This window comes from Canis lupus, chromosome 12, assembly GCF_003254725.2.
Source record: "Canis lupus dingo isolate Sandy chromosome 12, ASM325472v2, whole genome shotgun sequence".
Lineage (NCBI taxonomy): Eukaryota > Metazoa > Chordata > Mammalia > Carnivora > Canidae > Canis > Canis lupus.
The window spans coordinates 2144180-2200676 of NC_064254.1; the positions used below are offsets into that span (position 1 = coordinate 2144180).

Consider the following 56497-nt stretch of genomic DNA (forward strand, 5'->3'; position numbering starts at 1 on the left):
TTTTCATTAATGTTTGTATAATATGTCTTTTTCCATCCTTTTAATTTTAACCTATTTGTATTTTTGCATTTAAAGTATTTTTCTTGTGGGCAGCATATATTTGGCTATTTATTTTCTTAACCAATCCAACAATCTGCCTTTGCATTTAATGTCATTATTGATATAGTTCAAGTCTATCATCTGTTTATTTTCTGTTTGTTCTATCTATACTATCTTAACTTTTTCCTCTTTTTCTGTTTTAATTTATTGATTATTTTTGATGATCCATTTTCTTGCCTTTTCTGGCCTATTAGCTGTAATTTTATTGTTATTTTAGTGGTTGTTCACAGTTTATGGCATTCACATTTAACTTAAAACATTTTAAGCGTGACTGCTGTTACATTATTTCATGTCTAGTAGGAGACTCACAGCAGTATATTTTCATGTTTTCTTCCTGGACTTTGTGCTATTGTTGTCATACATTACATTTTTTTCTTCTGTTATAAATTCCATTCTTCATTGTTACTATTTTTGTTTAAAAAGTCTCTTATCTTTTAAATTTTTGAAACAATAAAAAGATATCCTTCTATAATTACCCATACAGATATCTGTTCCCAGTGCTCTTCACTCCTTTGTATAGATACAAATTTCCATTAGTTACCATTTTCTTTCTGCCTAAAGGGACTGTCTTAAACAGTTTCATTCATTTCATTCATTCATTTCATTTCATTTCATTTCATTTCATTTCATTTCATTTCATTTCTTGTAGTGTAGGTCTACTGGTGATGACAAGGTTTTTTTTCTGCTTGTCTATAAATAAAAACATTTTTTAAAAGATTTTATTTATTTATTCATGAAAGACACAAAAGAGAGGCAGAGACAGAGGGAATAGCAGGTTCCCAGCAGGGAGCCTGATGCAGGACTTGATCCCAGGACTCCAGCATCATGCCCTGGGTTGAAGCAGGTGCTCAACCGCTGAGCCACCCAGGTGTCCCAAATGAAAGCATCTTTATTTCACCTTTGCTTATGAAAAATGTTCACTATGTATTAAATTCTATTCTGATGATATATGTTTATTCCAGTACTTTATGATATTCCTCCACAGTTTTCTCAGTTTCACTGCTTACAATGAAAAATATTCTGTCATCTTTACTTTTGTTCTTCTATACATAATTTAATTTTTTTTACTCTGGTTTCTTTAAATCTCTGGGCTATTATTTTAAAAATTTACTTATTTATTCATGAAAGACACACAGAGAGAGAGGCAGAGACACAGGCAGAGGGAGAAGCAGGCTCCTCGCAGGGAGCCCGATGCAGCACTCGATCCTGGATCCTGGGATCATGCCCTTAGCCACCCAGGTGTCCCTAAATCTCTGGTTTTAAGTAATTTGATTTTCATGTGCTATGTGTTTTCTTTACTATTGTGCTTTGAGTTCATTGAATTTTGCTACAGAGTGAATGTTTGTGTGTTCCCAAAATGCATATGTTGAAGCCTAATCCCCAAAGTGATGGTATTTGGTATGTCCCACATTTGGGAAGTAATTAAGAGATAACAATGGAGCCCTTAGAAATGGAACTAGTGTCCTTGTAAAGGAGACCCCACAGAACTCCATCAACCCTTCAGCCATGTGAAGACACAGTGAAAAGACAGCCATCTACAAACCAGGAAACTGAGCTCTCACTGGACACCAAATCTGAAGACAACTTCTCAGCCTCCAGAATCATGAGAAATAAATTTCTGTAGTTTATATACCACTGAGTATATGGTATTTTTGTTAGAGGAGCCCAAACAGTCTAAGACAGTTTTTTGGGTCTGGAGTTTATAATGATCAAATTTAGAATATATTTTTGGTTCTTATTTTCTCAAATCTTTTTTCTGTCCACTCTCTTCTTCTTTTCAAGGACTTCGGCTGCCTTTGTATTGGGCCCTTTGAAGTTTTCCCATGACTATTGATAGGCTTTGTTTTTTTCAATTCTTTTTTTTTGCGTGTGTGTTTTATAGTTTTGATAGTTATGTTTTTGTTTCTATGTCTTCCAAATTCACTGATCACTTATTTCTGCAATGGTTAATCTACTGCTAGCCATATTCAATATAATTTTCATCTCACACATTGTCATTTCCATCTAAAGAAGTTAAATTTGTTTTTTTTAATGGATATCTCTAGTGAATTTTTTGAGTATCTGAAATATAGTTATAACTTTTATTTTCATGTCATTGTTTCTTAAATCTAACACCTGTATCAGTTCTGTGTCAATTTCAATTTATTGATTTTTCTGTTCAATTTGAGTTGGGTTTTCCTGCTTCTTTTCAAATCTGTTAATTTTTTATTGGATGTCAGACACTGTGAATTTTATCATGTTGAGCTCTGCTCTGGAATGAAGTTAGATACTTGTAAATAAATTGATCCTTTTGAGTCTTGCTTTTAAGATTTGTTCATCTGTATTGGATATTGGATCAGTTTTTAGTGTAGTGCTAATTATTCTCTGCTACTAGGGCAAGATTTTTCTGGGTATTCTACCCTATATCCACAAATTTACCAGGTTTTTCAGTCTAGCTCATGAAAGTACATTCTCTTCTTACCCCTGTTTAAACCTTAAGTACTATTTCCTCTAATCATCTTATTAGAGGGGGAAAAAGAGCCTTTCCTTACTTCTACTGGTGAATATACTTAGAATTCCCCAAAGTAGTCATTTCCCTTATTAATATCTTTGGCAAAGCAATAAAATGTCTTTCTTTAAATACTTCAATATATTCTCTCCTCTTTGGTTTTCCTAGACCTCTACCATGTTGACGTCATCATATTTGTTAGAACTGGTTTGTGCTTAGATATTTGTCTTTTTCTTTCCTCAAATTATCCTTGTATTTAAGATATAGCTTAGCATGTATCAAATTATAACTTTTCTCCAACATTTGAAAATAGCACTATTTTGTCGCTTTTATTTAGCATTGCTATGGAGAAATGGGAGGAGGTTTTTCTAATTTTTACTCCTTTGAATACTGCTTTAACAGTGCTACTCAAAGTGTTGTTCACAGACCAGTGAGCTATATTAACTATTTCTTACCAGTTCTTTATGAGACAAATACAGAAATAGAATATTACAGATGTTTTAGAACAAATCAACAGAGAAATTTTAAATATATTGAATCTAACAATAAACTAATTACAACTTGTAATTGTATGCATGTTTTTTATTAACTTCATATTTCTAGTAATTTATTTTAGAAAATTATCAGTCTTTGGGGATCTCTGGGTGGCTCCGCGGTTTAGCGCCTGCCTTCAGCCCAGGACGTGATCCTGGGGTCACGGGATCAAGTCCCACATTGGGCTCCCTGCGTGGAGCCTGCTTCTCCCTCTGCTTGTGTCTCTGCCCCTCTCTGTGTCTCTCATGAATAAATAAAATCTTAAAAAAAAAAAAAAGAAAATTATCAGTCTGTGATATATTAAATATAAAGCAAGAAAGAGCACTTTATAACAATAGCAACTACAGCATAAAAATTCTTCTCTGCAATTAAGAAATACTGCTTAATATAGTCAGGAACTGTGTTCCTGAGGACTTATGGAGCCTCAACCCGAGAGGCCTCATAATCAGTGAGGCTGAGGTCACGGATTAGAACTGGCATGCTAGGGTTTACAGAGAATGGGCTATTGTCTTCACAGTATAGATTCTTCCTGTAAGTCACTTAATATTGCAGAGATGGGAATGCTCCATGCATTTAAGATTGAAGTAAGGATAGACTGACCCAGAGAAGTTTGTCTGGGTGAAGGAAAAGATGTGGGTGCCCTCAGTCATGTCATAGAAAGAAATGTCATTGTCTTCATAATCCAAAAAAATCACAATCTTTTGTGGACACTTTCCTATCTGGAGACAGTCATCCTGGGAAATGTTTGGGGGGCAACAGGTGAGAGTCCGGTATTCACTTCCTTTCTTCTCTAAGACTCTGAATTTCTTGTTTTGTAGATCTGTGGATAGCTCACTCTTGTCTGTGAGTTTCTCATAAACACCGAGAGTCCACTCATCAATGTCTTTAATATTTACTTCCCAGTAGTGTTTTCCTGAAGTGAAGTCTTCCTGATTAAGTGTGATAAGGTTGCAGTCTCCTTGCTTATCACTAAGAGACAGATCCTGTGTTTCCACTCTAAAGTTCTCATTTCTCTCTGAGTCAGAATTATTCTGATGAAAGATTTCCATGTTCACAGTCACATTGGCTGGGAAGAAAGAAAAGGGAAAGGAAGGGTCAATATTATATATTATATAATATATATGTTATATATATATGTTTCAGAAAGCTGTTGTGCTGGTGAAACCTTAAAGAAATTAATCAAGTAGTGAAAGAACCCCTGTCCTCTGAATGTGTGTGTACTGGGAAAGGTGGAGCTGTGGAGTGCTCTCACCATGGGTTCAATGCTACTTAGCTCATTTTATCTTACCTATGCTATTATCAGTGTCTTGGCAGAGTATCAGAGTGAGCTGGGACTTGCAGTGTTTACTTGAGAATAGTGTTCTTCCCAACTTCTCTACAAATTCCAACTATGTTCTTCAATTAGTAATAGGCTCCATGTCAGCTGGCCTCTTTTAAAAGAGCAGCTGTGTTACTCATCATTTTGAGCACTTTTTACTCAGTTGGAGATCTCCTCAACTGAGGGGCTATAATTTCTGTTCAGAACCAAGTGCCCCGACCACCACAGGTGAAAAAGCATGGCCAATATGTGAAAGTGGAAATATAACCAGAGTAGCTAATCCTAGCAGCAATTTTCAGTTGAGGCCAACAAATAATGATCTTCATGTTCTTTCCTTTCTTTGCCTCTGTCTTTTTAACTAGGAGATAATGTTGAGAGGGAAAAATGGGATAACAGAAGGCAGGTTAGAAAGGGGTCAAAAGGATAAAAAAAAAAAAAAAAAAAAAGAGCTACTCACCACACTGGAAGTGTTTCTTCCTCCAGTCTGAAAAAGAGCAATACAAATTGAACCTGTGATGGAAGCATGCCCACAGAATGAAAAGGAGGGACACACTTCCTTTCCTATCTCTTCTCAGCTCTCTTTTCCGCCTCCTTTGAGCCCTTTGAACTCTGCAGTGTCCAGAAACTACAAGACAAAGGGTGTACTTCCTGCATGTGTCTCAATTAGAAATGATCCCCTCATTGGGCGGATGCTGGAGGAGTAAGTCTGGAGAACATCTAGAACAGGGTCTAGTGTTCTAGGCACCTATGCTTTTAATACTTTTGTGGCACTCCTCATTGAGGATGAAAGCTATACGATGTCCTTTCATTTTATTTTATTATTTTATTTTATTTCAGGGTTTTCCCAGCCAGTGACCACCTCAGAGAGTAGAGTTTAAGCTTATAACCAGAGCTTTTAAATGTTCCTTTTTTATTTTAATGCTTGTAATCACGTTTTTAATATTTTTCTCCAGAAATTTCTTCATGAGGAATAGAACTACATCTGCTTCTGCCTGGACCCACTTCTCTTATGACAGAACTTGTGACTTTATTTAAAGACTGGATATTCTCTTAAGTGTCTTGGGGCAATAGGCAGTAAGAATTTATCCATAGGGATGTCTGGGTGGCTCAGTGGTTGAGTGTCTGCCTTTGGCTCAGGGCGTGATTCTAGAATTCTAGAATGGAGTCCCACATCGGGCTCCCTGTAGGAAGCCTACTTCTCCCTCTGCCTATGTCTCTGCCTCTCTCTGGGTCTCTTATAAATAAATAAATAAATAAATAAATAAACAAACAAATAAATAAATAAAACTTAAAAAAAAGAATTTATCCATAATTTTTGATGGTCTTTCACTGAGATGCTTCTTCAAAGAAGGGTAGCCCTCTATACATAGAATTGATGAATATATAAGGAGGCTGAGATCAGGAAAGCAAAAAATGATTAAATTCTTCAGCTGTGACGGAGCTAAAACTAAAATCTGTATGTCCTCATCCTTACTATACTTTGTTCTCTCCTCTAGAATCATGGGAACATTTTTAAACACCTTCTGAAAGAAAACTATTAGTAGAAATTGCATACTGACTTTAACCCTTGGGAGGGGCACCTTGACCTATTTTATCAAAGTACTTATCACACTGTGAGCAGTTGGCTGGTTCTTACCTTACTTCTTCCAATGGATCTTAATTTCTACACAGTCAGAGATTATGGTTTATGCCATCAACATCTAGAACAATAGTGAGCTTATAAAAATTTCACAACTATATATTTAAGGAAAGACCTAGTATGCTTTTGAGGTCTAACTCTGTATTGCACATGCACACACACTGTCTTAAACACACACAGTACATGGACCAGAGATTAGAATATATAAAATAGCCAATTCCCTCTATCATCAGACAAATATATCTTTACAATGGTAGTAAAATATTTAGAAAGATTGTTTTTCAAACTTTTTCAAATATAAACCTTGTTCCTGTATATTGAACTTTCCTTTCCTTATTTCAAATAGGTAAAATAAATAAAATAATAATTAATATATTTTCCCAAATAGAAAATATAATATATTATCTGCTTTTTAAAACTTTATTGAGAGTATAGCAATGCTGATATAATATAGAGTATTCTTTAGTCTTCTTAAATCTCATCAAAATCACTCTGAGTTCATTCTTCCCTTCTCCATAGTGGATGGGTTAACAATTGATGTTGAGTCATACTCAATAATATAGAATTTATAAGTCAACAGTTATTTCTCCTTTAACCATAGCTGTAAAGGGATCCCTGGGTGGCGCAGCGGTTTGGCGCCTGCCTTTGGCCCAGGGCGTGATCCTGGAGTCCCAGGATCGAATCCCATGTCGGGCTCCCGGTGCATGGGGCCTGCTTCTCCCTCTGCCTGTGTCTCTGCCTCTCTCTCTCTCTGTGACTATCATAAATAAATAAAAAAATTTTAAAAAAAAAGACTAATTAACCATAGCTGTAAAAAACAACTGAATATTTGAGCTTCCAAATACAAAATACTGTAGATTGATACCAAATAAATCTTTACAACTTGCAAGTAGATGTGTGTATGTGTGCTTATATCTCTACTTATTGCACTCAGAATATCAGAGACACATAGCAAGATCTAAGTTACTTACCAGGATACAGCAGGGCCTTCTTCCAATCTAAAACATAACAAATCCAGTTCAGACAAGGCAAGACATCCAGAGCCTCACATTCTCCTCCCTCCCCCTTATTTTTTTTCACTAGTCACTCTTAAATCTTTCAGTCTTTCCCTTTGAGGAGAGGGAGCTAAGAAAGTGTTAGACATCAAAACTTTGAATGGTGAGGAAAACCCAGTCTCTTACCTTTAAGGTATAGTGCCTTTCGCTGTTCTGAAAGAAAGAACATTCAGTGAGTCCTAGAACAGATGTAGAAAGGGGAGAAAATTCTACACAGGGCATGAGAAGAAGTAAGACTCACCAAGCTCTGCCTTGAGTTTCTCTGAAAGAAGAGATATAAAATCCATCAAATTGGGTTTTGGCTTCTCTTGAGTTCATGGAGTAGCTGAATGAATTCAATGTGGCCCTTCCTCAGAGGTCCCATAGTTAAGTAGGTAAGAACAATTAGCAAACACACATTCAGAATCTAAAATGACAAGTGCTAGGAAAAGTTACATGGGAAACGTCATAAGTTCATTGAGGAAGGAGTGCCCATGCTTCAATGGGAATTTAAGATTTCTTAGGTGTTTAAGAAGCTTATTCTTGAAGGAAGAATAGGAGGAGAAGACAGGGGAAGACATTTCTACAAGGAGACATAACAGCTACAGTTTGGGTACAGACGCATGAAGGCCATGGTGTGGTTTGAAGAGCCCCACCTTAGAGGCCTGATAGCCACTGCCCACAACTATCCAAGCTTCTCACATGGTTTCCTCCTTTTCATAGGGCTCCAGCTTTATGGAATTTGAATTTATGAAACAAGGGTACTTCCATGTTTCCCTTAGGGTCCTTTGGCAACCTTTTATTTCCTCGCCTGCCTTATACAACCTGTACCCCCAGCTTTTCCATGAACCCTATTTGCTCTGCTTCCTTGATTTACCTGTGGCCTTCTGTGCCATTTCCTTTTCATTTTTCATCTGATCTCTTTCATTAAGTTCTCTCTTCTTTTTCTTTACTTCCTTTTCTTTGGCTTGATGTTCTCTCCAGCCAGTGTAGCTGATTCCAATGAGGAGGAGCATCAGCACAGGGACTGTCCCAGCCAGAGCTGCTTTCCATGGGTCCATCTTGGGGAAGAAAGGCTCTGACACAGGCATGTGAAGACACAGTGAGGACTAGCCTGGAGACCATCCTGCCCTTTCCCCAAAGCTTCCTGAGCCCTCTTTCCCTCTTCCCTGCCCTCATCACACTCCCAACTCTGCTTTGGGGTTTGTGCCTCATTCACCTGGGAGGAAGATGCATGATACTTTCTCTTGTCCGGAGAGGGGATTCTGGATGGAACAGGTCACATTGCCCAGAGAGCTGTCCATGACCACAAGAGATGCTTCCACATGGAAGAGCCCATCTTCATCTTGGGTCTGAGACTCAGAGAGGGACTGTAGATTCACTCCCAACATGTCATTCCACTGTACCTTGGGTTTTGGAAACCAGCCATCTGAAGAGCATAGCACTCGGATCCCACCATCCTCAGGTCCCATCATGTGAACATGAGGCACAGAGCCCAACCCTGAGGAGATAAGGCATGTGTTTAAGACCTGTGGTCCTTGGGGCTTAGGAGTCCCTGAGGCTGAAGGTTGAAGTGCCCTCACTATACTGATAAGTAAACTGAAGCTCAGAGGTCAATAAACCTCTCACAGTAAATGTTAGGACAACCTGTGATTCAATTTTGAAATCTTGAAAAGTTGATGTCTTTGCACTAAGACTAAGAGAGCTTGGGGTCATTTCAAGGAGAGGAAAAAAACAGGTACAATTAAAGTTAGAAAAAGAAGCTTAATTCTATAAATTGTCTTTCTCTACTGATTGGGTGAAAACTAATGTCTGAGGGTGTCAGTACCTGTCTGAATTAATACTAGTCAATTAATTTTCTGGGGTCTTTTAGGATACCAAAACATATTCAGAAATATTGCCTTATTTGGTGTTTAAAGTGAATAGAATATATAGTCTTATCCTCACTGCACAGCTTAGAAAATTGGTATTCTGCAAGGTAAATTAATGTAAGAATATAAGGATGATCATAAGAAATGCCAAGGTAGGAATCCAGACATCCTCATTTTTCTTTTTGCTTTATACCTTGATATACATATTCTATGCCAAGTTAACATACCTATGACATGCAGCTCCACAATAGCCTCTTGGGAGCTCTGACCATCCTTAAAATGACACTGGTACTGGCCATGATCAGAGGCACGAACATGTTGGATCAGCAGGGCCACACCTCCTCTGTTGATGGAGTCCCTCACCAACTCTGTCCTGCCATGGTACTCCAGCATTTGCTCCCCACCTTGTTCCTGTCCATTCTGGTACACAAACACAGCTGGAGAGAATTGGGTTCGGTACCACCGAATGTGCATGTCAGCTGCACTCTGCTCTGGGGACAGCTGGCAGGGCAGAGTGGCATTTGCCCCTAGCAGAACCATGATGGGCTCAACGGGTCCCTTCACAGAAAACCCAGACACTGCATGAAAATCAAAGACAGATTGGGGAAATGAGTGAGGGGGATAAGACAAAAACACCCATCTTAATTTCTTTCTTATTTGCATTGTTTCCCAAAAAAGTTATATATATATATCCTAACTTTATATATATATATATATATAACCTAACTTCTTTAACTATATTCTCCAGAAGTAACAACTACTGATAGTTTGGCATTTGAAAGGACAATTTTTCCATGCATTTACAGATAGTATTTGTATGTAAATTATGTAAAACCTATATGAAAGAGATTTACTTAGAATTAAATGTGGCAAAGTAGTTCATTAAGCAATTATCCCTTCTTTTGGTAGGAGAGGAGTAGAAGGTACTTCTCTCCACACCCATCTCTTTCTCTCCCAAGAGAAATGCTGCAAGCTGAAAATGAAGACTTTGCTTAATTATGGAATAAGCTCCTTTGTCAAGTCACTTAAGGCATCTGCTTGAAAATTACTTTATTTAAAAAAAAAAAGATTTTTATTTACTTATTTGAGAGAGAGAACACAAGTAGGGTGGAGGGTCAGAGGGAGAGGGAGAAGAAGACTCCCTCTCTGAACAGGGAACCTGATGATGTGGGGCTCCATCCCAGAACCCTGGAATAATGACCTGAGCCAAAGGCAGACACTCAATGGACGGAGACTCCCAGCTGCCCCTGAAAATTACTTTAGTACAGAAATCAATCATAACTAAAAGGTGACTGATGTCCCCTGGGCAAAACTTGTACTGGCAAAGGCCAAAGATGTGGCTTTTTTCTATGGTTAAAGCTTAAAGGCCCACAAATATGGTGACTCTGGAGTGGGAAGAATTCAGAAAGGCATGGCTATGAGGGGACCCAGGAGTGTTGGACCAATGGCAAGGCCACATGAGCTCAAAGGAAAAATCCCATGGCCAATCTGTCTTAGAGAGGGTGGACTAGGCTAGGCAAGGAGTATGACATTGGCCATCAGGCTGGATGAAGGCCATGGTCTCCCTTCTCTCCCATTCCTGTGTAAAACCCAGAGTACTCAACAGATATGTGTTCTTAGTTAACACAGAGCTACTGGCTGTACATGTTGTATGAGTCATTTAATTTAGGGAAAGATATTTGACATTACTCATAGCCACAATGTAGTGTAAAAGTTATTTTATTTCTCTTAAATGGAGTCATTACATACCAGTTTCTGTAATAAGGAACATCTAATCATTTTAGTACAGATAGTTTAGCTCTACCTATTGTTTTTGACACAGCATATAGCATCATGTTTAAGCTTTTCCTGTATCAGTGTAAATATTTATGTTGCTTCCAATTTATTATTACTATAAACAGTCCCACAATAAACATTTAATACATATGTACATATACACATGGGAGAACCTTTTTTTTTTTAAGATTTTATTTATTTATTCATGAGAGACACAGAGAGAGAGAGAGAGAGACAGAGACAGAGACAGAGGTGGAGGGAGAAGCAGGCTCCATGCAGGGAGCCGGACGTGGGACTCAATCCTGAGTCTCCAGGATCACGCCCTGGACTGAAGGCGGCGCTAAACCTCTGAGCCACCTGGGCTGCTCCAAGGAGAACCTTTTATTTAAAAAAAAAATTTTTTTATTATTTATGATAGTCACAGAGAGAGAGAGAGAGAGAGAGAGGCAGAGACACAGGCAGAGGGAGAAGCAGGCTCCATGCACCGGGAGCCCAACGTGGGATTCGATCCCAGGTCAGGGATCCCCAAGGAGAACCTTTTTTATGATAAATTGTTGTAGAATTACTGAGTCAACATGTATGGATATCAAACATTTTGATACTCCCTGCTAACTGACATCAGATTAAAGAGATTTTAATTAAAAAATCTCATTACTGTAATCTCATGGTTGATTTCTCTCCAAACTAAAGTCTGAAAACTTTATCCTGAGGGTCCTTTCTATTTTATGAAAGAAGGACTCAAATCCCAGAGGAAAACAAAAATTATTTTTCAAAGATCATAACCAGATAGAGCCCAGGGTTTCCAAATTCTTTGTTCTCAGACTTGGGTTTTCCTCGCAGTGGGGAATGTTATAAAGTATATTTAACTGATAATATTACATTGAAATTAAGCAGGTTTAAATTACCCGAAATCAATAAATAAAGATTTAAATAAACATTATAGCTATGAGTTTTATAAGATCTACCCAGAGTAATAAGGGGTGTTGATATAAAGACCACTCCCATTCTTACCCAGAACCTTCCAGTCTTCGGTTAGCACTAACACAGTCAGTTTTCTCCAATATAAGTGCCTTGGAGAGGAGGTACATGACAACTGATACATGATCTAAGTTTTGTCATCATCTAAGAAGAACCAGTAAAAACAAGCCAATAAAAAAAGAGGAGAGAGAACACTCACCTGCTGAGTACCATGTTGACACCTCAAGAAGGAGGAGAGGGAGGAGGAAGCCAGCAGGAGAATAACCAGGAGAACCCACCATCTTCTTCAGAGCAGAAAGTGAAAGGACAAAATGTTTACTCTGACAAGGAAGTACTGTGTAAGACAAGGTGGTGAGAAAGCCACAAGAGTGAAAACTTTCAAGAAAAAAAAAAAAATCCCCTGTTCAAAAATTTACTTTTATACACAGTTTTGGCCTGTTCTTCACAGACCACTACCAACTTCAACCTCTCCCAATGCATTTTCCTTTCTTCTTTCTGAAAACCAACTATTTCCCCAAAGATATAGAAAACTATAAACCATTCTCTTGTGACCCACGGGCTCTCTTGAAATTGAAAAGCTCGAGTTCATTTTGAGAAATAAAGGCAGACACAAAATTAATCCACTCCTATTAGCCAATCTAACTTCCTCTTTCTTGCATTCATTCATTGAATCATTCATACATTCACATATTTATTTTGACCACAAACACTCTTGTGGCTTAACTCCAGAAAGAGAAGGGAGTTTTCTTACCATGTGACCAGGATCCCAAGCCTTTTTGTTTTTACGGCCTTCATCTCCCACAGACACATCTCCACATCACCACACATTTCTCTCACCATTCAGATTGAGCCAAGAGACTTCCTGGAAGTTTCTGATCTCCTCAGACTACAAGGTCCAGCTCCAGACACAATTGGTACCTGGTTGCTCTTGTGGTCAGCATCCAAAGATATGGCTGGAAGGGTTGGGAATAGTAGGTTTCTAACCCATTCTTAGACTGGAAAAATATCCTTAGGAAGGGGGTTACAGGCACTGACATGTGAATGCCTCTCCTAGAATGGATCCAGTGAAAAAGTCACAACCTGTCTGCAGTTCTTGCAGCTACTTTGAAAGTGGAGGTAAGAAAGGTCATCCTAGGGGACTTTGGACTGGTGGGGCTATAGAACAATAGTGTGCCTTGGTTAAAAAAAAAAAGCTCAGTGTAGCTTCCTCCTCCTACCTGCAAAGGGCTGAAATCACATTATTCAGGAAGAGAGAATCCTCTTCCTGTGTGATATTCAAGGATGTTGGTCATCCCAATGTTGAACTCACAAAGTTAACCGATTGAGGGAACAAGAGTAAGAGATATAGGCTTCTTCCTACCATACCCTAACTGGCACTGAAAGCTGTGCAGGGAAAAATAAGAGTTGGAAAATAGAGGACTTTGTGCTCTGTAAAGCTTAGGGCTGTATTTCCAAAATCTTTAGGGCTCCCCAAAGTAAAATGGGAATAATAACACGGTTATATGATCTTAGACATAGAATGTGCTCAAAAGGCATTTCTTACTACTACAATTCTTTCCACATCCAAGTCATGTTTTTTCATGTCACACAAGGCTTACAGATAATTAAGGACACAAATAGCTGTTGCATAGATATTAGTATGAAAGCCACTAACAGAAAGATGGATGGATAAAGAAGATGTGGTCTATGTATACAATGGAATATTACTCAGCCATTAGAAACGACAAATACCCACCATTTGCTTCAATGTGGATGGAACTGGAGGGTATTATGCTGAGTGAAATAAGTCAGTCGGAGAAGGACAAACATTATATGGTCTCATTCATTTGGTGAATATAAAAAATAGTGAAAGAGAATAAAGGGGAAAGGAGAAAAAATGAGTGGGAAATATAAGAAAGGGAGACAGAACATGAGAGACTCCTAACTGGGAAACGAACAAGGGGTTGTGGAAAGGGAGGTGGGCAGGGGTGGGGGTGACTGGGTGATGGGCACTGAGGGGGGCACTTGATGGGATGAGCACTGGGTGTTATGCTATATGTTGGCAAATTGAATTCCAATTTAAAAACATATGTAAAAAAAAAAAGGAAAAGAAAAAAATAAAAAGAAAAATTCAAAAAAAAAAAAAAAAAGAAAGAAAGAAAGCCACTAACAATCTGGCCAAAGGAATACCAAGATCCTAAATAAATATTCTCTAGAAACAGTGAGGTACATCTGACCTTTTAGAAATCAAATTTATGGAGATATAATTTGCATACAGTGGAATGCATGGTTTTGAAATGTACATTTCAATGAAGTTTACAAATGTTTACACTCATGTAACTACCACTTCCCTCAAAATATGGAACATGTCCGGGCATCTGGGTGGTTCAGTGGCTGAACGTCTGCTTTTGGCTCAGGTTATGATCCTGAGGTCCTGGGATCCTGTCCCACTTCAGGCTCCCTACAGGGGGCCTGCTTCTCCCTCTGCCTGTGTCTCTGCCTCTCTCTCTGTGTCTCCCATGAATAAATAACTAAAAACTTAAATATATATATATGGAATATGTCTGTCTCTTGCAAATTTCCCTCATCTCCTTTGTCTGTCAATTCATTCCAGGAAAAACAAACAGTACTCTGATATAAATCATGATAGTTTAACCTTGCCTATTCTAAAACTTCAAAAAACAACAACAAAAAAGAAATTATACAGTATGTCTACTTCTATGTTTGGCTTTTTTGGAAAAACAATGTTTTTTGAGATTCAACCATGTTATGTTTATCAATACATGTAAAAGTTTTTTTATTACTGTATAATATGGCATTTTTTGACTATAGAACAATATATTCTTCTGCAGTTGTTTTTACATACTCACGCCCTCCTGGCCCAATCAGCCCTCCCCACTGAGGCCCTCTGTTTCACCTGGCCTCTGACATCCACTTAATAGTTTAGGTCTGAAGTATTTGGGAATGGGAAGAGAACACTGAATGAGAAATGTAAGGATTAAAGTTACTACTTGCTTCTTGTTTACTTTGAAATTTGTGAATATGCATGTGGGTATATTCTATTCCAAAATGTAAATAGTTTAATATGCATTTCCAGTAAAGCTAGAAATATAAATGTGAAAAATTCATATAAAAATCTTAGATAGTTTTCCCAATGATAGAGAATTATTTGAGGAAAGTCTGTTAATTTGTGGAGAATACTTTAATGGAATTACATCATGTCTATAAGAATGCTCACACGTTTAAGGAGGAAGAGGAGAGGAAGGGAAAAAGCACTACAAGATATTATTGATTTCAAAAAGCAGTTTGATTAAAAAAAATTTTTGTTTCAATATTACTCTTTATTGTTTTTTTCCCTCTCTAGATCGCAGCCCAGGATCACATGTTTCATCTAGTCATTATTGTCTCTCTTGATACAGGAACGGATTTCTAAGTTTTAGTTGTCATTAGTGGCATTGACAATTTTGAAGAATAAAGGGCAGCTACTTTTAGAATATTCATCACTTTGGATTTGTCTGATACTGTCAAAAAGCAGTTTTAAAATGGCATGAACAGTATAATCTTATTTGTGTAAGAAATACGAAAGGATAGACATCAAAATCACAAAAAAAATGATATGGTGTGATATGACTTTTTTCTGAGTGATATGATGTTTCTGTTGTTTTTGCTTATGTCAAAAATTTAGATTTTTCTCATGAAAAAGTAAAGACTAATATGTATATGAAGATTTTTTAAAATACAAATGTGAAACACAATAGGAAGGATTCATTTGTAGAAAATGCAGGACTAAAGAAATAATTTGCATTCTTGGGAGTGGATAACTGACTTAAAATAGAAACCAACTAGCACAGTCAGATATTAGAGTAGACACATCTAAAGGTCAAAATATTGGGGTAAGAGCACTGAGTGTTGCATGAAAGTGTTGAATCACTAAATCATACACCTGAAACTCATATTACATTACATGTTAACTAAGTGGGATTTAAATTAAAACCTAAAAAATATATATTTTTGGGGCTAGAAAAATGGAGTTACTGGATTCTTCAAGAATATGATACTTTAAATCAAAAAGATAATATCTAAGAAACATAAGTTCAAATAAGCACATCAGATCCAGAACTTCAACATTCATCTAATAGGTAGGTTTTCTAAACTGGGAAGCATATTAGGAGCAGAATCAGAAGAAAGGGCACTTTATAAAGAGTTCAATTATTGGAAGAAAAAAATGCAATTTATATGTGAATTTTTTTAAAGTTTTAGAACTACAAACAAACAAAAGCCTCAAAGCTTCTACAGTCCGAAATACCTGTTATGTACAAAAGAAAAAAGAATCAGCTTCCGTTGTACATTTGTCACGTTGAATTCTTTGCTAGAAAACAAATGTAGTCTTTACATTTCCTAGTAGAAATTAGAATGATCTAAGCAACAAAATGAACATCTAAATGTAGGGGCATAGGAAAGAAGTTTTTGAACAGGCAAAGAATTAGAAGTTTCTGCCTCAAAACTTTTCGTATCTAAAGAGTAAGTGTTGCAGGCTTTGAATGCAGGGCTTGGAGCAGGGAGAAGGTTTTGGAGCTACATCCCAAATTCCATTTATTCCACTTTGGGTGGCCACTGTTATTTGAGTTGGAGTAAGGTGGAAGGATAGATTTGGTAGATATTGTCTACCAAAATTAGTTACCTAGGAATGGAGAAGGCACATGCTGACTATATCTGTTTTCCTTTTTCTGGTAGCCTTTCTCAATAGAGTAGATCCCTCCAAGGGAGATTATGTGGCTTTTCTTGTGGTAGTGATTTACTTCATGAATTTAAATTCAAGTATCATTCATATGCATGTCAAATCCCTGACTGTTTAGAAAATGTGAATCCAAATCTCTATTGAGATTAAATACTTAAGCAAGTTGCAAAAAGAATCCTCAAAATAAGAAGATAATTTTGGTATTTATTTATAAAAGAACACCTGGGAAAGATCTGGCACTCCCAACACAGTGTAGGAAGGGGTTAGGTAAGTGTCACACTGGGTCATTTCTACTAATCCATCTTAATTGCCTGCAGTGGATGTATATTAATAAAAAATTAAGAGAAATTATTGGATCTCATAAAGTCATAAAGATTTGGCATAGCATAGTTTATATAATTTAAAACTTCTATAACTTCATTTATATGTTCTATAATGATTCTGTTCATTTCTGACTATGACTATAACTTTCTTTTGGAGTTCCCAACTGATTTTGCATTATTCAATCCATCTGTATGTCATTAGCACCACTTGAAAGTCCATGTTGTTAATAAATGTATCTATTTGAAACGGCAATTCTGTTTCTTTGAATTATTTCTCTCTGAATGTTACTTTTATTTTAAAATTAATAGTACCATATCTACAATTGTATAGAATATGTCTGGTTTGTATTTGTTTACTTCTTGTTTTGCTATGTCTCTTATAAACCATATATAGATATTCAATCTTAGATTCAGAATTTCAAAGATGTAGATTAGAATTTTTAAAATTTTTTCAGTCTCTAACTCAGAATTTCTTTCGGTCATTCTAAGCAAGAAACAATTATTCTAGAATTCATAGAACTTGAAGGCTCTTTGAAACAAAAATAATTTACGTAGATAAGGGACAGTAATCTCATCCTTACTCCTTCCATTATTTGCAGCACCGAAGGAAGATGAGAGTCTCAGAGAATCATTTGGGGAATTTTATACTGTTTTTCTTTTATCCTGGTTGAGATGGATAAAAGCCAGATGTCAGTGGAGAAAATTTCTGTCTGGGAGAAGAGTCAGAGAGTGTGAATGTGCCCATGTCTTCTCAGTTCATTGCCTAATGGAATAAGGGGTCCAACTGGGAGATGAAAACTCATCATCAGAATGGCAGATATATTGTGGTAAGGAAGACATTAAAATAAAAATTGCTAATGACCTACACATAATTTATAAGTTATTGATACTCTTCTAAGTGCTTTAAATACATTCATATGCTCTTCACCCAAAACTTAGGGTAGATACTATTATTCAACCCATTCTCACATGAGGAAACTGAGGCACAGAGAGGTTGTATAACTCACTCAAAATCTTAAGTTGTAAATAGCCTTACCAGCATTTTAACTCTGGTAGTCAAGTTCTATATCTATGCTATTAATCTAGACAATATACTTCTCAGAAAGAAAGAAATCACTTGCTTTTGATCCTCTCTATACTTTGTTAAGTATGTAATCATTAAATAGACTTATTATACGTGACAGGTCAAAGTTTGCTTTCTTTAACTTCTTTTACTTTCAGTTTTGAGTGTGTCAGGGTGGCCAAAGAGAAGTGTACTGCTGGGAGATTCCCATGCCGGGGGGTGTCTTTCTCTCAGTTGTTTGAACTACCTTAAAAAAACTATCCCAGGCTTCCTCCTGGGCTCCATGTTTTGTAAAGTCTGATATCCTGTGGGCATTTTGGAGAAAGTCTCACGGGAGACACCTGTGGGCAGCCAAGAACAGGTAAGTGGGAGGAATGGCAGAGAGTATTTATCCCTGGTGCCTGTGGCCATGAGTCTAGGAAGTTTCAGGATGCCTTCATCTCTGTAAGAAGAATTTAAAAGATGTGAGTGTTGCATTTTATGGGTGATGGGCAAGAGAGAGAGAAGTGAGAGCATTTGGGCAAGGATCCTAGAGGTTGGCAGAGAACAGGCCACGTTATATATGCTCACATTCTATCAAATAGGAATGTGGGAAGAGTAGAATTCATTGAGGCCAAATTAATGTTTGTGCTAAAGTCAGCTCTTTCTGTGATTGTTCACTGCCTCTTCACTGTCTCTTTGTCTCTTTATCCCCTGGACAAAGTGTTCTTGAGTTGGAAAAAGAGTTCAGAGAAATTGTGGACAGATTTATCACTGTAGAACATGGCTGTTGAGATGAAGACTGTTTCCTTGAAAAAGGGAAACAAAAGGTATTTTTTTGTGACTGTTAAAACTTCTGTAATATTCCCTGGGAGAGACACACAACAGATGTTTGAGAGCTTCTGGAAGCCATTTCCTAGAATCACTGAACTGCCTTAACTGTGATTGTTTTTACTTTATGAATCCCATTTTTGTCTTCAGTCCAGCTATTTTCAGACCTTACTCTGTGTCATACTGTTGTCTACTCTGGGAAAGATGGTGAATTCCCTGGACTCCTCTCTGCTAAGAGATTTCTTCTCTATCCTACTTCTCCAGGTATCCATGTGGGGCTCCGGTAAGAATATTTAGTATTTTATATTATTATATTCTCTTATTCTTAAACCGAATGATTAAATTACTCCAGCACTCATATATGCCTAGGTTAATTCTAAATCCTTTATTTTGGTATAATGATTTATCTGCCCACACACGAGGGCAAATAAGTCATTATATGGTTACTTTAGAGAGAAGGAGCAGGTGGAATTATTTCACTAATTTCTTCTAATTCACTCAGGTCTCTGCTTCATGGAGAATGCATTTTCTGATGCCCAAGACCTAATTAAAAACTCAGGTTTCATGATTTCCCAGCATTATTCCCTCCTCCTTCATAGAATTTATCACCATTGCAATTTTAAAAATCATTTGTCTACCAAGAGGCTACCCTATTGACTGGGTGGAGATCCTTTTTGTCTTGTTCACTGCCATCTTCAGCCTGAATGTGCGCTGCAGAGAAGTGGTGAATGAATGGCAGACTGTCTACGGGGTTCTACTGGGCCAGTAATGCTGCTGTGTTCCAAAATGCCTGGGCAGTTCATTGATATTCTTTTCACTGTGGCTACAGATTCATTCTTGGTTATTCATTCATTCATTCATTCATTCTACAGATTCATTCTTGGTTATCGGCCCCTCCAAGCCAATTGTGGCCATGCTGGGCACTGACACGGTGCTGCCCTGTCGTGTGTCCCCACCCCTGAATTTGGAGAGCATGGAGCTGAGGTGGTTCCGCTCCCAGTTCTCCGAGGCTGTGTATGTGTATAGGAATGGAATGGAGCAGGCTGGAGAACAGCTGGTAGATTTCAAGGGGAGAGCGGAGCTGGTGAAAGATTACATCACTGAAGGAAGAGTAGCTGTGAGAATCTACAGTCTCCGGATCTCAGACAATGGAATGTACAAGTGTTTTTTTAAAAAAGACAGTGACTTTGAAGTAGCCACTTTGGAGCTGAAGGTGATTGGTGAGTAATTACCAGAGAATACTGATCACTCTACAGGAATGTAAGTGTTCTGCATTTGATTTCAGGGGAGGATGATGAATAGGACAGAGACGAAAAGGCAGATATTCTTGGAGCTGGTCAACATCCTTGACATTGGATTTAACCTGAAATTCTCCTAATCTATTTATACATTTATTGTACTGTAGTTTAAAATTCAATGACTTCCATAAATATCTACCATAAAAATAGATCATTTATTTCCCGGGTATGTCTCTCCCCGCACATTTTGAAGGAAGCCATCATGATTACCAAAATGTACCATTACTCTCAGAGACCGGAATCCCAGTTGGCTGCTGTGATGGACAGAGGTTCAGCTGGGAATGTCAATGGTAGAGTCTTGAATGCACTGTTTGAAGGAGGTGACTGTGGTGGTCGTGACAGAGTGGACTGGGATTGCAGAGAACAAAATTTGTCATCAGAGGATTGAGGCCAGAAAATAACCAATGCACAGTGGCTAAGTGAAGCAGGAGTAGCTTTTGGGGAATAGAAAGATTCTTGAAGAGAATGGCCAGTGTGAAAAGCTGGAATGGACTGAGATTGGTCCACAGGACATTGACTTGGCCACTCTAAGGTTTATCATCATTGGTATTGTTTCATTTTTAATTATAATAAAATTATAACTCATTGGCTTGAACTCAAACAATTCAGAAACATGAAATATAAATTGATAATCCTTCATTTCCCTTCAGTATTCCTTTTTCTACTCCAAAGTAACTATTAATACCAAATTGTTCTATGTCCTTTCAATTATCTCTCTTTTTAATATATTTATATAAAGATATCAATAATCATGTATTATAATATAATAAACATATTATATAATATTATGATATATAATTGTATAATATCTTGATATATAATATATATCAATATCATAATATTATATATTTATGTAGCAGACCTTAATCATTATCCTAAACCCATGTTTAAAATGTTTGTATTAACTTGTTTAAAGACAAAATTGAATCTTTGAGCCCTCAGCCAATCAGACTAGTGTGAAATTTTGTCTTAGTTCTTACTGGAGCTTCCAGATCCTCTCCCCATGAGTAATAACTGTGCAAAGGTCCTATGTGGCCCAAAGCATTCAGGAGTTAGCTCCAGTCTTCTGCCCTCTCTGGTTGGTCCTAGGAGGCTCATCGTCCAAGGTTTTGTTACATCTCTCCCGTTGACTCCAAAGATTAAGTCACAGATATTATTAGACTTAGAAAAAAAAAAAAAGATTTTATTTGTTTATTCAGAGAGAAGAGCCCAATGCAGGGTGCCATCTCAGATCATGACCTGAACTGAAATCAAGAGTCAGATGCTTAACTGACTGAGCCACCAAGACACCCCTATTAAAGACTTAGATGCAGCACTTCAAGAAGCACCTGAGGATCTCTATCTCTTTATTAGGTTTTGAGAAATGTCTCATTATTATCAAAGCTTCCTTCATTGACATTCTTTTCCCCACCTATATTACACAATTGCTTTCACTAATTTGTGCCAAAAAAAACCCATAAAAGACACTAGAGAATCCCTTATTACAGAGATAAAAGAACTAAAATCATGCCAAGCTGAAATTAAAAATATAACCAAGATGCAAACAAAAATGGAGGCCATAAAAACAAGGGTGGAGCAGAGGTTCGAATAGGTGATATAGAAGATGAAATTAAGGAAAATAATGAAGCGAAAAAGAAGAAGGAAAGAAAGGTAATGGATTATGAAGGTAGACATAGGGAATACAATGACTTAGTAAAAGATAATAATATTTGTAGATAGATCAATGGAACAGAAAAGAAAACCCAGAAATGGTCAACTAATCTTCAACAGAGCAGAAGAGAATTTCCAATGGAGAAAAGATAGTCTCTCCAACAAACGGTGTTGGGAAAATTGAACAGCAACATGCAGAAGAATGAAACTGGACCACATTCTCACATCATACACAAAACTAAATTAAAAATGGATTAAAGTCCTAAATGTGAGACAAGAAACCATCAAAATTCTAGAGAACACAGGCAGAAACTCTTTGACCTTGGCCTGAACAACTTATTAGACATATTACCACAGGCAAGAGGAACAAAGGAAAATGAACTAATTGGGACCTCATCAAGATAAAAAGCTTCCTCGTAGCAAAGGTAGCAATCAATGAAACTAAAAGGCAGTCTATGGAATGGGAGAAGATATTTGCAAATGACATATCTGATAAAAGATTAGCATCCAAAATCTACGAAGAACTTTTCAAACTCAACCCCCCAAAAACAAACAACCCAAATTTTAAAAAATGGGCAGAAGAAATAAGGACATGCCTTTTCAAAGAAAGCATCCAGATAGCAACAGACACATAAAAAGATGCTCAGCATGACTCATCATCAGGGAAATACAAATCAAAACCACAATGAAATTCCAACTCACACCTCTCAGAATGGCTAAAATTAACAACACAAGGAACAATAGGTTTTGGTGAGGGTATGGAGAAAGGGGAATTCTCTTACACTGTTGGTGGGAATGCAAACTGGTGCAGCTACTAGGGAGAACAATGCTGAGATTCTTTAAAAAGTTAAAAATAGAACTACCCTACAATCCAGCAATTGTACTACTAGGTATTTACCCAAAGGATACAAAAATATAGATTCAAAGGAATACATGCACCCCAATATTTATAGCATCATCATCAACAATAACCAAACTATGGAGAGAGACAAATGTCCATTGACTGATGAATAGATAAAGAAGATGTGGTATATACATACAATGGAATATTACTTAGCTATCAAAAATGATGAGATCTTGCCATTTGCAGCAATGTGGATGAAGCTAGAGTGTATTATACTAAGTGAAATAAGTCAGAGAAAGATAAATACCATATGATCTTATTTATATGTGGAATTTAAGAAACAAAATAGATGAGCAGGCAGGAGAAGGAAATGTAGAGTGAGAGAAAGGGAATCAAATCATGAGAGACTCTTAACCATACAGAATAAACTGGTGGTTGATGGAAGAATGTGGGTGGGGGGGTAGATTAGATGGGTGATGAAAATTAAGGAGGGCACTTACTTGTGATGAGCACTGGGTGTTGTATTTAAGTAATGAATAACTGAATTTTACTCCAGAAACCATTACTGCACTCTAAATTAACTACTTAAAATTTAAGTTTAAAAAATTAAAAACAATTTTAAAAATGGAAAAAAATAAACTGACTTTGTTGAGGGTATTGATCATGAATGGATGTTGTACTTTGTCAAATGCTTTTCTGTATCTATTGAAATGATCATATGGTTCTTTATCTTTCTTTTATTAATGTGGCATAACATGTTGATTGATTTTCAAATATTGAACCACCCTTGCAACTCAGGAATAAATAGCACCTGATCGTGGTGAACAATTTTCTTTAATGTATTGTTGGATATGGTTTGCTAGTATTTTACTGAGAATTTTCCCATCCATGTTTATCAGGGATATTGACCTGTAGTTCTCTTTTCCAGTTGAGTCTTTATCTGGTTTTGGTGTCAGGGAAATGCTAGCCTCATTGAATGAATTTGGAAGTTTTCCTTACTATTCTATTTTTGGAATATTTTGAGAAGAATAGATATTAACATTTCTTGAAATGTTTGGTAGATTTCACACATGAAACCATCTGGACCTGGACTTTTGTTTTTTGGGACTTTCTTGATTACTGATTCAATTTCTTCGCTGGTTATCGGTCTGTTCACGTTCTGTTCTATTTCTTCCTGTTTCGGTTTTGGTAGTTTATATGTTTCTAGGAATTTATTGGCAAATCGTTTTTCATAATGTTATTTTATAATCTTTTGTATTTCTGTGATGTTGGTTATTATTTCTCCTCTCTCATTTATGATTTTATTTACTTGAGTCCTTTCTCTTCTTTTTGATAAGTCTGGCTACAGGTTCACTGATTTTAATTTCTTAAAGGAATCAGAACCTGATTTCATTGATACATTCTATTGTTTTTTTAGCTTCCATATCTTTTATTTCTTCTCCATTCTTTTTTTTTTTTTTTTTTTGAGAGTGAGAGAGAGAGCATGTGAGGGAGGAACAGAGAGAGAGAGAGAGGATCTAAAGGAGACTCCATGCCAAGTGCAGAGCCCAATGAGGGGCTTGATCTTGACCCTGAGATCATGACCTGAGCTGAAATCAAGAGTCAGATGCTTACACCACTGAGCCAACCAGGTGCCCCTGCTGTATTCTTTATTATTGCCTTCCCTTTACTATCTTTGGGCTCCATTTTTTTTCCTTAGCTCCTTATCATATATGGTTAGGTTGGTTATTTGAGATTTGTCTTGCTTGTTAGGGTAGGTTTGTATTGCTATATACTTCCATGTTAGGACTGCTTTTGCTGCATTCCAAAGGTTTTGAACCATTGTGTTTTCATTTTCATTTGTTTCCATGTATTTTTAATTTATTCTTTGATTTCCTGGTTGACCCATCCATTGTTTATTAGCATGTTGTTTAAGCTTTGCTGCATTTTGCTCGTGACCATTTTGCTTTTTTTTCCTTTGATTTGTGGTCTTTCCGGATTTTTTTCTTGTGGTTGACTTCATTTCATAGCATTGTGCTCAGAGAAGTTGCACGGCGTGACTTCAATCTTTTTGTATGTGTTGAAGCCTGATTTGTGACCTAATATGTGATCTATTCTGGAAAATATTCCATGTGCAATTGATAAGAACATGTATTTTGCTATTTTAGAATGAAATGTTCTGATTATATCTATTAAGTCCATCTGGTCCAGTGTGTCAATCAAAGCCATTGTTTCCTTGTTAATGTTTTGTTAAGATAATCTGTCCCCTCCTATTATTGTATTATAATCAATTAGTTCCTTTGTTCTTATTTTATATATTTAGTAGCTCCCATGTTGGGTGCATAAATATTTACAATTATTAGATCTTCTGTTTGGATTGTCCAATTTATTATGATATAATACCCTTCTTTATCTCTTATTACAGTCTTGGTTTTAAAGTCTAGTTTGTCCCATATAAGTATTGCTACTCTAGACTTCATTTGACATCCAAATGCATGGTAAATGTTTCTCCATTATGTCACTTTCAATCTACAGGATTGAAAGAACTAATGAAATTCACCCATTCTGTTTTCTAAGCCAATGGCTTTGGGAAAATGTCTCTCTCTCCCATGCTTCTCCATGACTATAGCCCCCTCCTCTTCATAGCATCATGATCCCTTTCTCCTTGAAGTCACATGTCCCAAACCCTTACGTAGTTCAATGTGGCTCTTATCTCCCTTCAGTGGTGGAGTTTGTTCTGTCATCCTTCAGGTCAATTTCTGGGGTATTTAGGATGATTTAATAGTTATCTAGTTGTGTTCATGGGACAAGGTGAGCCTAGGGTCCTCCTACTCATCTGCCATCTTCTTCTTTCCAATGGAAGTTTGTTCCTCTTAATCTTTTTTACCAATTTCTCCCATCCCTACTCCCTTCCCTTCTGGCAACTGCCAGTTTGTTCTCTGTATTTATGAATTCATTTTTTGTGTGTTTTGTTTATTTCTTCACTTGTTTTTAGATCATACATATAAGTGAAGTCATGTAATATCTTTCAATTGTAGAAGTTTAGAAGTATTACACAGTCTTAACTATCAACATTACCATTTATGTCTTTTTAGTTTTTTAGTGCTCTTAGATGTACAATTGTATACCAACATCACAAAAAATATCTCAACCTTCCTTTCTTCTAATATCTTTTCAGGAAATATACTGAAATGTAACATATGCAGAGAATTTACTACTGATTTTAAATGTAACACATAATGAATATTCACAAAGTGAACACACCTGAGAAACCAGCACCCAAATCAAGAAAGAGAGTTTAGTTAGAATCTAGGAAAATCCATTTTTTTTCCTTTTCAATATGATTTCCTCAAGGGTAATCAGTATTTTGATTTCTAATTTCATAGATTAGTTTTTGTCTGTTTTTGAATTCACATATGTGGGCTCTTTTATGTCTGGCATTTTTTGCTCACCATTATGTTTGTGAGATTTTTCTATGTGGTTAAGTGTATGTAGTTTTAGTTAATTTCTATCTCACTTTTATTGCATTGATTTTTACATTTAGATCTTTAATATATGTAAGTATTATTTTGGTATTAAACTTTATAGAATGCTCAAAATATTTGTTCCTAATTATTTTCACTCACTTCTATGCTATTAGCAAATGATATAGAAAATCTGTACTGATTTACAAATGCATATTTTCCATATACTCATAGATATCAGGGAAAATTATAAATTATCTATGTGTTCATAATTTATCTGTTTATTTCTTTGACAATATAATAATGTTTCCATTTTTAAAACTTATTCTCTGCCCAAACTTCTTATTTGCAATGTTTTTCTTCATTTTTGCATGTGTTAGGCCTATCTTAAATTAATACCTCTGATTTGATTTTATCTGACAAGATATCTATAGGCTTATTTTATCCATCTTCATTATGATAAGAAGAATCTAAATCTAGTAGGTCTTGAAGGAAAGAGGTAACAAACTCTCCTGAGCAGTTACTGTGATCTCACTCTAGTATCTTCTAAGTAGGAAGTCAAAGCTTTCACCGTTCCAAACATAGCTCCATAGAAGTCATGCTATTTTTTCAGTACCTTTCCCATAACTGTTCATTGACCAATGGATATAAAGTCCAAAGTTTAGAAACGGTTGATTGTATATCTAGACTTACCTTCTGTTCAGTTAAACTTTGCCTAGTACAGCTGCTTCTATGCTCAGGAATGAGCATGCTTTTCTGTTCCTCTTTTTCAACATAGGTATAGTTTTTGCTTGTTTCAACTTGGAGATTCAATGGTTATATTCTTCCACGAGACACAAGGTCTATTTTGTCTAATAATATTTGCTTCCTAAGCTTTGACTGCTGCATTTTGCTCATGACCAGTTTCTTTTTTTCCCCTTTGATGTCTTTCTTCCTATTTTCTCTTCCAATTTCATCCATCCCCCCACTCCTCCCTTCTGGTAACCATTAATATGTTCTGTATAGTTAAGAGTCTGTTTTTCTCATGACAAGTTTCACTCACTTCTATTAATTTTCTTTGTTCAAGAGATTTGGCAACTCCCTTAAGCAATTCTGAAGACTGTCTTTTAGATTGCTTTCTGTTTTTTAGAAGTGTATCCCTCCCAGGCAGATTGGGATCTGATAGTTTAAATTATTAATTTCATTATAATTTTTAGCCAAAAAAAATCTCTGAGGGTTCTAAGATATTTTCTACATCTGAGTGATCAGAGTAGGACTGAGCCAGATCTAATAAGATCCATGTCATGAGATATTAAGTTTAAAAAAGACAAAATAATATATAGCCTTAAATGCCAGGATAGTCATTATTCTCAAGGAGATATTGGAGTCTTCTAGCATTCTAGTAATATAATGTTTTAATATAGGTGCTGGTGACATGGATCCACTAGTATACCCACTAGTAGACTGTGCAAAGTTGAGAAGAAATATGAAAAGAAATAAATGAGAGTGGAAAAGTTAAAATATATATATATATCCCTCCATGGAATAACTGCACTTGGCTACCTTCATCTTTTAGATGTTCTCTACTCAGAGGAACAAAGAAAACTTGGAAAACATTACAAAATGAGATGTTTAAGGTAGTGATTACAAGACTCCATTGAATCACAGAAAAGTAGTCTTCCTTAAGGCTTCAATAAGTGGAATAGATAGATAGATAGATATAGGATAGATATAGGTATATTGGTGTTTTCCTAAAAGAACATAACATTGGTAAAATTTACTCCACTCTTTTCCTTTTATGACCAATTGCAAGTGTGTGTGGGTAGAGCAGGTGTGATAAGCATCACTATGGAATCCTAGTATCAGCTTCAAATTTCTTGATATCCAGCCACAATTACACATTTATCTCATGAGAGAAGAAAGGAAACTCTCTCTTCCCACCAAGAATGATGATGCTTTGTCCATATCCCCACACTGATGTTACTGTGTAAGATTAGGGACTCTGGACCAAAAGTGTCCAGGTTTCAGATGAATGACTTTCTCCTCTCCAGGTCTGGGTTCTGGTCCTCATGTTTTCATGGTGGGTCCAGAAGATAAAGGAATAAGGCTGACATGCAGAGGCAAGGGATGGTTTCCTCAGCCTGAGGTACAATGGACAGATGCAAGGGGAGAGAAGATACCATCTCTCTCTGAGGATGAGACCCAAGATGATGATGGGTTGTTTCAAATAGAGGCATCCCTCATTGTGAGAGACAGTTCAAAGACAGAAGTATCCTGCTCCATGAAGAACCCTTTCTTTGGACAAGGACAGGTGGAAACCATTTCTATTCCAGGTCAGTGTTGTTCATTTGGGGGACAGAATAAGAGTAAGGAGGGAATATTTAGGAGCTGGGATGGGACAGGATTATTTTGTATATGTTTTTAATCAGGTTTTGGGGGCCTCTGTATCAGAATCCTTCTTCCCTAGGACCTCTCCTTGGAAGATAGCATTTGCTGGGACTTTCCTCATACTTGGGGTTTTGTGGTTGCTGTTATGTTTTTGGCCTGGAAACAACAACAGGAGAAGAGAAGAGTATGGGAAGTCCAGAAGGAAAAAAAGGAAGAAAGCAAAGCCAAAGGTAAAACTGTGACTCAGAGTTGGTGGGATCTGTGAATTTATGAGTTTGTTAGCTGTGCATATGGATGGAATCTTTTGGAAAATAGAAACATGATTGTACTTACCTAGAGCCTCAAGACTTCTAGCAAGACATGAAGCCAAGGACCTTTATGAGAAAAATATTATAATAGAGTCCAATGGAAAGAGAAAACTCACTGGTATAAACATGGAGTTAGAAAAAATGGTTATAGTATTCTCAGGGTGAATTTCTTGATCTAGGTATATGGAAGTAGCATTCAGGATCTGGATGTAAGTAACACAGTCTAGAAAATAAACCTTGGACTTGTTATCTATAAAATGTTTTGTTACTTTCTTTCCTTTTTAGAACTGCTTGAAAAAGAGCTTGGTAAGTTTTCCATTTTTCTTTGTTCTAGTAAATGAAATAGAGTCCCTACTGCATGCTGTGTATTTTGCATCTCACAGGTTATTATTCCTTTTCAGTCAAAAGGAAGCAATTGTATCAACAAGGTGAGTTATATCAATGTTATAGTTGGACCAATCATCTCATCTGTCTTTCTGTTCTGATCATCTCCTGTTCACCTTGCTAGTGAGGGAAGAATTCCCTACTCTAAGTAAGATAAGGTGGTTATATACAGGACACTCAAGACTGGACATATGAGCTTGACAGCAGTTTAGTAATCACCTATACTCACACCCTGGGGGAGGAGGACACTACAAGTCATGTGGAACCACATGTTGCACTTGGAAACAGAGTGAAGCAGCAGGGGCTGAGGGAGACAAGCTTTTTAGTAACAACAAGATGAGGTGCTACTGGTTTCTGTGGAAATGTGTGACTGGCTTGTTTGAGTAATTTTGCAGGCTGACAGGGAAGTGAAACTCATTAGTTTGAGGACCGGGTGGGGGGGCGGGGTTCAGCTGGCTTGACTGATAGGAAAATTAGTTGAGTGTGAAGTTTTTCCTGCTGAGTGGAGACATATCTGGTGAGAGCAGGGGAGCTTACAGGCATTTAGAGCCGTTTGAGGCTTAAAGACATCAGCACATGAAATTTTAGGCTTTACAGTACACTCTCACAAAGTTTATCTTCTCCTCTCCCAAATGAATCAGAACCTTATATTTTATCACAAGTATGTTAGTGCAATGTGGAAAATGTGAGAAATAGAACAGGAGATTAAAGAAGACAAATATCCCAGAATTGTCATTGAGGTGATGAACACAAAAATATAGCACTATCATACATCTTCATATTTTAGAGGGTTGCAGCAGTTTAATACCCTAGAGTGAAGGTACTATTAATGGGAGAATCTAATTCCTTTTTTTTTATTTCAGACTGGAGAAAAGCAAAATTATATGCTGGTGAGTAATTGATGTTGTCTTAGGACTTCAGACACCTCAGAATTTCATGAGGCATATCCAGGGCAATTTTCAGAGATGTGCTATATTCTGGAAATTTTATTTTGAAGGCAGGTAGGAGTCCAAAAAAATAAGGGAATAAGAGTAAAGCATCCAACTAGTTGAGAAGACATGTTTTTGATATAGTTTCCCATATGGTTTTTTTTCTTTTCTTTTTAGACTGGAGAAAGGAACAATTCAAAGTAGGTGAGTGACCTTATTATTTTGTCCCACATAATCTCTTCTATACAAATGAGAAAATCTTATATTTATATAAACTCCCAATAAAACCTGGTTGGGTATTCATTTCATGGCTTTCAGTTCAGTCTCAATCTCATGCTGAAATGTGAATAGATTTCTTACTTTTCTGGTATCATTCATTCATTCAGCATTAATCTATAGAACTATTTAATTAAGGCCAAATAAATAAAGCAGATCTGATTTCTCACTTCATGGGAAAGTACATGTACAAATTGTGATGAAGGTTATAAAGGAATAAGAGATTTCCATGAGAAAAAATGGTGGATTGAAGGAATTTCCCTGAGGAACTGACTTTAATCTGAGACTTAAGTTATATATATGGATTTATTCCTGTGAATAACATTGTGAACTGTAAGGGCAGTTCAGTCAGAAGGAAGTCTGTTACACCAACCTGAGACAAAGAAGAGCTTGATGTATCCCAGTGTAAGTGGAAAAATCTTAGAGTCTTTCAATAATTAATTATTAGTTGATTATCAGTTTCTAGTGCATGTTACCATAGGAGATATGTGGATGGACACAAGACAGAACATAAATTGTTTTACCTCCTCCTCTGTGGCTCTCCCTCCTATTTTCTTTCATTCTCCTTTCCCTATATTTGCATCTTTCCTAAGGCCACTGAGATATGACCTGTATTCCCCCCTATACCTGCAGCTGCTATTACTCTGGATCCAGACAGCGCTCATCCCAATCTCATCCTATCTGAGAATAGAAAACAAGTTTCTTTAATGGAAAATGTTCCTCAGAACTGTGATGCCTCAGTATGCCAAGGGCAAGAGGAATGTGAAGCTGTCTTCAGTGTTCTGGGTCGGAATTGCTTTAATACAGGAAGACATTACTGGGAGGTACAAGTCAATATGGGGACAGTAGCTGGACCTGTAAATAAATGGGCTGTGGGTGTTTGCTCAAATACAGTAAGAAGAGAGGGGTTGTTTGTAGAAGGTCCAGAGAAGAATATCTGGGTGGTAGCATATGAGAAAGGAGAAGTCAGGTTTCCTACCTCCCCAGAGTCTCTGTCACTGAAGCAGCATCCTCAAAGGATAGGAGTTTTCTTGGACTGGGAAGATGGAGATGTGTCATTTTACAACATGGCTGATGGGTCCCACATCTGTTCCTTTACTGGACTTACCTTCTATGAGACCCTCTGTCCTTATTTTAGCCTTCGGGGCACTGGCACATCTGTGACCATCTGCTCAGGTTTAGATTACACTGAAAATTGTCCTGATTCTTCTCCAAATACCTCTGTAACTCATTTAAGGAGTTGTGATACAGGTGCCCCTCAAGAAGCTAAGCCTCTATTACTTCCATAAGAAGTGTCAGCACATGTGCTCAGGCTTCTAGTGGTATGTTCTCCAAGAAAGCTGTCCCTGTGTGGAGAGTAGGTCAGCTTCACTAAGTATGATTTCAACCCCTTCCAGAGAGGAAGAGGCAGAAAGAGGAATGGGACAACTGCAAAATGTCTGAAGGAATGTCCTCTCCCGTTATTTTTGGGGAAAGACAGCGTCTTTTTGAGTAGCAACAATTTGTCCCAAGAAAATTCCAAACAAATGCATGATCTCTCTTCTGTTCTAGCACTCAATGTGTATTGAAATAAACATTTTTTGAAATAAATATTTTTAACGGTACATTTTAAGAGAAATATCTCTCTTCTTACTATTTTCATATGAAGGAGGGATGGTGTTTGAAGGGAAGAATCATAGTTGAGAGAATTCTTAATACATGTTACTAATGTTGGAGATACACAAATTTGCTCAAGTCTTGTGAAAATTAATAGTTCAGTTTGCCTTTCTTCAGGTCCATGCCCATCAACCTCTAAACCTAGAGTTTGCCATGGAGTGGGCAGGATGGATGTAGAACTATAAACCATTTGATCAGAATCCCAGGCCTTCTGTGAGGGAAATCACACACACACACACACACAACACATATTTTAAAACAAAATCTCATTGGTTAGTAAGTACTGAATTGTGTTCTATATGAATATATGAATGAAAAATGAATTGATGGAACACCTGGGTGGTTCAGTGGTTGAATGTCTGCTTTTGGCTCAGTGTATGATCCTGAGTCTGGGGATTGAGTCCTGCATTGGGCTCCCTGTGAGGAGCCTGCCTTTCCCTCTGCCTATGTTTGCCTCTCTCCCTGTGTCTCTTATGAATAAATAAATAAATGATCTTTAAAAAAAGAAAAAGTAATTGATGTTGTTTGTGGTTTATATTTTCAGGGAAAAATAGTCAAATATGTATGAAGAAATATTTACAGACTTCATGGAGAAAGTCATTGCTAACACTGGCATATTTTTTTTTCTTTCTGACCATCTTCTTCTCACTATTGAGAGTTTCTTTGCCTTTAATGCAACTAAGGCTTCACTAAGTTTATGTCTTCAAGGATATAAAATATAAGCTTCTTTTGTTAAATGAGCCCCCTCTTCGTGGAGCTAGAAGGACCACTTAGATTTTCTACACTTTTAACAGATCTTCAAACCACAACTCCCATTATCAATCTCTCTGGGAAAATATATCTCCTTCGCAAAATTTCATTGACAAACTTAGAGGTAAAACCAGTATTGGAACCTAGGAAGAATGAAACCAGAGCCCAGAATATTAACCTTACAGACAGTAAAGGGAGGAGTTATATAACAAGTAAGCAAAAATGAAGGCAAGACAGAGGTAAATGAATAGTGGACAAATGTTAATAGCTATAATCAAATGGATTTAGTGAATGAGAAGGGATTTCTGGACATGAGAACCCTTTACATGGAGATAACCACAAAATAGGAACAAATGGGATTGGAATGATATAGAACAGAAAGGATAATGGGTTCCATTTTGGATATTTTACTTTTGTTACATATTCAGAACAATCAGCATGAGGTTTCCAAATGAGCTTTTAAATATCTCACCTGAAGAAACTAAATCCATATTTTGTTCTACAATGAGATTCCTTCACCTGTCATTCCTCCACTTTTTTTTTTTTTAGAAAAGTCAGCATAAACACTTTTATTGTAATTATAAAACTTGAAACACTTATATAGTGTGGGGAGGTGTGAGATAGACAGCAATAATTTCTCTCACCAAATAACTATACAGGACAGCAAAGAGGTGAGAGGGGGACAAAGAGCCAGAAAACTGAGCTCAGCAGGGAAAGCTGAACATCAAAAACCAGGAGATGCTAAAGCTGTGATGACCAGCATCATTTCCTCAAGACAACACTCAAGGATTTGTCATGATGGCTGGGCTTTCATTGGGTGTCTACAAATAGCACCTTCAATTTAAACTTTCAATTAAAGTTCTTAAAATTTGGGAAGTGAAGCTTGGATACCTATGAGATTATAAAAGTCTCCTAAATATCCATCAGAAAAAGCACAGAGTGGATAATAATAATAATAATAATAATAATAATAATAATGATGATGCATCAGGCTACAAGGAAGGCTTCAGAGGGTCCTGCTGGCCTGGGGACAGATACCTGTAGTATCCAACATCTCAGTGAGAATGATCTACTTTCAAAAGGCATAGGGTTTAAGGGGAGGCTGGGAACAGTCAGCGGAGGCAAAGCTTCTTCCCCTCTCCACTTCAGTTTCAAGTAGAGCTTTTAATTAGACCCAAGGACATCCCTCAACTTGGAGAATAATTTGCCCTCAACAGCACCTCAAATTTGCTATAACTTTGTTATGCAGCAGCAAAAATGTTTAATATATAATAGATAAAATTTCATCCAATAAAATAAAATATTCTTGCCTCCTCCCCTCCACCATCACCAATTTCTATCCTAAAGTTAACCCATTATTTGTGCTGTTAATACCTTACCAGTACTTAAGTGGAAACCTAGATCCAAAAGATTGAAACTGAACCTTCACCCCAAAACAAAAACAAAATAATATGATAAACTTAAGGTTTTGGCATATAGTTTAGTGTCGACACATAGAAAGGAGAAAGGGAAAGAGCAAAGCTGAGTGTCAGAACACATTGAGTCAGTGTCATGTTTATACAAAGAGTGTAGTGGAAAGTCAGGAAAACCTCCACAGGATTCATGCTTGTGTCTAGATGCATCAGATCCCTCCAGGCACAGCGAATGGGGAACTCAGGAAGCAGGCCATTCTTGTCATTCCAGTTTCAGAAGCTCTACGTCAAAGAGGAGAGTGGCATTTGGTGGGATGATGACTGGGTTCTTGGTGGCATCACACATAGATGTAGTCTGGGGATATAGTCAGTTTGGCTCTCTGACCCACACTCACGTGGGTAACCACTTCTTCCCAGCCTCAGATCACATCCTGCTGCCTAACATAAACCTAAAGAGCTTGTTTCTGTTCTTGGAAGAATCAAATTTCTTTCCATCTTCAAATATCCTCAGGTAATGCACCATGTAGGTCTGACTGTGCTTGGGGAAGGTGAGCCCAACTCTGGGGAGATGGTCTCACCTGCACTCCCATGGTGCCATGGTGGCAGACACTGATCAGGCAGACTGACGATCAGGTGACCTGGGGGCGGCTCCTTGACTCTCAAATGTTGTTGTTGTTGTTAAGTAAGCTCTATGCCCACTGTGGGCCTGAAGTCAAGACTCAGAGATCAAGAGTCCCAGGCTTCTCCAACTGAGCCAGCCAGGTGCCCTTGCTCCTCCATTCATTTTAATGGATTTTGTTCTTCTAAGCTTCGAGACTGGAGATCAAAAGCTAGAGGTGGGCAATGAAATAAAATGTTAAGGTTGATGTTATATTGGAATCATAGTTGTAGAAATACCAGGGATAACATCATCCATCATATCCTTATCTCTAAGGATGGGTAAATCAACAAGCAATGAAGAGTCTCCAAGTAGCCCACAGTTCCTGACAAAGTAGTGACCATGAACTCACCACTTGACTCCATTAATTAAATATTTACTGCTGGACTGCTCTGGCAATCCCATTCTGAGTAAGCTCTATAAGGTAATAATAAGACATTCAAAAAACAAAGAGAAAGACTTTACTAGAATAAAGAACTATATTAGAGCAGGAATTATGCCTTGCTATGCATTTGATCTCTACAGTCCAGCACAGGGTATTCTAAAGATAAAATATTAAATAAATATCCTATTTATGAATCTATTCCTCTATTTCATAAATGTTTATTGATCAACTAATATATGTCACTCTTCTACTTTGTGATGATACACACACACAAAAATATCACTGCCCTAAAGGAACTTAATGTCTACTAACAATGAGGAAAAAGTTCTGCAGAGAGGTTAACAAATTTGGTCTCTGGCTTCCTCTAGTCCTTTCCTTTAAACTGAGCTGCATCCAATCTATACATCTCTTCTGAGAGTCACCATGCTTTGCATGACTGCAACCAGCTCCCTATGCATTAGGAGTGACAGGGAGCTGGATCTTTGATGGGCCAATCCAGTCACTCATCCATCAGGCATAGTGACTGCATCAGTGATTAGAGTGTCTTGATCAAGCCACCAACATTCTCCTTCCTCATGGTTTTTCTTTGTTTTATGATTTTATTTATTTACAGAGAGGCAGAGACATAGGCAGAGGGACAAGCAGGTTCCATGCAGGGAGCCTGATGTGGGACTCGATCCTGGGACCCCAGGATCACGCCCTGGGCCAAAGGCAGGCACCAAACCGCTGAGCCACCCAGGCACTCCCCTCCAAGGTTTTTCTAATTGACATTGGAACTGAGAAATTAAATTAATCCCCTATTTGGTGAGCTAAAGAAAAACATATTTCTTAATACATAGTGAAAGGATTTTAGTGATAAACAGAATTTTTTTTGAGACCTTCCTAGGGAAAACCTATATATTTACATATTGGGCCTACACAAGCACATAAAACTAACATGCAAAAAGTTAGACTGATCATGAAGGAAGACAAAAAAGAGGGGAGGTAGTTAACCTTCAGATTTTATCAAATAAAACATTTTTAGTTCATTAAATCAAAATAGAATAACATTAAAAATATTTTAAGAAAAAAATATTTTAAGGCAAAGTCAACACATTTACTAATAAATTTGACTTCAAAAATATAAAGGACATATAAGGGTATATTAATGTACCAAAAGTGGTAAATCATTTGTCAAACCTCACAGAATGTACACACAAAAAGTGAACCTTAATATGGACCCTATATAGAGATTATAGTTGAAAATAATGCATCAGTATTGGTTCATCTGTTGGAATAAATGTACCATACCAAGGCAAGGCGTAAATAGGAAATTATGGGGAGAGAGAGGAGGGATATGGAAATGCTCTGGATTTTTCACTAAATTTTTCAATAAACCCAAAACAGCTCCTAAAAAATAAAAATTGTTAATTTAAAAAGGAATAAAGTACAGTACATGGTACAACATGGATGAACCTTAAAAATATTAAGTTAAAAGAAAAGCCAGACACAGAAAATCCATATATTTTATGTTCTATTTATATGAAATAACTGGTATAAGTAAATTCATAGAGACAAAAAAATAGATTAATGGTTGCCAGGGTCAGGGGAGAAGAGAAAAATGGGTAGTGACTGCTTAATAGTTTGGAGTTTTCTTCTGGAGTAATATCCTGGAACTGGATGTTGATGATGGTTGCACACTATTGTGAAGATATATATACCACTGAATTGTATACTTTAAAATGATGGGTTTTATGTTATATATATTTCACTACTGAAAAAATTTAAAACTAAGTCAAAGAAACGTAGGAGAATATAGTTTCAAACATAAACATATGAGTTTAAAAAATAGGAAAAAAATTCAGTGAACCAAAAGAGACACTACAGGATGTGATAGATGAGTGATTTTCGAAGGACAGTAATGACTATCATGGCTACCTCCTAGAAAGCAGCAGTGTCATTAATAGGAATTCCTAATTCTCACTTCAGAAGATTTCAAGACTTTTCCAAGTCTTTCTTTTCCATATTCTTTCTTCTTCTACAGTTTCTCTCCTTTAATTTATTATGGCTTTAAAATATTTTTACTATGTGTTGTATTTATTGCTTATGCTTATTTATTTTATAATTATTAATTTTAATTGTGCACTTTTTTGCTCTAAAAATAAAATTGGCATCTTCATATACACAATACAAAATTTTCTCTTTTTTTCCAGTTTTATTGCAAAATAATTGACATATATCACTATATAAATTTAAGGTGTGCTGCATGATGGCTCAAGTTGCAAATATTGTGAATTGATTACCACAACAGATTTAGTTAACATCTATCATCTCATATAGATACAATGAAAAGAAATTAATTTTCTTCTTGGACTAGAATTTCTTTTTCCTTAATTTTTTTTTATTTAGGTCAACACACAATGTTACATTAGTTTCAGGTGTACAACATAGTAATTCGACAAGTCTAAACATTATATAGTGCTCACAAGTGTAGCTACCATCTGTCACCATATAACACTGTTATAATATTATTGACTATATTCCCTAAGCTGTATCTTTTATTCTTGTGGCTTATTCATTCCATAACTAGAAGCCTGTACATCCTGCTCCCCTTCACCCATTTTGCCCACACCCCTACTCCATCCCTTCTGGCTACCATCAATTTGTTCTCTGTATTTATAGTCTGATTCTGCTTTTTGTTTGTTTATTCATTTGTTTTGCTTTTATAGTCCACATATAAATAAAATAATATGGTATTTGTCTTGGAATATAATTTCTAAAAAAAATTTCCACTCCAAGTCTCCACTTTCTGAAAAAATCTGGCATAGGAATTCTACATTTCATATGATATTCAAGATTATATCTCAGTGATCAGATTTCCTCCTTCTATTCAGCTTTATTTTCTTTTACTCTTTTTTACCTGTATTTTTCACTTCCTCATACCCACTTGGAAAATTGTCAGCTTCATAAAGAAACCTATCAAACAGTCTAGGCCTAATTACATTTCCCATTGGATTTTCTAACCATATCAGGTTGTGATTAGTGGCAGGCTATCAGAGAGCTTGGGATAGGGTATTTCTCTGAAGGGATCAGTCTCTAGATCAGATTTGAAGCCAGAGTAACATTAAAGCATCTTGATTTGATAGCTGGATGATGGTGTGAGCCCATTCAAGCAGCTGGTAAAAGAAGAAGACTGGGACTTGGAATACAAGCTTTGTTTCCAGAATCCAAGGTTATTTTTTTCCCTTGGAGATGTTGCAAAATCTTCTGGGTGTAGGAAAGTTGTCAGGAGAACCTACATTAAGGATCAAAAAATGAAGATGTATAGAGTTTCAGAAAAGAAAAGTGTATACAGAACACTTGTTGGTCATGTTATAAAAGGAAAAGTGTCCAGAGACTAGTCAAGGAAGATTTTGACCCTTCTTAGAGCCATTTTTATGGAGAGGATGCATGGAGGAAAGGTAATGGCCCAGTACTGGTTTCTATAACAACTCATTGTCTGAATACATTCTCATATGACACAGGGATGACTCCCTCCCTCCTTATATAGTCCTTGGCAATGCCTGAGACCCATACAGTCTTGTCCCCAACCTCTATTTCTCAGTACCATCTCCCTGACATGAACCATTCTTGGCCTGGCACATTGAGCAAGCTGTCAAATCTCTGTAGGATGTATGGCTACATGAATGTTCATGGGTCACATGCTTGTATCCCTCAGAAAAGATCAGTCCTGAGTGAGTGGTATTTAGATACAATGTCATATTTGCTGTAGAGAAAGAAAATCCATTCTGATAATAACCAATGTGGCGAGTATTTTAAATATATTCCATGATACCAACATCCAAACAAGCAAACCAAAGTTACAGTGACATAAGAAATTTGAAGTGAAGGAACTTTATAGGGCACACAAAACAACCTATCACACATAGAAGTTCTTCATCCACAGAGCAAGAATCCTCAATAAGCAAGTTACCATATTTTTAAAGATCTTAGTGAAATATTGATACCAACAGAATCTCAGTCGAGTCTCAACTCTCAGCCTTTAAAGAATGGATGGCTATGCTATTTTTTTCTTCTCCCTTAACTAGGTAACTTGGAAATGTTAACTGAGGGATCAAATTATTGTCTTTTAATCCTTTTGCTTCTATTATCACTGTAAATTCTGATATCATTCAGCACTGATCCTCCTTGAACGTAAGCCATGGACTCTCATGTTTCATTAATTGTTGAATGTTCACTGAATTCCTCTCCTATGTGACTGCTGAAAAGAGAAGTTAGGGAAAGTGCACAGCAAGGCTGCTCCTACAAAAGGTACTCCATACTTGACTATTTACCTAACTTACCTTTTTCACAGCTTTTTCTCTTGACCAGGCCCACAAGTGCAGCAAGAAGTAATACCAAAATAAGCACTATCTTCCATGAAAAATTCATCATGGGCTCTAAAATGGAAAACCCAGAATCCCATTAAGTCATGAAACTGGAAAAATTCCAAGATCGTTCTTTTTATCTAAGCAGCTCCTCAGTTAGAGAGGAGGGTGAGAAGTGGATCTCTCAAGAAGGAAGCTGATCTGTCCCTCCCTACTCTGCAAAAGCTGAGGAAAGACACCAGGTTTATGCTAGCTTTACCCTTTGCTCCTGTAAGAAATACACACACATACAAATACACACACATTTCTTTCCCTTCTCTTTTCCAATTATATCACCACCATCACTGGAATGACAAGAATAGCAAAAGGATAAAATTATTTAATCCACAAGCATGAAGATGGTATTAAGAAAAACAAGTTTCTAATCCTGAAGACAATTCACAATAAAGAAAAAAAAACCCAAAGTGATATTGGCTTCATATCAGAAGAAGAGAGTTTATCCTTACAGTGATGATAGAGTCAATTCTTAGAAGTTAGTGTATGTGCAACAATAAAACCTGAGGGCTTTAGTCAAGTCAAAGGAGGTCAGTAGGATCTCCAGGTGTCCTGATGATCAGTTTTGTAAGAGATAGCAGATGATTTTATCAGAGAGAAGAAAATAAAAATTTAAAAATAGTAGAGCAATAAAATAAGTTTGGGTTTGTCTTCATATATATTTCCCAAAGTTGAGAGAAACACATGGAATCACCAACCTGAGAGAGAAAAATTTGCCATTTTCTCCTCGTCAAGATGGGGGTTGCTAATGGTACAAGTTACATTCACAATAGAGCTATTCGTGACCAATAGAGATGTCTCCACATGGAATAGCCCATGGCTGCCTTCAGTCATAACCTCTGAAAATGCTGGTATTATCTTTCCTTCCATGTCCTTCCACTTTACATGGGGCTCTGGGAACCACCCTTCTGAACTGCATATCAGCTCTATTTCTCCATCCTTTTGTTCTTTTATGGTGATCTGTGGAGAAGAACCCAGACCTGCGGAGTGGAGATCAAGGAACAAAATCTAGAGTGTCTAATAAGTGGTTATATAGTCAGTAACTTCACTGAGAAGAAAGAGGGGGATTCAAAGGCTTGGTTGAGAGAACAAAGCTTATAGGGGAATTAAACTCCACTTAGGGATGAGACTAGCTGGAGTTGTTTCTAGGTTTGTTATGCTCATTTATTTTTATTTTTATTTTTTCGTGTGTTCCTAAAGTCATCCTCAGAGTCAGAGGAACAATAAATTTTAAATCCAGTCTTTTCTTTTCTGTATCTGAAAACAAAATAGTTTTGACCAAGACATGAATCACATGGATAGGATGAAAGAAAGTGAGTAAAAGAATATTCTCAAATATCCAGATTTTATAAATATGTGCATCCAGCGGCAAAAAATGATAGAGTCCTTTTAACTTCTCAACATGTGCCCCTCTGGATATTTCATGAATATGTTTATGATTGAGACCCAAAATCAGTGGGAGAAACAAATCAATTATGCAAGATGTTGGTCTTATTTGCTAACCTTGAAAAGTCGACTCTTATTCACAAATATAAACGGGGGGGATTATGATGCAGGGAGCAATTTTGTCTTTCTTCTTCCATCCTGCCACTTCTGTTGATACTTATTATTTTTGCTTGTATGTGAATGCAGTCTAGTCTTCACATAACTATTCTACCTAGTAACTATATACATTGTCCAGAATTTTTTTTCATTGTTCAGAATTTTAAGAACACCCTGTGAAATAATGAGTTCTGTGTAAAGTTCGGGAGTAAAATTCTCAAATTTCACTAATTGTATGGTCATTTTACAGAGATCTGGGGGGAGTGTACAAGTTCTACACCCAGAGAATTAAATCTGGCCCATTTAAGCCCATTAAGTACTGAACTTTAAGTATGTACTACAGTTCCTATGCATATAAATTTGACAAGCGAATGGACATTCCAAAAATTTCAAGTGCCAGGGGAAATTTCCAAGAACTAGCATGTTAAAGCAGTAGGAAGAGAGGTTGAATCCAAAATATCTGGAATCCTTACCTACTACCTTTAGATCGAAACTGGCCTCCTGATAGACACCATCTTTTTCAAAAAGGCACCGGTACTGCCCATCATCTGACACTGTAGCATTGTGTATCTGCAGAGTCAGTCTCCCTTCCTCAGCGGCATCATTCACCAACACTGTCCTTCCTCTATATTCTGACATCTGCTCTTCAGTCACATGTTCCCCATCCGCATACACATAAACAGCAGGATAACGGTGTGATTGGATCCACCTCACCTCCATGCTTTGTGCATTAGTCTCAGGGGACAGATAACAGGTTAATTGTATGTCTTCTCCCACTCTGACAAGGATGGGCTGGGAAGATCCAATCACTTTTAAGGAAGCTATGAGATACAATAGACAAAACACAATAAAGACACAACATGGAGTAAATAGTGTCATCAGTAAGAACATCTCCAGTGGGATTTAGACTCATGGGCATCCCGGGGAGCTGTGAGGCACCAGGTCATCTTGCAGAGAGAGGGAGGTTTCAGGGGAATCAGGATAGACCTTGTCCCTGAAAAAAGGAACTATTAATAGAACCCACACCTGCCTCTACCTATTTTATTCAGATTACAACCCAATAAAATAATTTTGCAGTTAATACTCCTAGAATAAAATTAACATTTTATCACTTCATATCTGTACGACCACCTTAAACTACTTCTCAATCTGTGTATACCTCAATTTCTTAAACTGTGAAATAAATATATTACCATCAAAATCATAAGATTGTTCTGAGTTAAACAAAATAATCTATATAAAACTTTTGGGTGACTATACAGTGTGAGTGAAGGCATGCAGACCATGAGACGTGAAGGCACAGAATCCAATCCCATTGCCTTGATAAAGAGAAGGGATGATGATGAGTTTCAGGTGGATTTTTAGTAATGAAATATGAAGAAACCTTCCCCTGGTTTGATTTTTATACCTTATAAGTCAGACCCAACTACCATATTTTAGTTCCCTGAAGTCCCACGTATGTGGAGCTCTCAACATACACCAGGTTCAATGTGCTTAGATTATTTTGAGAAACATTGTAAGAGCAAGAACTGGGGATGTTGCCAAAATACAAAACACAAAACAATAATGAATACATAAAAAGTCTAATACTCCCATTGTGAAAATTGGAGATTTTCCCTGATGTCTTTCCTGGACCCCAAACTATGTTACGCTTCCAGTTCATCAGTCTCTGGCCATGCTAGTTTTTCTCTGTTCTAAATTGAGAGTCATCCTTATCTATCAAATGATAAAAATGCTTTCACATAGGTTATGATAATTTCTAATAGGTATATGGGCATAAATTTGTATATTGTTACATGGGAGTCAATGACCAAAGAGAAAATGTAATTAGATAAAATCTGCTAGGTACTTCTTTAGAAAGAAAACTTACACAATATTAATTTTCAGATTATTCCCTTCTATTCTAGCTAAAATTTGACTCCCAACTATTTCCAGCATTTTGTTTGCTTTATCTTTCAATTTTACATAAAACAATATCTCCATTGCAAATGTATCCATTAAAATCTGAAGATGAAAGTAGGATTCAGAAAAAATTCAACTAGGGATTAGTCTGCTGCTATTTCTCCTTCCATATATTTTACAGTAAATTACTTAGTAAAATAGACAATTTCCTAATCTCCATCACCCATATAAGTAGATGCATTATAGATATATGAAACTTCTGTTATTTCAGAATTCAAGTAGAAAATAAAGTTTAAGGTACAGGAAAAAAATCATGCAACTCAATCTGCTAAAAATTGATATTCTACTAGAATACAAGCTCCTTGAGATAAGCTCTGAATAATCTTCTTTAGATACTTTTATCCATAGCCTTCCACACAGTTTGTGCTCACATTTATTGTTTTGTTTTATTTGGGGGGTATTAAATGTATGTTACTGAAGTGCCCTGAATGTTACTGAAATATTCACTGAAAATTAAATCCTTTCTGGAGTGTGCAGTTTGCTGAATAATATACCAATTCTTTGAAACCTGATAATCTCATCATCATGTCATATAATCCACTTTCAAACAGCATATTCAATTAAGATGGCTCTCATTTCCTCAATATGCTATATTTTTATATTATATAATATATTAATTATATCATATCATATCATATCCAGAGTTTTAGAGCCTGACACTACATCAGAGATTAAATTAAACATGGAAGTTCCTCAAGAAGTTAAAAATAGAACTACTCTATGACTCAGCAATTGTGCTACTGAGTATTTACTCCAAAGATATAGATGTAGTGAAACTCTGGAACATCTACACCCCAATGTTCATAGCAGTAATGTCCACAATAGCCTAACCGTGGAAGGAGCCATAATGCCCTTCGACAGATGAATGGATAAAGAAGATGTGATACACACACACACACACACACACACACACACTATGGAATATTACTCAGGCATCAGAAGGGATGAACACTTACCATTTGCTTTGACGTAGATGGAACTGGAGAATATAATGTTGAGTGACATAAGTTAATTGGAGAAAGACAATTATCATATGGTTTCACTCACACATGTAATATAAGAAATAGTGAAAGGGACTATAAGGGAAAGGAGGGAAACTAAGTGGGGAAAACTTAGAAAAGAAGATGAACCATGAATGAACCATGAGAGACTCTTAACTCTGAGAAACAAACTGAGGTTTGCTGAAGGGGCGGTGGGTGGCAAGATGAGGTAGCTAGGTGATGGGCATGAAGGAGGGACACATGATGAGATGAGCACTGGATGTTATATTTTGGCAAACTGAATTTAAATTAAGAAAATAAAAACAAAAAAATTAAAAAATAATTATTGTTAGAAAAAGAAATAATCTCTGAAAAGCATTTAGCATCACACCAGGCATATAATTAATATTTTTAAATTAGTCATTATTTTTATAATAAGATTATTTGATAGAGATGAGTGGGGGATGGGATAGGTGAGTGATAGGTATGTAGGAAGGCATTTTTTGTGATGAGCACTGGGTGTTGGATATAAGTGATGAATCACTGAATTCTACTCCAGAAATCAATATTGCACTGTATGTTAACTAATTAAAATTTAAATTTAAAAAGAGATTATTTGCCATAGTGGGACTTCTACAGCAAGCTTAGTCTGCCAGCAGCCACCTGCAGTGGGACCTTGTGTTTGAGTTCTAATTCATGGATTAACACAGTGGTATCTGTGAAGCTCCTGGTGTCCTCAATCAACAGCACTCAAAGCTCCTGAGGGCGCAGCCCTGTATCCCCCACCCAACAGGGAGCCAGGGGGAGCTCCATATTTTCATCATGTTTTACTGTGGTCCCAGAAGGTCAGCACCACTAGGAACAACACAACATCAGATTGTACTTAGCATGCTGGGTCTCCAATGGACCTGTCAAATTGGTTCAAATAACTCAGAGTGACTCTTCACCTAAAGTCTTCCTGAGGGACAGAGCCATGTGTCCACCTGCCCCAAACACTGGCTCGACATTCTGGTCTGTAACTAACAAGTTCTTCTGGTCAAGGTTTCTGTCTTATTATAAGCAGATGCTGCCCAGGCAACAGGGGATCTGACTTGGAAGGTACAGCTTACCAGGGTGCAGCTGTCCATGGATTGTGGAATTACCTTTGACCCTCCTGAGGCCCTTCTCTTTATCTTTATGGCCTAATGAGGTCGAAAGTGTCACACTAGAACTCTGGCAGAGATTGGGGTGTGTTTGCCATCCTGATTTTCCTCAAAACTTCCTACTTGGGCTGAAGAGTATGCTCAAGCTCACCTAATGTGCACATAGGTATATGCGCACACACACATTTCTGTAACCAGTGAGTGGAGGGAGAGCAGGAGATTAGTGGAAAACAAGTGATACAAGGTCATATGTATCTGGGCAGGAAACAGGCTGGTTATCATGGGCTGGGAGAAGAGGTCACAGAAAGGAGGAAGTGGTAAGGAGGCAAAGGAGAAACTGAAAGAGGCTCAGATATCAGTTGGTTACTTTTTAAACCACTTATCTTTACCTTAGGTACAGTAAAGTAATACTGCAGTCCAACTGTTAAGTGAAGAAAGAAAAAGAAAAACAGGAAAATGATTGATTGCCTCAGGCAGTGTTCCAGGCTACATCTGGGAAAGTTATGGCTCCCTCCCAGTAGTGATGAGGTTTGGATCCACTGGGGTGTGCAGAAACCACAGCAGGGCCAGAGGGTTGAGGTGACAGGTGGGGAACTCTAGTTACCATGATGACACTGCCTTCACACTAGAAAGATTTTAAAAGGGTTCCCAGAGTCCCACAGTCTGTTCTATACCATCCCTTACACACACAGGTAGCACCCTTTCCTCCAGCCAAATAAAGCAATGATTATGTCTGTGCCCTTTATAGGTGTCCATCTGAGGCTTACTGGGGTCCCCGTGAACACTTAGTCATGAAGTGCAAAGGTACCTGAGGGAGCCTGTGGAGGCCTGTGTTTTGTCAATCCCCTCTGATACTAACTGAACTTGACTTGGTAAAGTCATGCCTCAGTTTCTCTTCTGGATCACGAGTTGTCATGGTAGCTCCCACTGGCTTTGTCTGAGGTTATTGCTTCCCTTTGGGGCAAGCAGGGTCTCCTCTATACTAGCACATCCAATATCTACTTACCTAGCTCATTCTGGAATTTCTCTGGAAAAAAAAAACAAGAATAATATATTAAGGAATTTGATCTAAGGGAAAGGAGAGAAAATATTTAAAAAGAAAAAAAGTTCTAAATTTTATTGATAAGCTCAGTTCATAAAAAAATTTTTTTAAGATTTTATTTATTTATTCATGAGAGACACAGAGGCAGAGACAGGCAGAGGGAGAAGCAGGCTCCCTGTGGGCAGCCCGATACAAGAATCAATCCCAGGACCCCAGGATCACGACCTGAGCCAACAGCAGAGGCTCAATCACTGAGCCACCCAGGTGCCCCCATAAAGAAGAAATTAAACACAGAAAAATATTCCTTCCCATGGATCACCTAGTGATCCAGCTGTTTTTCCTTTTATTTCCAATAAAAGCCTCTCAGTTCTATTACCCCACCATAGTTTATTTCTGCTGATATTGAACATATTGATATTTAATATCTTGTCAAACTGATACATATTCTTATAAGTGCATAAAAGCTATAAAAATATATGGACATAGGTAATTATCACCTATAATTCCAAATTGAAAGATAAAACATATATAAAGCATTTATATAATATATATTCAGCTGCTTTTAACATTCACATGTGATGTTTTCTTTAAATTATTTAATATATCCATTTATATAAGTAAGAATAACTAAATCTCTATATCTAAATATAGAAGATATACCAAAAGTCTTAGTGCAGTTTTAAGTTATTTAAAGCCACTATTCCTTATGTGATTGGAAATGTTTATAGATAGATACATAGGTGGGTAGATAGGTAATAGATAGATGTAATCTTTATATAAATAGTCCGTCATGAGGATTTTTTCAACCATTAAAATCATTTAAAATAGCATGTTTCATCAATGCTATAATTTATAGTCACATAAGATACTTAACACTCCACTATTGTATTGTGCCTTTTTAACTGTTGTTTTATTGCTATTTATAAATGAGGCTATAAGTAAGATACTATTATTTAATAGCTGTCTCCATCTCTGATTATCTTCACATGACAGGTTCTTAAAAGTAATTGGCACAATGTGGTACAGGAAAGCATTTTGATTGAAAGAATATAGTTTTATTCTCTTTATCATGTAATGTATATGTGAGTAAAGAAAATTAATTCAGAAAGAAGAAAAGGTGGAATTTGAAAATAACTAAACAAATTAATAATCACTATTTAATAAAAATATAGTATATATTTCCAGTCATAAATAGTTTATACTTTTTAATACATATTACTAAATTTTAGATATTTTCCTTGATAAAAACATATTAGGTGCTATGGAACTGTCCTTTGAGACTTTCCTGCTAATCTGAATACACTGGTCCTAGAGACAGAGCTCTGACCTGGAATGGAGATGACTGAGCTCTTCTTCTTATTGAGGATGGGGTTGTGGATGAGACAGGACACATTCTCCACAGAGTCATTCCTGACCACAAGAGTGGCTTCCACATAGAACAGGCCATTTTCATATTGGATTAAATGCTCAGAAGCAGCCAGCAACTTCTCTCCTGTGATATCTTCCCAATAAACCTGAGGTTCTGGGAACCAGCCTTTTGCAGTGCACACAAGTTGGATTCTACTTTCAACAGGTGCCTCCATGTGGATGTAAGGGGCAGACCCCAGACCTGTATAGGAAAGACACAGCCCTGAGGCCTGGAGACCATGGAAGCACAAATCACGGAAACCAAGATCCCAGTAAAATCGCTCATAGGGAGAGGGTAGGAGTTCATGGGTCCAGGGAACAAGTCATCCAAAAGTCTTCTTCCCATTCAAATTGGATTTCATATACACTTTGCTTGTTCCCCATTCTGGATCTTTAAACTTTAGCATATGAGCAGTATTTTTCTTCAGATCCAGACAGGAGGAGAATAAGAGAAAGGGACATAATGACATTTTGCTTATGTCACTAGAACTGCCAACAAAGATGTGTTATAAATTTATTCATTGAACTTTCCCATGCTACAAACTCTGTGTGGCATTTTAGATGATATCTTGACTCTGATTAATTAGAATGTTTACTATAAAGCTAGAAATCATCTCAATGGGGATTACTCTTCACTTTTTTCTGTTGGTGGTTGTGATCTTAGGGAGCAAGCAGATAACCTGGGCATGTAGATGCCCTTGAGGAGCCTTGGTTTCTAAGTATTCCTTACAATCAATGGGAAAATGTTCTTGAGAAATCCTAGTTTTATGTAATCATGAAATTCTTTCCTTATTCAAAATCGCTCTCAAACCCAAACAAAGGGACTATATTTCCCATAGATGATAACTCTATCACTTGCTGAGGGAAAGAGACTCACTCCCTTCATCTACAGCCTTAGAAAATGTGTGGTTTATTTTCAAAGGTTCCTGATAGTGAACAGCTGCTTTCCTCTCTCCACACCTCAGAAATACATAGATTCTTCCATCCATCTTCAATCACCTAGAACATAACAATAATAATCATGGGTGTTAAGAAAAAATGGTGTTAGGAAGCAGCCTTAGTCTGAGTCAGAGATGGTAATATCTCTAGAGAACTATTTCCCTGAGAAGATAAATAGATTTGCCTGTTTTTCTCTTTAGCATGTGGGGGAATTATTCTTGCCAGGGAATTATTCTTGCCATATAATTATTTACTTTTCAGATACGTGTTTTTCCCCTAGGACAAATAGTTTTGTAAGTCATCCCCTTTTTCTTAACTGTTTCCCACTTTGCTAATACAAAAACATCAGACGAAAGCCCGTCATTCACAGTGGGGATGTCCAATTGCATCTCAATAAAAACATAAAGTTCTTAACCTCTTTGTTCCCAGCATTAGCTTTCTAACCGGGAGCATTCCACAAAGAAAGACAATTTTCCCATTTAGTTACTGCATATTGGAGGGTGGGTAGATAACAATGCATTCCATTGAGATATGGTTGCTGGGCAGTTAGCTAGACTCACTCACTCTATGATTGACCTGCCCTAACACACCAGCCTGATACAGCACAAATTTGTGCCTCAGTAAAATTGCTAATGACCAGATGTCATGGATTGCAATTAGTGGTCAAGAATAGTCAGAATAGTCAATACTGTGTAAGTTAAATTCGAGAAGATTGTTTATAAGTGAGCTTGCTTTGAAGACTTCAGAATCACTTGCCTTCAAAGGAATCAGGACAGAGGACTGGTCATTAGGAATTACCTGGAGGATTGAAAGGGAATTTTTCAACTTATTTTTCAGTTCATTGCCATAAGCTTACCATAAATTAATATACTTCTCCCTCCAAGACTCTATGTCTTTTCCAAGATATTCACCTGTAACTTTAAGCTGCAAGCTTGTTTCTTGACAATAGTTATTCTCTTGGATACAGCACCAGTATTCCCCATTATCGGATGGCTGGATATTGTTTATCTTCAGAGTCACTTTTCCCTCAAGAATGCCATCCTTTATCACCTCTACCCGGCCTCTGTACTCCTCCATCTGCATCTCGGTCACATCAGCTCCATCCCAGTGTGCAAACACAGGTGTGCTGGGCTCTGAGCGGTACCAGGTCACCTTCATGTGCATTGCGGTCCTCTTGGGGAGGAGCTGACAGGTTAGTAGGGCATCTTCCCCAATCCTGGCCAGGATAGGATGTGTAGGACCAATCACTCTCCAGTTTTCTACAAAACAGAGTGAAAAAGAGGTACCAGAAAATGCCAATTGGAAGATTAATATGCTTGCTTTGGGATGTCCAATCTATCAAAATGGAGGCATCTGGAGGAGGGAGGGCTTTATTTTCAGTGATTTAGAGAAATCTAGCACAATGCTTTGCACATTTGGCTGTTAAAAAGACAATTTCGTGTGCTGAAAATAGCATGCAGTTCAAAAATTTGAGTGTTAGTGCTAAATCTGTCACCAGCTGTGTGATTTGGGGGGACAAACCCATTATTTTCAGTGAGGTCTGAGATTTGGAATCTCAATTTCTTCATCTTTAAGGTACCAAAGCCACCATCTCTGGGTTGTTTTTATTTTCAAAGAAGTTAATGTGTAAATTGATTTTTTTACATTGAGAACTTTGTTCGTGTTTTATATTTTATAGTAATTTATTTTATAATTAATGATTTCACTTTATATTGTTAGTGACTGATTTCATAATCATTTTTCCTAAAATAAATTTGTTCGATTTTTCAGCTTTTCAGGAGTAAAGTTCTAGTTAAGAAACTGGGATTATTTTTTAACTTAAAAAGATTTTTGGGTCCGGGGCGACAGAACTTCCATCCTGGAATCATGGCCCAGTTCATCCCGTAACCTCGCTGAGAAGCCTCCGGTGCTGGTGAATGCTGCTGTGACTTACTCGAAGCCTCGATTGGCCACATTTTGGCACTATGCCAGGGTTGAGCTGGTTCCTCCAACCCCTGCTGAGATCCCTACAGCTATTCAGAGCTTGAAAAAAATAGTCAAGAGTGCTCAAACTGGTAGCTTCAAACAGCTCACAGTTAAGGAAGCTCTGCTGAATGGTTTGGTGGCCACCGAGGTGTGGATGTGGTTTTATGTCAGTGAGATCATAGGCAGGTGTGGCATCATTGGCTATAATGTTTGAAGACCAATCTTTAACATCTCTTTCTATGTGGCTTATTATTTGAGTGTTCTTGGACCATGTGTGATCAGACTGGTATTTGAATAAAATAAGATAAGGTATAAAACCCAAAAAGATTTTTGGTCTGGAACAGGCAAGACTCCAGTTACTGGAGCTTTATATGTACAATGCTGTTTTTGCGAAGATTTTTTTGTGATGGATTAAAGACAGCATTTTGTCTAGAGAATCTGTGCCTTTTAATAAAATTTTTGGTCATGTTTGACCTTTTTGTCATTATCTGCAAATCGAAAGGATATTTAATAATCCAGGTGTTATGATGTTTAATAATCTCATAAGTCATATATATTATATTCTTTCTCTTCCTAAAATGCTCCAGGGCCACTTGCACTTGCTCTGCCACATCCAATCATCCCAAGAAGGAACTTCAACTTGCTCCCTTGCTGATAATATCAAACTGATGTTGGTCAACAGCTCAGTATAGAACTTACGGGAGGCCCGCTTGCATTCTTCATTTATAGAATCTAAATACGAAGCTAAATCTGAAGCTAATCCATCTGATTAACTTCTTTTACAGGTTAGGAAATTGATTTATACAGAGGGCTGGACAGCCTCCTGCCACATTACATAGCTTCTGGCAGCCCTCAGTCTGGAGCCTGCGCTTCTGGTCCCCTGTCCACTGTTTTTTCCACTTCTGCTTTGCTGTACTTTTCTGGGGACTCTGATATTTCCCTCTGACACTGAATTTTCATAATCTTTTTATAAGGTACAATTCAGCCAGTGAGATTTCCAAGAAATGGAAATTTCTAATTTCTTGTTTCCAAGTATTTTTATGCTGCTTAATTGATGGTAAGAAGCAGCCATTTTTCTTGTTCCCAAAGTGCTGTCCTGCATGGAGACAGAAAAATAGATGAATAACTTAATGTGTTCTAAATACTACTTCATGTGCAGCCTCATTTAATTCTAAAGGCCTGTCCTAGCCTATAAGACATAGGTATGTTGTTATTCTTATTGCAAAGATGAGGAAACTAAGGCAGAAGGCACTCAAGTAACTTTTCAAAGGTAACACAGCTGGAAGTTGAGGACCCTCTGGAACACAGATGCTTTGGTTCTTGGACACTCAGTCCAATATTGTCCTATCCCTTTTGATCTGGAACTCTGCATGTGGACTGTATTGCTGGGGCATCGGGGTATACAGTAAAGAGAAGACCGGCATTCTACCTGGCTGTCTCATGGTGAGCAGCACAAGGAAGAAAGAGGCAACTGCACCTGACAGACTGTATCCTGGAAAATCCACCATTCTCCCTGCAAAAAACACAAGAGAAAAATATGAGTACACCCAAATGAGGCTATAATGGAGCAAGCTCACTTTGTGGTTTTCAACAGCTACATAACCACAATGAGGAATCAACAACATCAGCGCCTCCACAGTCAAACAAGGAATGGATTTGGTTCAATTTCTCTATGGTTACGGATCATTTCTGACTGCTTACTTAGTAAGCGCTGTGAAGTACACTAAGTACTTACTTAGTGTGTTGTACTTTAAACTATTTTTTAGGCCTCTTTAAACTATTTTTTAGGCCTGAGGGAAGATTTCTGATTGAAATGAAAAGCCCTCCTGAGTTAAAGTGACAACAATATTTATTTGTTTTTAAAAACTTTCTAAGGTCCATTTATTCTGAGCAGGCAGAAATTATAGGGTAGGATTCAGATATTTTTTCTTGCCCTCCTCCCAGCCCCTCCTGCAAAGTTCTTCATCACTACCCTCTCCTAGATGTACAGGAAAGAGCAAGAAGGCTCTGCATCCTCACTCTTCCGCCAGGAAGCCATCGCTAGTGCCTTGGGAGAGGCCAAGGTCTGGGGTTCACCTTGGAAAGGGAAAGAAAGAGTGATGGAAATGGTACTACAGTAAGATACCTCCAAGGAGACCACCCTCAATGGCCTTTCAGTGTCGTCTTGAAACACATAGGAATGAGTAAAAGAAATAGCCCAACTGCAGAGATTGGCAAACCCAACATGTTCATTACATCAGCATTATAAAAATATTTCCACACAGCTAAAAAGTTTTAAGACTACCAGGACAAAAATCACATGCCAGCTTTAATTTCGAAAACTGAGAAATGCAGAGTGAAAGAAGCCTAAGACTCAATCCATCTGAGTGTCGAGGATCTTACTGTCTCTCACCAACTAGAAGGACTTGTTCATGAGCTGATGATTGCTTCTCTTTCCCCAGAAGCTAATGCCAGTAAGATTCCAGAGGGCAGGGGAAAAGCAACAGTCACTGAAATAGAGTATAAACCAAGTGATTCAAGAGATTATTTATAACTGTTTTTAAAATGCATGTTTTCATCTAAAATAGCTCTAGGGAAACTGATACAAGCCCAGTCACAACACCTAGATCTCAAAGGCCGTTCAAATATCATTATGAGGGCAGCCCAGGTGGTGCAGCGGTTTAGCGCCACCTGCAGCCCAGGGTGTGATCGTGGGGACCCAGGATCGAGTCCCATGTCGGGCTCCCTGCATGGAACCTGCTTCTCCCTCTGCCTGTGTCTCTGCCTCTCTCTCTCTCTCTCTCTCTCTCTCTGTCTCTATGAATAAATAAATAAAATATTTTTAAAAACCCACAAATATCAATATGAAAATAGGACTGAGCGTTAGGAGACAGCATAGACAGCCTGTAGCTCACCACTGGATACATATCAGTCACTTCCCCTCCAAATGAAGGGGATTGCCAATGCCTCCTCTTGTGAAAAGCAGAAACCTTTCGTTCCACCAGGTAAGAGCAAATAAAGCCTGCAAACTTCATCCCAAGCACCACTACTCAGTCGTGTGAACTAAGAAGGACGCACATTTGCTACAAACTGGTTTATAGATAAATGTGTTCCTTTAGGTCTTTCAAGTTAAAACAGGGGGAAACTTACAAATGTAACTTGGAAAAAAAATTGCTCAAATTAACAAAGCATTTGAAGAAAGTTGTGAAAATGCATCTTAACCTTCATTGGTGCTCAGAGACAAATTCATGAGCAAGCGTAAACGGGGGGGAATAACTGCCTTCGACTAGGGTTCTGAATGGGAAAATTGATAGTCTTGCCCTTGGAGGATCTTTAGCAATTTCTGCAGAAGTTTTTGGTGGTCATAACTGGGGTAAGAGGGCATTCAGTGTGCTGCTAAATATCCTACAATTCACAGAAAAGCCCTTAGATCAAAGAATTATCCAGCCCAAAGTGTCAATAATGCCAAGGAATAACACTGCCATAGATCATAAATCTATGATGAAAACTTTTGGCAGATTTTTTGTAAATAAACAACTGGACTTACACTGCAAACTTTAAATTAAAACATTTTCATTACAAGGCTTTTGACATCTCTATTTTACTATTTGAATATAGGCTGAGAATCAGAATATGGTAAAGTTGGGTATTGTCAAGAAATGTGATCTAATATGTATATATATCATCGAATGTTCAAAAACCCATGTTTCATTTAATTTTCTGGATAAAGTCTAATGTTAAGATGGAATGGTGAGTGATAAGTGGTAGCATGTGTTGAGGTGAATAACAATTCTGAATTCCAAGGTCACTGTTACAATTACTACCAAATAAACTTACAAATTACTATATGTCATGGGTCATTAGAGGTGGGTTTTTTTTCCAGTAAAAAACCTCAAATGTTAAATACTCAAAATGCCAAGTGACCACAGTAATAACCTGGTGAGAATAAATTTATTAAGTTCACAAAGTTTGAAGTTTATATATCTGTATTAATTTTTAAAATAGATATAATTGATTATATGTTAACACATTTTTATAGAGAGAAAGCAAAGTAAAATAAGAATTCTGGAAGACAGGTGACTTTGTGTTTACTTCTGTGACCTGAGAATCTCCTTTTATTTTCTTGAAACTCTCCTTTCCCTCCTCTCATCCCTAACATTTTCTCAGCTGTATCATCACCACATGACACACAAGTGAGGCCCAGAGACACAAGCACAACAACATGCATGACAAATGAATAACATGAGCCTACTTTTCTGAGTTGTAATCTAGTGCCCTCACCCCTCCCACTGCACAGCAATACTATAAGGATCACATAAGCTATGGCAGACTTTGAAAAACATGGAGTGGGGTACAAGTATCTGATGAAAGTTGGAAGGTATAATGGCAAGTAGCAGAGTTTCCTGTGGGGGCTGACTGTCCACATGCTCCACTTCCTCATCTTAGTCGACTTCCCCAATTTCCCATGGTCATCAGCTGCCAGGGACTCATCAAGCCACTCACGTGTCTCTTCTCTCCTTCAGGATGAAACCAGAAGCTGCTGGGTCTTCTCAGTGGGTCTCAGGTGTACCCTTCATCCATGCAGAAGGTGTCCAAAAGCAGGTCAGGGTCCTGAGGGTGCTGACTGGCGTGAGAACTGAGAGACAGCCAGATGGTGTGGAGGTAGCCCCCAGTGACCCCTGGCTTTGGGTGAAGGGAGACTGTGCTGTGTCACCTAAACTAGCACAAACCTAGTCCTGGAGGCCCACCCTGAACATGAGATTCCAAAAAGAATAGCGTGTTCACCTCCTACTGGCTGTAATCCTCAGAAAAGTGAAACTCCGACAAGTGGACTTTGACTGGGTTTCGTTATGAGTTCTTCAGGCTTGCAGATGAGATTGTGACATTAACACTCCTCACCAGGCCCAGAAAGCCAGGGCACTAACACTGGGCCCAATTTGACAACTAGTCTGTGCCATCTCCAACTGGCCCTCACACAGCACCTAGTAGTGGTGGTCTGTCCTCAACCTTTTCTCCACCTCCCACACATCAAGGGTCCCCCCACCTACTGTCGAGTTTGCTTCTGAATGCAGTTTGCTAGGGATTAGAGTTAAAAGCAAGACTGAAAAGCAAATGCCCCATCTCTGCTTTTACTGGTGAGAAAACAGGTTAAAGAAAGGAATTACCCTCCCCAACATCATGGCACCCAGCTAAGGTCTCATATGTGCAAGTTTATTGCTCTTTTTATCTTGATTATCTATCCCTCTTTGCTGAGTCAGATATTGACTCTGAGATACTAAGAAAACTTAATAAGCTTATCAACCAGATGTTTGGGCACAAAAATAATAATGATTAAAACTACAGGCACACTTTCTTTTTTTTTTTTTTTTTTTTTTGGCATGTGTCTTTGTTTAGGTTAGATTTTCCCTTAAATTTCCCTTAAGTCAATTTTCTTGAATCAGAGTGCAAGTCTCCCTGGGTTCCGCAGAGATGTTCTCAGGGATTCAAGAGTTCTCCAGAATAATTTAAAATTTAACGTTAGATGTTCATTTCAATATAAAATATAAGCATTTGTGATATGATGTGATATGGTTTGAGTTTATTTTTTTTCCTGAAGTGTCTTCACTTCACAATCTGAATGATAAGCCCATATTTGGGCACCTAACTTGAAGTTGCTATTCTTAATGTAAGATTTTTTTCCCTTCATCTTTCAGTGTAGGTGAAGACCCTTCCCACTGTGGAGAAAGAGGATTTTGAAGAGGAGAGAAAAATAATAAAACATTGTTGAGCATCTCCTGACTCTCTCTCTCAGTTAGGTAGATGGGGCAAGTGCTCCACTTTACTTCTGATTCCTAGAATGGCTGCAGTGCCACATACTTCCTCTCCCACAATAACATGAAGGCAGCAAAGGAAAGTCACCCAACGTAAGAAGAGGTGGACCTTGTAAGGCTCAAATGCTGGAGGGAAAGTTTGCAACCCAAAATGCTGGTGTGGAATGATACAGCAAGAGGATGTTGTGAAAAGAACATCAGCACCAATGTGGGAAGGACAGTGACCACTAGGAGGCAAGATGTTACCAAGGCGTATAGTGGGAGTCAGTGGTGGAAATATGAGGACAGCCTTCCACAGCAACCCTGCATCATCCCTACC

At 37.4% G+C, this 56497-nt stretch overlaps 4 protein-coding genes and 1 pseudogene across 11 annotated transcripts; 2 read left to right on the forward strand and 3 right to left on the reverse strand.

The window, feature by feature from the left end:
- Window positions 1–3148: 3148 nt before the first annotated feature.
- LOC112641367 (butyrophilin-like protein 1) lies at window positions 3149–12865 on the reverse strand. Of its 6 annotated transcripts, none has more exons than XM_049091984.1 (10): window positions 12656–12865; window positions 11937–12021; window positions 9211–9561; window positions 8332–8613; window positions 7990–8190; window positions 7375–7395; window positions 7260–7286; window positions 7050–7076; window positions 4897–4923; window positions 3149–4187 (listed from the first exon to the last, which is right to left on the reverse strand). In XM_049091984.1, exons 2-10 carry the CDS (start codon window positions 12016–12018, stop codon window positions 3658–3660), a joined length of 1548 nt encoding a protein of 515 aa, XP_048947941.1. In that variant the 5' UTR covers window positions 12019–12021; window positions 12656–12865; the 3' UTR covers window positions 3149–3657. The 6 variants fall into 6 exon arrangements, with proteins under 6 accessions (XP_048947941.1, XP_048947938.1, XP_048947939.1 ...); XM_049091981.1 differs by having other exon boundaries at window positions 12575–12865; XM_049091982.1 differs by having other exon boundaries at window positions 11937–12018; window positions 12489–12865.
- A 5144-nt stretch (window positions 12866–18009) lies between these two features.
- LOC112641368 (butyrophilin subfamily 1 member A1-like) lies at window positions 18010–32320 on the forward strand. Its single transcript, XM_025418352.3, is given in 11 exon segments — window positions 18010–18201; window positions 18801–18933; window positions 19523–19870; window positions 27916–28197; window positions 28316–28378; window positions 28381–28482; window positions 28846–28866; window positions 28962–28988; window positions 29808–29834; window positions 30051–30077; window positions 30783–32320. Coding segments are annotated over 10 exon segments (1632 nt in total). The 5' UTR covers window positions 18010–18201; window positions 18801–18854; the 3' UTR covers window positions 31439–32320.
- A 1902-nt stretch (window positions 32321–34222) lies between these two features.
- BTNL2 (butyrophilin like 2) lies at window positions 34223–55304 on the reverse strand. 3 transcript variants are annotated; one of them, XM_049091986.1, is made up of 10 exons: window positions 54872–55301; window positions 52782–52878; window positions 51819–51902; window positions 49336–49683; window positions 47406–47687; window positions 46043–46063; window positions 41426–41773; window positions 40109–40390; window positions 39333–39428; window positions 37030–38284 (listed from the first exon to the last, which is right to left on the reverse strand). In XM_049091986.1, exons 3-10 carry the CDS (start codon window positions 51895–51897, stop codon window positions 38223–38225), a joined length of 1518 nt encoding a protein of 505 aa, XP_048947943.1. In that variant the 5' UTR covers window positions 51898–51902; window positions 52782–52878; window positions 54872–55301; the 3' UTR covers window positions 37030–38222. The 3 variants fall into 3 exon arrangements, with proteins under 3 accessions (XP_025274139.3, XP_048947943.1, XP_048947942.1); XM_025418354.3 differs by lacking the exons at window positions 37030–38284; window positions 52782–52878 and adding an exon at window positions 34223–34797 and having other exon boundaries at window positions 54872–55304; XM_049091985.1 differs by lacking the exon at window positions 52782–52878 and having other exon boundaries at window positions 54872–55300.
- LOC112641370 (peptidyl-prolyl cis-trans isomerase FKBP1A-like) lies at window positions 34230–34557 on the reverse strand (annotated as a pseudogene).
- LOC112641231 (ATP synthase subunit g, mitochondrial-like) lies at window positions 49879–50603 on the forward strand. The gene is made up of 2 exons (XM_049092485.1): window positions 49879–49957; window positions 50251–50603. The coding sequence occupies exons 1-2, from the start codon at window positions 49879–49881 to the stop codon at window positions 50601–50603; spliced, it is 432 nt and encodes a 143-aa protein (XP_048948442.1).
- Window positions 55305–56497: the final 1193 nt, after the last annotated feature.

Coding starts and splice junctions, on each gene's coding strand:
- LOC112641231 (XM_049092485.1), top strand. CDS start 49,879: ATGCAGTTCAAAAATTTGAGTGTTAGTGCTAAATCTGTCACCAGCTGT. Junction 49,958..50,250: donor GGACAAACCCATTATTTTCA/GTGAGGTCTGAG, acceptor TAACTTAAAAAG/ATTTTTGGGTCCGGGGCGAC.
- LOC112641367 (XM_049091981.1), bottom strand. Junction 8,191..8,331: donor ATCATGCATCTTCCTCCCAG/GTGAATGAGGCA, acceptor TGCCTGTGTCAG/AGCCTTTCTTCCCCAAGATG. Junction 4,188..4,896: donor GAAGAAACACTTCCAGTGTG/GTGAGTAGCTCT, acceptor CTTTCTTCCCAG/CCAATGTGACTGTGAACATG.
- BTNL2 (XM_049091986.1), bottom strand. CDS start 51,897: ATGGTGGATTTTCCAGGATACAGTCTGTCAGGTGCAGTTGCCTCTTTC. Junction 49,684..51,818: donor GCTCACCATGAGACAGCCAG/GTAGAATGCCGG, acceptor TCTGTTTTGTAG/AAAACTGGAGAGTGATTGGT. Junction 41,774..46,042: donor GAAATTCCAGAATGAGCTAG/GTAAGTAGATAT, acceptor TGTATCTCATAG/CTTCCTTAAAAGTGATTGGA.